The sequence below is a fragment of the Haliotis rufescens genome, unplaced genomic scaffold (genome assembly GCF_023055435.1).
Source record: "Haliotis rufescens isolate VD_foot unplaced genomic scaffold, xgHalRufe1.0.p SCAF_10, whole genome shotgun sequence".
Lineage (NCBI taxonomy): Eukaryota > Metazoa > Mollusca > Gastropoda > Lepetellida > Haliotidae > Haliotis > Haliotis rufescens.
Window position 1 is genome coordinate 35,508,820 of NW_025963780.1, and position 72,089 is coordinate 35,580,908.

Here is a 72,089-nt window from a genome sequence, read left to right on the forward strand (position 1 = left end):
GGGGTCTTCAGCTTTGTAACGGCACCTGTAAGTAATTGAATTTGGGTCCAACAATCCAGTGACTGAAACATAAAACCGATCCACAACATCAGGGCAAAGCAATCTCACCAAGCTTGATTCAGTTACAATCTCTTTAGGATTATTCCTTTTCTCCGATAACTCTGCATGAGGGTCAGCAACTGAACAACATCGACACACAAAAGAGAGAATGATTGAAAGACTGTCTCTTTTGAGTGGGTCGTCATTTGTAAAAATCGAAAATTTCCAAACTGAAGTGATGAGGAAATGACACTGAATCCTTTCAGAAGGCTGACACCACCTTCAGTCGAGGTGGACAGTCAAATTTGGCCTAGGTTCACCTGATGACACTTTCTTTGGAGATGCCTCAGATAGTCTCGCAGAGTTTCGCTGAGATATGTTGTGTCAGAATCAAAACTCTGATTCAGTGATGATGTTGCTGTTAGTACTAGGCAGTGGCGGCCTATTGTAACCCTGTCCAGATGGAGCACCCCCGTATCTTGATTAGCTGTTACTGCTCTACTTTCACAATCACAATGTCGGTCAGTAAACGCATATCATGAGGTAGTTACGATTTCACATCTAGCAAGCAGTTCCAATATTTTGGGTGTCTTGGTCACATCATATTCCAACGTGGCAACACTAGTTTGTGCCTCGGGCTGTACAACTAAATGACAGTGGCATGTATGTGATTGATCTGACTAACGACCATTTGATACAAAGAGCAAGGATCAAGCCATAGGGTTACTATGACATGCAATTAACCAAGTCTGACTCATCCACACACTCCAATGATTGACATCAAGAGCACTGATCTACGCAACTGGGATAAGATGACGTGCACCAACCAAGTCAGCAAGTCTGAACACCCAAACCGTTAGTTATGGCTTCAGACAAGCATGGGCTGAGGACCAATTCTAACCTGGAACTTCACGAGTCACTGTCCATTCACAGATAGATGTTAACATTCAAAGATTCCATGAAAGACAAACCAGTGTATACTATATCCACATATTCTTTATTTTACAAATGTTCATTAACAACTTCAATTCACAAACCATCTTTTTCACTAAAATATGCCCATCCATAAATACTATGGAAAATATATACAGTCTGAACTGGGCTTCCTCGCATCACCAGTAACAGGCCTGGATGATCTGTAGCACTTCGCATACACTTCAACCTGAAGACTGGAAAGGTTCAAAACAATGGAAGGTCTAAGAAATATTAATACAGATGCTCTAAATGACATCATTCATATTAACCCATCAAAGACTACAAAGCACAACAAAAATTTCATATTTGTTGTTAAATTGAGTCAACAGCACTTTATGCAAAAGTATATTTTTCAATCCTTCCCTAAACTTTTTTGGCCAATCAGATAAGAAGATGAAACATTACACCATCCCTTATCCAATCAGAATAGAGGTCTGACTGCCCAGTGAGATGCCTTGATGTACAGTGATGTACAGCTTGTCTATGCAGAAGTTCAGTATTTGTTAGGCTCACTGGAGGCTTGTACACACTTGGCCATTGTCTGCGAGGCGCGGCTGATGGAATCGGTCATGTAGAAATCCTTCAGGTCTTGCTGAGATGGGGTCAGGGGGCTGGCTCCAAGAGGCTTCTTCCCCAACTACAATACAAACTCAAGCACGTTTACTCAAGTGGGAAGCAATGTTTTCTTTGATCTGAACAAGTCATATGGGCAGACAAGATACTGTTGATATCCTAATTTAGAGACCCAAATACGTGGAAGAAAAATGAAACTTTTACTTAAATATTCCTTCTCAGTACACAGGGAGATACCTATTCATAAAATCCAGCTATCTGATTGGCCAGTCACCATCTTGTAAAACCCCATACCAGTCCGTCAGCATCATGACATCATAGCATATCAAGTGACATCATCTGATTGTTATGTCATAACTGACTCTCTCCACATCTGAGTTACCATACTAAACCCACTAACAGATCTGATATTGTCACACAAACATATTTCACCCAATACAAGTCTCTCCACTTGAGAACACACGATGATGAATTTGTCACAGGTGTCACCAGCAGAGTGTAATGGATTTTCTGAGCTGAGCATTTATGTACAACCATCAACCTTCTGTAGCATGGTGTACAAGCCCATTCAGCTCCTAAAAGCTTGTACACCCCCCTAGTGACACTTGTGGCTCACAAACTTATAAGACAGACACAGTCACTAAGCTACTATTACACATCATTCACATCTTTCAGACTGTCTGAAAGTAAGGCCACATTGTAAAGTGAATGAGGACTGATATCTTACTTGTGCCAGCTGCTGTGCTTGTGTGAAGTAGTTAGCGTCTTCCACGTCGCCGACCCGTGCCAGGTTGGGGGCGACTTCCCCCAGCCTCCGTCTCACCTCTGTGATCTTGTCATAGGGCAAGGTCACTCCAACCATCTGGTGGACAAACAGAAGAGGTTTACCAGCTTCCACAAACAACAAGGGGTTTCATGGCTTCCACAAACACAAGGGGGTTACATGCCTCCACAAACACAAGGGGTCTACCGGCTTCCACAAACACAAGGGGGTTACACGCCTCCACAAACACAAGGGGTCTACCGGCTTCCACAAACACAAGGGGGTTACATGCCTCCACAAACACAAGGGGTCTACCGGCTTCCACAAACACAAGGGGGTTACACGCCTCCACAAACACAAGGGGTCTACCGGCTTCCACAAACACAAGGGGGTTACACGCCTCCACAAACACAAGGGGATTAAGGGCTTTCACAAACAAGGGTTTACCGGCTTCCACAAACACAAGGGGATTAAGGGCTTTCACAAACAAGGGTTTACCGGCTTCCACAAACACAAGGGGATTAAGGGCTTTCACAAACAAGGGTTTACCGGCTTCCATAAACATAAGGGGTCTACCGGCTTCCACAAACACAAGGGGATTAAGGGCTTTCACAAACAAGGGTTTACCAGCTTCCACAAACACATGGGGGTTACATGCCTCCACAAACACAAGGGGTCTACCGGCTTCCACAAACACAAGGGGATTACGGGCTTTCACTAAAACAAGGGGGTTACCAGCTTTCACAAACACATGGGGGTTACCGGCTTTCACAAACACATGGGGGTTACCGGCTTTCACAAACACATGGGGGTTACTGACTTTCACAAACACATGTGGGTTACCGGCTTTCACAAACACATGGGGGTTACCGGCTTTCACAAACACATGGGGGTTACCGGCTTTCACAAACACATGGGGGTTACCGGCTTTCACAAACACATGGGGGTTACCGGCTTTCACAAACACATGGGGGTTACCGGCTTTTACAAACACATGGGGGTTACCAGCTTTCACAAACACATGGAGGTTACCAACTTTCACAAACGCAAGGGTCTACCGGCTTCCAAAACTACAAGGGGTTTACATGCCTTCACAAACACAAGGGTTTACGGGCTTCCATAAATACAGGTTTTCTGGCTTTGTGTTATATCAACTTTATTTCTTACGTATGAAACCCCATGGAAACCCTGCTGAAGCTTACAGCACAATGTACTGACCTCTGACAGGGCTCTGATGATCTTCCAGTCGACCCGAGCAAGGCCTGGAGGTGTGACCGCCGTCCTCGTCAGCTGTGCGCGGCCCTCTGTGTTGACGTACGTCACATCCTTCTCCGTGTATGCTGCTCCGGGGAGTATCACGTCCGCCATCTCAGCTCCTCTGTCGCCATGGTGACCTGATACCAACATGCATAAATACCTTGTGTATTAAAATGTATAACATGTGAAATATGAGAAAAAAAATTGTCATAAATTCGAAGCAATCAAAATGTCCAAGGGGGAACGAAGAACTCAGCCATTTCTCCACTGACTTCCCAGAGTTCCTCAGATTTGTCTCGGAATGTTTTCAAGAATCAGACAAATGCATCTAAGTCTGGCTGATCTTGAGATTCCTGTCATAAAGATGTGAGTTACTTTACTTCTGGGATTCTGTCAGGCCACTCTTAAACCACAGTTCCATAAGACAAGCCAGTCATGTATGAAATAGGATCAAAACATGGACCTAAACAACACAAAAATCTACGGTTCATCCAATTGTTTCCAGTTCCAGTTTTATGTTGTACACATTATCATCCTAAGAAAGAAATGAAGAAAACATTGGGATAACAACCTACAAAGAATTTCCCTCAGATTTGTTTGTTGTTTAACACCGCACTCAGCAATATTCCAGCTATATGACGACGGTCTGAAAATAATCGAGTTTGGACCAGACAATCCAGTGATTGACATCATGAGCATCGATCTACACAACTGGGATACAACGACATTCATGAACCAAGTCAGTGACCCTGACCACTCGATCCTGTTAGTTGCCTTGCACAGACAAGCATAGTCGCTTCTTACAGCAAGCATGGGTTGCTGAAGACCTATTCATATCAGGATACTTCATAATGACCAATCATTAATAAGATTTGTATTATGCATATGTGCAATAATCATGATGAAAACAACAATAACAGTGAGTGAGTATTGGCTTTCGCCACCTTTAGCAGTCTTCCAGCCCCATCAGAGCAGGGAACACAAGAAATTGGCTTCACATTTTGCACCTACGAGGGAAATCGGACCTTCGGAAAATGGGCCTTCGGGGTGATGAGAGATAACTTTATCCACATGACTACCCCAATGCCATATTAATAATAATATAAAAAAAGTTGAACATGTCGAATGTTTCCCCCAACGAATGCATGCTCAAAGTAGAACTTGATCGTTTAAACCTTGATCATGAGTCTGAATCTATATGTTATTGGCACCACTGCAAGGCAAATTGAAACAGACACAAAAGATGCTGACATTGCAGCCACACTGCCTCACTCACCCTGGTATACAACAAAGCAGTCTTTGGGTAGGTCTTCTCGTGTGATTGCCCCCTCGTCCGCTCCCAGAAGGAACAGGACCTTCGGAGGATTCTGTCGGATGTGGTCCACGCCAGCCTTGTAGCCGAGGTCAAGTGCTGCCACCTGGCTGGCCACCTACACACAGATCATTCCCAAAATAACAGGGGGGCTTGGGGACCATTGAGGTCATGGCCAAATTTAAGTGGGGTCCTTGACGTCTTGAACAAAATTAAGCAGGGTCCTGGGATCCTTAAGGTTAGTACAAAAATAAGGGAGGTCCTTGGATCACTGAGGTCTCCTCCTACAGTATTTGGATCCAGGGACCAGCTAAGGCTAAAAAATATAATAGTCTTGGTTCTCAGGCACCACCCACATCATTATTAAGTCACACATTTTGTTTATATTTCCATTTTAAATTTTTTTTAAAAATACTATTAAAATGCGATCCAATATAGCACACAGTTACTTCCCTTTACATGCACACTGCTTTACTGCGCATCTTGTGTTATGGTCATGGTGTCAATAGGAGTTTGTATGCTTGTTTATGTAGGGAGGCCCTTTCCCAGGCTGATGGTACACAACTGTTTATTTGCTACATACTAGTTTGAACAAGCAAAAAAGAGAAAAAAAACAACCATCCGCACTATATTTTTAAGAATCATTGGCTCAGGGTCATGACAAGGGCCGCTGGACTATTGTGCGAACACTATAGATCATGTACACAATGTCACCCAACTCATTTAAAATGTGTTTGCATTATACTTGTGAAAACAGACAGCACCATGCTGATGTCCAAGGGGGAACGAAGAACTCGGCCATTTCTCCACCGAGCTCCCAGAGTTCCTCAGTTTTATCTCGGAATGTTTTCAAGGATCAGACAAACACATCTAAGTCTGGCTGATTTTGAAATTCCTGTCTTAATTTCTTTCATACCGAGATTCAAGTTATTTTTTGCATTTCTTCATGGATAAAGACACTTTTACCATCCATGTTGTGGACTTCAACGTTTATCCATTACTGAAGGGACCATGCAGTTGGAGACAAAGAAGGAAAGAAAAAAGAAATAACATCAATCTGATTTTATCATAAGAAAATTAGTGTTCACCCTGTATTGGGCATGGGTTTTCTGAAACTTATTCAGGAAAACTGAACACACTTAGTACCTTCCAGTCATACAAGGCTACTGACTCACCCTGTGTAGCACGTTGAGCACTTTCCAGTCCGGGCCACACCCACAGCTGGAGCGGACACTCTCCGCCAGCGTTGACACGGCGGCATGTATCGCGGCACCATCCTCCCTCTGCAGCAACCCACTACCCACAACAATGATGGGCTTCTTGGCAGCATTCAGTGTCTGGAAGATGTAACGCTCAAACTAGGAGGGTTTGTCTTCAGATTGCATCAATGCGGAACCTCATTAGAATGCAAAGTCTAGACGGCGTCAATAATATTTCAGAACTAGCCAGAATAATGAGTAAGTAGTTTCATACCTGATACTGAACATCACCCTTAGCAATATTGCAGCCATATACCACAGAGGGCACTAACAGTCAGTCAACACGTGCAATACTGTACATCACCCTTAGCAATATTGCAGCCATATACCACAGAGGGCACTAACAGTCAGTCAACACAGGCAATACTGTACATCACCCTTAGCAATATTCCAGCCATATACCACAGGGGGCGCTAACAGTCAACACAGGCAATACTTTACATCACCCTTAGCAATATTGCCGCCATATACCACAGGGGGCGCTAACAGTCTGACAGTCAACACGGGCAATACTGAACACCACCCTTAGCAATACTCCAGCCATAACCTACAGGGGGCAGTAACAGTCTGACAGTCAAAATGTTTGGACTCACCTGACAGAAGGGATGCTTGCCACTGGCCAGGCTCTCCAACACTGAGGCTGTATCACCGAGTTGCTGCAGATAGAAGGAATATAACACTTGACACAAGCAAATACCACATTAAAACAAATTACCCACTTATCATGCTTATAGAAATGTATTGAAACTGTAACATTGTCTACTATATCTACATACATTCAATCTCTAACAACTTGGTCAAGTGCTTAAAATATCTTTATTAATCATTTTAACATGTTTAAGAAAATGTCTTCAAATGAAAAAAATAAAGGGAGACCTCAAAGACTTCATGAACTTAGAATTTGCTTAAAAAACAAAAGGTTAAAGAAACAAACACAGTCAAACCTTGCATCAAACTCATGGGGACCTAACAAAATGTTCGAGTTATCCGGGATTCGAGACAACCAACAAAGTGATTTTTCAAAAACCAAACATCATGTTTTGGGATTTATAGTGCTAGCACATTGAGATACCATGCCCTCAGTTTAACATGAATACCCCTCTCAGACACAGTATACTGACTCTGAGCCGCCCCTTAATGCCGAGCACCAGACAGGGTAACAACAAGTACCATCTTTTAACGTCTTTTGGCATGACGCGGCCCAAGCATCGAACTCTGTACCTTCCCCCTCCGGGCGGACGCTCTACCACTAGACCATGGAGGCAGTCTCCAGAAGCAAGACTAGATTTCAAGGCGTACGCAATTTCAGAGCCCAGGCTGCTGGTAGTGAAGGAAAGACAACTCTAGCATAGCATTGATCTCACTGTCACTGCTTGGATAAGTGGCTGTACAAGCTGGAAGATTGGCAAGTGTGGGTGTATGGACGTTACATCTATTTGAGCTGTTTGAGTCATCAAGGGAGTTTATGCATAATTTCAGGACTTGGGACTCCCAAATGAGTTTGAGATAAACAGGAATTTGACAGATCCATTTCCACAGATCCAAGCATAAATAATGACAGACATAGAAAGAAGTTGAGGGGAACGGAAGACCAGTTCAAGACAACAGAGAATTCGACAACACAAGTTCAACACGAGGTTCGAATGTAGGTGAAAGTAGTACATCATCTACAATGCCAAATACTGAACACTTATTATGAAGTACACTTGTGGAAATGAATAATTGAATACTTAGTTTCAGACACTGAAAGGATTTGCCATCATGGGTTCCCAGCCTTGTCTACCAAATACATGTTGGAAACAATGCACACAAGCACATTTCAATATTTATTTCCGACGTGTTGAATTTGTAAGCACGCTATTTCCAATGTACAGGTGAGGTGAGGTGAAATGGGGTTTAACGTCGCATCCAAGATTATTGCACTTATATAACGACGTGCATGTACGTGTGTGTGTGTGTGTGTGTGTGTGTGTGTGTGTGGCTGCTTGTACTAGTCCTGACTGATGCCGATTAATAGTGACAGCTCACTTAGATACCATGCCGCAGTTTAACATGAATACCCCACTCAGACTCAGTATACTGACTCCAAGCCAACCAGTCCTTGTTTTAGCACCTTAATGCTGAGCGCCAGACAGGGTAACAACAAGTACCATCTTTTAACGTCTTTTGGTATGACGCGGCCGGGGATCGAACCCCGGACCTTCCGCTCTCTGGGCGGACGATCTACCACTAGACCACGGAGGCGGTCCTCCAATGTACGGACAGTAAAGCTTAGTGCCCTATATTTTTCATTGTTCCATTATTCGTTTTCATCAGTACACAGAGCTCCAGATAACTTTTTGAGCAACTGAGTGTTTACTCTAGGGTTTCTATTTGATGTGGGTTATTACATTATTTATGGGTAACCAATATTTTTTCACTCATCTATTCATCACTCTATTGGGTATTTCCCCAAAAGAGTGAACATTTTAAGATTTAAAACAAATGAAATAATGTTTTAGATGAACATAACCATGATAACTGTCCTAAATAAATAGGCTGGATTCGGAAAGTAAATTAGCTCGTAATTGTGTTAGATCCTTTGTACACATGAAAAAGCTTCATTAGGGATTTTCGCATGCTGTTTATATACATTTGAGTTTTTCCTTTAATGCATGCCTTTCTATACGCAAGTTAATTGAAAGCAATTGGGTTTTGAATATTTTGGGGGTATTTTATGGAAATACGCTGCTTATCTGTAGCTCTGAGTATTGTTATAGCATGGTAGGTGTGACTCACATCATACTCATACGTCAGATCCACTGGCGTCCCCACCATCGCGACCCGCAGGTCATTGTGGATCCAGCTGCAACATAAACACTATCAGAACACGAGGAAAGGTGAGGTGAAATGGGGTTTAACGTTGCGTCCAAGATTATTGTACTTAAAAAGTGACGTGCATGTGCGTGTATGTGTGTGGCTGCTTGTACTAGACCGGACTGATGCTGATTAATAATGTTGTTGTTTTTGTTTGTTTGTTGTTTAACGTCGCACTCAGCAATATTCCAGCTGTATGACGGCGGTCTGTAAATAATCGAGTCTGGACCAGAAAATCCAGTGATTAATATCATGAGCATCGATCCACGCAATTGGGATCGATGACATGCAACAACTAAGTCAGCGAGCCTGACCACCCAATCCCATTAGTCAGCTCTTACGACAAGCATAGTCGCCTTCTACAGCAAGTACGGGTTGCTAAAGACCTATTCTACCCCAGATCTTCACGAGTCGATAACTTATAAAGAATACTGAAAGGTATCATCTATCATGAACTACCAATGTCTAAATTGTGTCTGTGCTTGAGTGCATGTTTATTTGTTGTTTAACGCAGCACTCAGCAATATTCCGGGAACATTAGTGGCATGTTAAAAAAATAATCAAGTGATTGATATTGTGAACAATCCACACTGTCAGTGTACCATGCCACACAATCAACCAAGTCACCGAGCCTGACCATCTGATCCAGTAAGTTAACCTGCAGGCAGGTTCTGCTGAAGTTGTTGCAGACAATCTTTAACACAGACGGAATCCAGTGCTGTCACCATGTTGACCTGACCATCATTTGAGAAACACCTCTCTGTCTGAGGCCAATCTTTTGTTTCTACCAACCCAATAGTCTTTCTGCATCTTGTGGTGTAACATATTGGCTGTTATGAGGTCTTTGGTAGGCATTTAGAAACTCCCCCTGTGGGGATTCCAGGTTTGAATTGCTCCCTAGCAGCTTTGCTGGTCGTAAGATCTGCACTCAGTGTACACATGCCTCACCTCTTCCTGATCCTGGCGTTGAAGATGGGCGCCTCGTAGCGGGGGTTGGTCCCGACCAGCAATACAAGATCGGCCTCCTCTACGCCAGCGATGCCCGTGTTGAGAAGGTAGTTGGACCGCAGGTCCGTGCTGAAACAACAGTCAGACAGTCAACATGGGCAATACTGTACATCGCCCTTAGCAATATTCCAGCCATATACCACAGGGGGGCACAATGGGTCAGACAGTCAACACGGGCAATACTGTACACCACCCTCAGCAATATTCCAGCCATATACCACAGGGGGGCACTAACAGTCAGACAGTCAACATAGGCAATACTGTACACCACCCTCAGCAATATTCCAGCCATATACCACAGGGGGCCACTAAGAGTCAGTCGGTCAACACGGCCAATACTGTACACCACCCTCAGCAATATTCCAGCCATATACCACAGGGGGGCACAATGGGTCAGACAGTCAACATAGGCAATACTCTACATCACCCTCAGCAATATTCGAGCCATATACCACAGGGGGGCACTAACAGTCAGACAGTCAACATGGGCAATACTGTACACCACCCTCAGCAATATTCCAGCCATATACCACAGGGGGGCACTAACAGTCAGACAGTCAACATAGGCAATACTGTACATCACCCTCAGCAATATTCCAGCCATATACCACAGGGGGGCACTAACAGTCAGACAGTCAACATGGGCATTACTGTACACCGCCCTCAGCAATATTCCAGCCATATACCACAGGGGGGCACTAACAGTCAGACAGTCAACATGGGCAATACTGTACACCACCCTCAGCAATATTCCAGCCATATACCACAGGGGGGCACTAACAGTCAGACAGTCAACATGGGCATTACTGTACACCGCCCTCAGCAATATTCCAGCCATATACCACAGGGGGGCACTAACAGTCAGACAGTCAACATGGGCAATACTGTACACCACCCTCAGCAATATTCCAGCCATATACCACAGGGGGGCACTAACAGTCAGACAGTCAACATGGGCAATACTGTACACCACCCTCAGCAATATTCCAGCCATATACCACAGGGGGGCACTAACAGTCAGACAGTCAACATGGGCAATACTGTACATCACCCTCAGCAATAATCCAGCCATATACCACAGGGGGGCACTAACAGTCAGACAGTCAACATGGGCAATACTGTACATCACCCTCAGCAATATTCCAGCCATATACCACAGACGGCACTAACAGTCAGACAGTCAACATGGGCAATACTGTACACCACCCTCAGCAATATTCCAGCCATATACCACAGGGCATTAACAGTCAGACAGTCATACGGGCAATACGGTACACCACCCTAGCAATATTCCAGCCATATACCACAGGGGGCCACTAACAGTCAGACAGTCAACATGGGCAATACTATACACCACCCTAGCAATATTCCAGCCATATACCACAGGGGGCCACTAACAGTCAGACAGTCAACATGGGCAATACTGTACATCGGCCTCAGCAATATTCCAGCCATATAACACAAGGGGGCCACTAAGAGTCAGTCAGTCAACACGGGCAATATCGTACATCACCCTCATCAATATTCAATTTCCAGCCATATACCACAGGGGCCACTAACAGTCAGACAGTCAACGTAGGCAATTTTGTACTTCACCCTAGCAATATTCCAGCCATATACCACAGGCGGCCACTAACAGTCAGACAGTCAACATAGGCAATTTTGTACTTCACCCTAGCAATATTCCAGCCATATACCACAGGGGGCCACTAACAGTCAGACAGTCAACATGGGCAATACTGTACATCGGCCTCAGCAATATTCCAGCCATATAACACAAGGGGGCCACTAAGAGTCAGTCAGTCAACACGGGCAATATCGTACATCACCCTCATCAATATTCAATTTCCAGCCATATACCACAGGGGCCACTAACAGTCAGACAGTCAACGTAGGCAATTTTGTACTTCACCCTAGCAATATTCCAGCCATATACCACAGGGGGCACCAATCGTCAGTCAATAGTCACTAGGGTTGTACACCAAGCTATTACCACAATCCCCAACTCACCCAGCTCCATCCATGGGGAAGATCTCCTCTGTACAGAGTCCCTCGCTGCCCAGTCTGTTGAGGAGGTCCTTGAGACTGATGAGGGCCTCAGCATCCACCTGACCCCCGGCTACAGCTGCCACCTGGTCTCCACTCACTTCTCGGAGCTGGGGAGCAGATCATTGGGTTAAATGTAGAGGTGAGGTGAATTGAGGCTTAATGTCACATTCAGGATTATTAAACAAATATAGCGATGGGCATGCATATGTATGTGCCTGTTTGTACTTGTCCAGGACTCATGTCGGTTTTACAGTGCAAGCCTACGGAGACATGCCACAGTTTAACATGGATACCCCCATATTGACACCGAGTCAACCTGTCTCTGCTTTACACCCTTAACGCTGAGCGTAACAGTTACCGTCTTTAATTGTCTATTGGTATGATGAGTTTGGGGTTCAAACCACCTCCAGGCAGATGTTCTATCCACGCCACCACGAAGTGAGTATCCAGTGACTACAGTGAGTGAGCGACGTGGGTGTAATGCCCTTTGAACAGTATTCCAGCTATATCATGGCATATCAGCTTCATGAGGGAGGAAAGTCTTTTAGTATGACGCAGCCGGGATTAAACCCGGGACCTTCCGCTCTCCGGGCAGACGCTCTTCCACTAGACCACGGAGGCAGTTCACCAAATGATAAAGGTATTTAGATGTTTACCAGTTGGGTGAAACTGGCAAGGTTGGGTATGGTGCTGACAAACCTAGAAACAATCAGGCCGATCCAGGACCTCAAGCTTGAACTATAATAGTTCAGGAACTTACTATATGTTTGAATAATGATCCAAGAGCCAGGTCAAACATCGTGACCGCAACTCACCACATATGTCAGCTGTAATGACAGTACAAACAGGATGTTGTGGACCTATTTGGACTGAGTGAGTGTATGAATTCGTAGTCTGAATGATTCCTGCAATATCAGGCAGCCTATAAATTATCCTGACAACACGACCAACTGATCCACTCTCACGGCAAACATGGCACTGGTAGTGGTGGGACGATACACCGATGCATCGGTGGATCACGATTTTTTATTTCTCGATACAAGTATCAATCTGACCTTAAATGATTGCTTTAATAACTGTTCCACTAATCAGTAGTGCAAGTTAATAGGTAAAACATACATAGTTTCATTTGTTGTGCCATACTTCACTCTGCCAACTGTAAATCATCAGTATGCCAGGTATTTGGCCATCCTCTCTATGAAAAAGATGGCTTACGCATCGCAGAAAAGAGTATCGTGATACATAAAGGATCGTGAGTAAGGCACGTGTGAGTATCGGATCTCACAGTTGGTGTATCGTCCCAGCCCTAGTTACTGGTGACAACTTCTACCCTGAAATCAGAAAAGGTGTTTCCAGTCTAACAACAGTTCTACCTTCTGTGCCACCCTGATGAAAGCATTCTCCCAGTCTGTGGCCACCAGATTTCCCTGACTGTTCTTCACAAATGGTGAAGTCAAGCGCTGGCGCTTCAGGCCGTCATACGCAAACCTCGTCTTATCGGAGATCCATTCTTCATTGATTTCCTGTAACATATAAATGAATAGCCCATGACGGCTGTGGAGATACCTCTTCAGGGGTTATCTAGGATTCCAAACTAAGTGCCCTTGGCGGGCAATAAAGGAAACAAATTGTTACATTGCTCGAACAAGTCACCTCTCTGAAGCTATTACATTTCTTATTACCGTATCCGACGTAATAAGTGCCCCGCTCTAATAAGCGCCCACGGCGATATTTGCCAATATATTGGCTAGTGAACAATCCCAATTAGCACCCCTTCCGATTGATCAATGTTCACAAGACTTATTAATTTGCGTACAATACGCACTCGTGTGTTATATGCACCCTTAATTATGGGCAATTCAATTCCAGAAAAATATATCTGTCGTACATAAACATTTCAGGCTGTCAGCATAAACCACGAAATGTATCTTTCAACTCTGTTTTTTCACCAAAATAATATTCTAATAAGAGCCCCCTATTTCTAATTTTGAGAGCGCCCTAGGTGCTTATTACGTCGATTACGGTACTTCAAATCCATAACATTACTGAAGGCCATTTTTTTTATTTCAATTTGGCCATTTTCACTGACTTGGAAAATATCGGCCTCTGCGCAGGTCCTGGTAAATCCCATTGTTTATTTACCTTAATCACTCTCCTAATCACTTCAACATGTATTATTCCAAAGCACACAGTAGCGGGTACCTATTAGTCCCGTTTGCCACAGGTCATTGAATGTCATGTTACCAAGGCAACAACTGACCTCATTCATGCGCGGGACGATTCTCATCACTTCATTGGTCCTCATGGTGACAACGATGTTGCTTCCCAAACCATCCATCACATCTATACTCTCAACCTTTCTGAAAAACACAAAGAACGTACTCATGCAAACATGGCAAACAGATAACAAAAACATATCAGCATAAACTCTTCACAAACCTTGACAGCTGAACTATTGAAGTACTGATCCACTACAAACCTAATGTCTCGTGTCTCAACATATGCGCCTACTTCATAATGTGCTGCAGTAAATGTCCAAGGGGGAACGAAGAACTCGGCCATTTCTCCACCGAGCTCCCAGAGTTCCTCAGATTTATCTCGGAATGTTTTCAAGGATCAGACAAACACACCTTAGTCTGACTGAACGAGAGATTCCTTTCATTTTAACAAGGCATACAAAACAACACATCTTAGTCTGACTGAACGAGAGATTCCTGTCATTTTAACAAGGCATACAAAACAACTTAATCTGACTGAACGAGATTCCTGTAGACCCCTCATTTTTTATCCTTACATTCGACCACTTTATTCAAAGTATTTTACCTACCACTGTTTAAACCGGAGAAATTTTGTTTATTTTACCTTATGGCTAATCTTGTCAACAATTGCCAATGACTAAAGGGATTGTTTAAATGCTGCTGGGGAACAATGCAGGTAGCAAAGGTACTGTATGTCCCCATGGTCCCTGGTATGGTGGCCTAACTTTAGTCGTTGATCTACAGCCTGTTTTTATAATGTGTTGTCTGTCATAATCTGATCACTTTATTGTTCTAAGACTAGTCTTAAAATTATAATCTGCGATATATTGCTGGCTATTGAACTCTCCTTCAACAACAGTTTTTTGTATATAGTATAAATGCATAACTTGTTCAAGTCACGATACTTACATGGTCTACTAGGGTCTGGCTGTGTAACCACTCACACTTACATGGTCTCCTAGGGTCTTGCTGTGCACCACTCACACTTACATGGTCTACTAGGGTCTGGCTGTGTACCACTCACACTTACATGGTCTACTAGGGTCTGGCTGTGCATCACTCACACTTTCATGGTCTCCTAGGATCTGGCTGTGCACCACTCACACTTACGTGGTCTCCTAGGGTCTTGCTGTGCACCACTCACACTTACATGGTCTCCTAGGGTCTGGCTGTGCATCACTCACACTTACATGGTCTCCTACGGTCTTGCTGTGCACCACTCACACTTACTTGGTCTACTAGGGTCTGGCTGTGCATCACTCACACTTACTTGGTCTACTAGGGTCTGGCTGTGCATCACTCACACTTACTTGGTCTACTAGGGTCTGGCTGTGCATCACTCACACTTACATGGTCTCCTAGGATCTGGCTGTGCATCACTCACACTTACTTGGTCTACTAGGGTCTGGCTGTGTACCACTCACACTTACATGGTCTACTAGGGTCTGGCTGTGCATCACTCACACTTTCATGGTCTCCTAGGATCTGGCTGTGCACCACTCACACTTACGTGGTCTCCTAGGGTCTTGCTGTGCACCACTCACACTTACATGGTCTCCTAGGGTCTGGCTGTGCACGACTCACACTTACATGGTCTCCTAGGATCTGGCTGTGCACGACTCACACTTACATGGTCCCCTAGGGTCTGGCTGTGCATCACTCACACTTACATGGTCTCCTAGGGTCTGGCTGTGCATCACTCACACTTACATGGTCTACTAGGATCGTGCTGTGCATCACTCACACTTACAGGTCTCCTAGGGTCTGGCTGTGCATCACTCACACTTACATGGTCTCCTAGGGTCTGGCTGTGCACGACTCACACTTACATGGTCTACTAGGGTCTTGCTGTGCACCACTCACACTTACATGGTCTACTAGGGTCTTGCTGTGCATCACTCACACTAACATGGTCTCCTAGGGTCTGGCTGTGCATCACTCACACTTACATGGTCTCCTAGGATCTGGCTGTGCACGACTCACACTAACATGGTCTCCTAGGGTCTGGCTGTGCACCACTCACACTTACATGGTCTACTAGGATCTGGTTGTGCATCACTCACACTTACATGGTCTCCTAGGATCTGGCTGTGCACCACTCACACTTACATGGTCTCCTAGGATCTGGCTGTGCACCACTCACACTTACTTGGTCTATTAGGGTCTGGTTGTGCACCACTCACACTTACTTTGTCTCCTAGGGTCTGGCTGTGCACAACTCACACTTACTTTGTCTCCTAGGATCGTGCTGTGCATCACTCACACTTACATGGTCTCCTAGGGTCTGGCTGTGTACCACTCACACTTACATGGTCTCCTAGGGTCTGGCTGTGCATCACTCACACTTACTTGGTCTACTAGGATCTGGCTGTGCATCACTCACACTTACATGGTCTACTAGGGTCTGGCTGTGCACCACTCACACTTACTTGGTCTACTAGGATCTGGCTGTGCATCACTCACACTTACTTGGTCTACTAGGGTCTGGCTGTGCATCACTCACACTTACATGGGCTCCTAGGATCTGGCTGTGCATCACTCACACTTACATGGTCTCCTAGGGTCTTGCTGTGCACCACTCACACTTACATGGTCTACTAGGATCTGGCTGTGCATCACTCACACTTACTTGGTCTACTAGGGTCTGGCTGTGCACCACTCACACTTACATGGTCTCCTAGGATCTGGCTGTGCATCACTCACACTTACATGGTCTCCTAGGGTCTTGCTGTGCACCACTCACACTTACATGGTCTCCTAGGATCTGGCTGTGTACCACTCACACCTACATGGTCTCCTAGAGTCTGACTGTGCACCACTCACACTTACATGGTCTCCTAGGGTCTTGCTGTGCACCACTCACACTTACTTGGTCTACTAGGGTCTGGTTGTGCACCACTCACACTTACATGGTCTCCTAGGGTCTGGCTGTGCCACCTGGCACCATTTACTTACTTGGTCTCCCAGGGTCTGGCTGTGAAGGCGTAGGGCTTGGACGTGAGAGCTCCAACAGGACACAGGTCAATAACATTGCCTGACAATTCCGACTTGAACATCTTCTCGACGTATGTACCGACCTGCATGTCGTTTCCCCGGCCTGTGGTGCCAAGGTCATCAACACCAGCCACCTCACTAGCAAACCTGGAGGGATAATCATCTGCATTCAGCGTTCAATCTTTACAGCTGAGTGATTGAATGTTTTAATGCTGCAGTCAGAAATATTTCAGCTATAACACGTAGGCCTGTAAATAACAGAGTCCGGATGAGGCAAACTAGAACTGCAAACATGAGCAACGATCCATGTCATCTGGGTGAAGTAGTGAGTGAGTGAGTTAGGTTTAACGCCGCTTTTAACATTATTCCAGTTATATCGCGGCGTGTCAGCTTAATGTGGGAGAAAAGCCCGAAGTGATGCAGGTCTCAGACGTTAAACACTTCGGTGAAACCCACGAGCACGGGTATGGTGCTGACAAACCTAGAAACATAATCGGGGCGAACCGGGATTCGAACCCACAATCATAGGTTTCTGGCGTGCCCAAGGGACGCAACTCTGCACAGCGAATCGCGGCGCCTTAGACGACTAGGCCACCCGTGCCCCCTCTGGGTGCAGTAACTCAGTCTGGTCTTTATTAGTCTAATCTTACGACAAGCAATTCACTGATAAAACGCCACAATTTAAACAGGAACTGTAAACAGTAAGGAGACTGGAATTTACTTATGAACAATTCTTTCGTGTGTATTATACTGTTAACATGTTATAGATCAGGTTAACTTTCTATTCAGCCAACTAGCACTGAGGTTTCGAAATTCTTGGTACAAGTAACCGAAGCATTCAAACCAGTCTGATTTCTGCATCTCAAAAACAAACTAAAACGTTAAGTTCTGAAAGAATAAAGTATGGCATCTCTATCATATTGTTGTGGATATTTCATACATTCTCTCAGTGCAAGTAAAATATTGCTAGTGCAGGTAACTTTTATTTGTTTGTTTGTTTGTTTAACGTCACACTCAGCAATATTCAAGCTATATGATGGCAGTCTGTAAATAATCGAGTCTGGACAAGACATTCCAGTGATTGACATCATGAGCATTGATCCATGCAATTGGGATACGATGACATGCATCAACCAAGTCAGCGAGCCTGACCACCCGATCCCAATAGTCGCCTCTAACAACAAGCATAGTCACCTTTTACGGCAAGCATGGGTTGCTTAAGACCTATTCTATCCCGGATCTTCACGGGTTGGTAACTTTTATTGTCAGGTTGCACCCAGTGCAGGTAACATTTCCCACAACAAGTGCATGGCAGCAGTTTTATTTGAATAACTTTCCCGTAAATATAGTCTACTCCTATCGTGTGTATCAGGTTAACATCAATTACCGGAAGTTAAAAACAACAAGTCTGTTCTCATGTGTAACCAGGAACACGCGATGTACACAATCTTTTGATGTTTCATGGAACGTCAGAGAGGTCACAGTGACTTACGTCACCGGTTCAGAATAAAATGGTGCAGCCTGATAAATTCACTTGGTTGCACCTGGTGCAGATTGTAAAACAGAATGAAATCGTTCCATGAAGAGGGAGTACCATTGAAGGATAATTTCTGTTATGTGTGGATGTTCATTTGAACAAATAAAAATTTACTAATCGTGGCGGCAAAAAATGAAGCCAGATTGTATTAAAAACCTAACAGCTGATTGGCTAAAGAACTTTCATTTTGATTGGGCACAGAGAGGTACAGTGGAGGAGTTGGTTGGTTGGTTTGTTGTTTAAAGCCGTACTCAGCAATATTCCAGCTGTAAATCTGTAAATAATCGAGTCTGGACCAAACAATCCAGTGATTAATATCATGAGCATCGATCCATGCAATTGGGATCAATGACATGCATCAACCAAGTCACCGAGCCTGATCACTTGATCCCGTTAGTCGCCTCTTACAACAAGCATAGTTGCCTTTCAGTAGAGGAGTAGAGCTACTCACCTGATACACCGTGTACAATGAATACACCTGGTCATGATCGTCTTCACCAAGGGGCCAACATTCTTGTCTTCAACAGCTCTGGAATTTCAACAAAATAGACACCTGTCACATGTTAACAGAGCAGGAGACTTACTGCAATAAACTTACTTGTGACAAGCTTGTTGTTTGTTTGTTGTCTAATCCAACGTTATTCAAGCTATAAATCAAGCTGTAAATAATCAAGTCAGGACCAGACAATCCAGTGGCTGATATTGTGCACAATGTACCACACAGTTGGGGTATGGTGACATGTGCTCAACGAAGCCACACAGCCTGACCACCCAACCCATTTTGTCACTTCCTACTGTCAGCATAGGTTGCTGGGGACCAGTTTTCACCCAGAATGGGGTCTAACATCATGTTCAAATAGCAATGATCACAGTCCGGACCTATGGTGGTTTTACAGTGCTAGCCCAATGAGATACCATGCCATAGTCTAAAATGGACAACCCACTAAGACACAATATACTGACTTCAGACCAACAAGTCCTTGTTGTATCCCCTTAATGCTGCATGCCAGGCAGAGTAACAACAAGTACCAGCTTAAAACATCTTTTAGTATGAGTGAGTGAGTGAGTATGGTTTTACGCCGCTTTTAGCAATATTCCAGCAATATCACGGTGGGGGACACCAGGAATGGACTTTACACATTGTACCCATGTCGGGAATCGAACCTGGGTCATCAGCGTGACAAGCGAACGCTTTAACCACTACCCAGCTACCCGACCGCCCCTCTTTTAGTATGAGGTGGCCAAGGCAGGGAACCACCACCCTTCTAGTGTCCAGACAAACGCTCTATCGACTAAACCATGCATGAATTCTGAATGATTGCAATATTAATCACAGGTACAAGTCTCACCTCTTACCAGTGAAATGATTGTAACATTAATCACAGGTACAAGTCTCACCTCTTGCCAGTGAAATGATTGTAACATTAATCACAGGTGCAAGTCTCACCTCTTGCTAGTGAAATGATTGTAACATTAATCACAGGTACAAGTCTCACCTCTTGCCAGTGAAATGAGTATCTGTGAATCTGCTTCTGTCACTCCCGAAGGCCATCGACTGGTCCTGGAGGAAACCATACATGCCACATTACATACACCAGTGAAAATAAACATTCAAAAACAGATAACTTCAGGTCCCTGGTACAACAAATCTTAGCCATTGTCAGTAGCATGATGAATAAAACATTCCTGCTGAAACAAAGTAACACTAACATATACTTCTTCACTTTTGATAGGGATCTTGAAACTGAATGACATGACTATCCCTATCAAAGGTTGAGCAGTATATATACTATGTGAGGCATAAAACATGACTCAGCCGTTTAGGTTAAATACTGGCAACTGTCCAAGGAGGGACAAAGAGCTCGGGCTCCTCTCCACCGAGCTCCCAGAGCTTCTCAAGTTTTTTCTTGGAATGTTGTCAAGGTTCGGAAAAACACCTCAGTATGGCTGAACTCGAGATTCCTGTCCCAACTCTCAATTTCTTATTGTATGAATCATAAATCTAAATAACATCATGAGTGACAATCATCAACTGAATATCATTTCAATAGTTTAACAATACAACTTGTTTACAGCTTCTACAAGGCTGTAGGCTTGGGGAGCAATACGTAGTTCTACAAGGCTGTAGACTTGGGGAGCAATACGTAGTTCTACAAGGCTGTAGGCTTAGGAAGCAATACGTAGTTCTACAAGGCTGTAGGTTTGGGAAGCAGTACGTAGTTCTACAAGGCTGTAGGCTTGGGGAGCAATACGTAGTTCTACAAGGCTGTAGGCTTGGGGAGCAATACATAGTTCTACAAGGCTGTAGGCTTGGGAAGCAGTACGTAGTTTTACAAGGCTGTAGGCTTGGGAATCAATACGTCGTTCTACAAGGCTGTAGGCTTAGGAAGCAATACGTAGTTCTACAAGGCTGTAGGCTTGGGGAGCAGTACGTAGTTCTACAAGGCTGTAGGCTTGGGGAGCAATACGTAGTTCTACAAGGCTGTAGGCTTGGGGAGCAGTACGTAGTTCTACAAGGCTGTAGGCTTGGGGAGCAATACGTAGTTCTACAAGGCTGTAGGTTTGGGGAGCAATACGTAGTTCTACAAGACTGTAGGCTTGGGGAGCAGTACGTAGTTCTACAAGGCTGTAGGCTTGGGGAGCAGTACGTAGTTCTAAAAGGCTGTTGGCTTGGGGAGCAGTACATAGTTCTCCAACGCTTTCACTCACTCCGCTTTACTAGCGGTTGTGTATACACTGGCAATGTCACAGTTAAGGCATGGTTTAAAAGGCTTTGTGTTCACACTTATTGCCCTTAAACAGCAATGTGCGTTCACGTGTATGTGTCTGCTTGCACTGGTCCAGGCTCATGCCAGTTTTACAGTGCAAACCCATTAAGATATCATGCCACAGATTAACATGATACTTTTGACTCCCAAGTTCACTGACCCCAAGCAGACCAATCCTTGTTTTGACCCCTTTATGCCAGGCAGGGTAACAGCAAGTACCATCTTTTAATGTCTTTTTGTATGACGTAGCAGGGGATCAAAAACCTCTCCTAGCAGACTTTCTATCCCCTAGGTGAGGTGGTGAGGTGAAATGGGGTTGAACGTCGCGTCCAAGATTATTGCACTTATATACCGATGTGGATGCACGTGTGTGTGTGTGTGTGTGTGTGTGTGTGTGTGTGTGTGTGTGTGTGTGTGTGTGTGTGTGTGTGTGTGTGTGTGTGTGTGTGTGTGTGTGTGTGTGTGTGTGTGTGTGCTTGTACTAGTCCGAACTGATGCCGATTTATAGTGCTAGCTCACTGAGATACCATGCCGCAGTTTAACATGAATACCCCACTCAGACACAGTATACTGACTCCAATCCGACCAGTCCTTGTTTTAGCCCCTTAATCATGTTAATGCCGAGCGCCAGACAGGGTAACAACAAGTACCATCCATTAACGTCTTTTGGTATGACGCAGCCCGGGATTGAACCCTGGACCTTCCATCTATCCCCTAGAATACAGAAGCAGTCTTTTTACAGTCTAGAGTAAAACTGTGGACTATATGAGCATGTTGTACTCACTTGTAGATCACACTCTCCTCCCTGATCACAGATGGGACAGTCAAGGGGATGGTTCACCAGTAGAAACTCCATCACACCTTCCCTGGAGTATCAAACAAAACACAGCTGATAAATCAAACACAGAGATACAACTAAAACAGACAGTGTTTGTTTGTTTGTTTGTTTGTTGTTTAACGCCGCACTCAGCAATATTCCAGCTATATGACGGCGGTCTGTTAAATAATCCAGTCTGGACCAGACAATCCTGTGATTGACATCATGAGCATCGACCCAAGCAATTGGGATCGATGGCATGTATCAACCAAGTCAGCAAGCTTGACCACCCGATCCCGTTAGTCGCCTTTTACGGCAAGCATGGGTTGCTGAAGAAAAACAGACAGTGAAATCAAGTAAATCCAGATGCTGACATTCTTAGTGAATCAGAGCTCTAGAACAGCTGTGGGTTATTTAGGTACTTTACCAACTATTAGCGCTGCATTATGTCTGCAGCAGGCTGCTTACCTTGCCTTCCTGGTGACAGGTGAGTCGGTCTTGATCTTCATCCCTTTCATCACTGGCATCGCACACGAGGCAATCGGCTACAAACACACAACAGAATCACATCACTCTTTTCTTTGTATGTTGTTTAATGCCGCACTCAGCGATATTCCAGCTATATGACGGCGATCTGTAAATAATCGAGTATGGACCAGACAATCCAGTGACTGACATCATGAGCATCAATCCACGCAATTGGGATAGGATGACATGCATCAACCAAGTCAGCGAGTCTGACCACCCGATCCTGTTCGTCGCCTTTTACGGCAAGCAGGGGTTGCTGAAGACCTATTCTACCCTGGATCTTCATAGGTCTCAACATCACTCAAACACAATCTCTCTTTCCAGGAATTTCTACGTACTAAATACCCATAATCTGGGGATTGTCCAAGGGGGAACGAAGAACTCGATCATTTCTCCACCAAGCTCCCAGAGTTCCACAGATTTATCTTGGAATGTTTTCAAGAATCAGACAAACACATCTAAGTCTGACTGAACGAGAGATTCCAAACATATATGAAATAGGCTCTCTGACTCTAGGGCACTGGTGACCTGATAGCACCTGAATCCCCACAGCACGTGACAAATAGCCATGGGTAATTCACCCTCTTATTATTATCTTCCACAACACACATAATCTGCAGAATATGAATCCAACCCCTTACCTTGCAACGTTCCACTATCTTAGTGAGTGAGTGAGTTTGGTTTTATGCTGCTTTTAGCAATATTCCAGCAATAACACGGCGGGGGGACACCAGAAATGGGCTTCACATTGTACCCATGTCGGGAATCGAACCTGGGTCTTCGGCGCAACAAGCAAACGCTTTAACCACTAGGCTACCCGACCACCCCTTCCACTATCTTAGATATATATATATATATGCTACTCTACACAGATGACCAAAAATAGTCGTCTTTAGTCAAAGGTGTGGTCCTCAGCAAAAGTTGAGTAGTATATATCAAAATGAGGTCAATGTCATACTTTTCCAAAAGGAGCATGGAAATATGAAAGCTATGAACATACGAAAACAAAAGGGGAGGGGTGTTAAACCTTTTTTCAGGAGTATACTATTTTGTTTGTTGTTTAACACCGCGCTCAGCAATAATCCAGCTGTATGATGGCGGTCTATAATAATCGAGTATGGACCAGACAATCCAGTGACTGACATCATGAGCATCGATACATGTAATTGGGATACAATGGCATACATCAACCAAGTCAGCGAGTCTGACCACCCGATCCCGTAAGTCGCCTTTTACAGCAATCATGGGTTGCTGAAGACCTATTCTACCCTGGATCTACACGGGTCTCAACGTCACTCGAACACACCTAGTTAGTGGTAATAAAAGATACTATTCAACTTTTGATAGGGATAGTCAGACATGATATTCTATTTAAATACACACTGACATTACAGAATTACTTGTGCATATCATGGAAAGATAAAATATCTCTATCAAAAGTTAAGTAGCATACACTTCACTAAATGTGTGAGATGTGTGTGCTACGCACAGAACCACCCAACATCCACCTACCTACTCCCTTGATATTCATGGCTAACTTCCGACACTGAAGCAAACAAAGAAGTAATAAGCATTATTTAGTACCTTGGGAGACTTTTCCACCTCTACTAGACACATCCTGCAGTTCCCAGCGATGGAGAGGCGGTCATGGTAGCAGAACCGGGGAATCTCCACACCACCTTCTGCACAGGCCTGCAACAGCCAACTTGAAATGAGACTTCACTTCACACAAGCCTGGGATTTTATTTGGAGTGAGTTGGTTTCAACATTTCTCTGACATAACCTTAAATTGTATGATGTGGAAACCCTAACGTGATGCAGGTCGAAGATGTTAAAGCTTTTGATGACACCAACAGGTACTGGTATGGTGCTGGTAAACAAAGGATCATAACCTGCCATTCACAGCCTTGATCAGAGGATCCTGCCATGCAAAAAGGGACACAACTCTGTAAAATAAATTGTGGTACCTTACAGTTGGCATGGCAACACATTCCCATGATATATAATCATGTGTTGGATTACTGTTAGGTTATATGTCATGAAAAGGTTGAGTACATGTAATTCCTAGATGTCGCTTCTTCCACTCACAAAAGAGTGAGTGAGTGAGTGAGTGAGTGAGTGAGTGAGTGAGTGAGTGAGTGAGTGAGTGAGTGAGTGAGTGAGTGAGTGAGTGAGTGAGTGAGTGAGTGAGTGAGGTCTTTCGCCACTCCAAGCAATATTTCCACAATATCATGGTGGGGTACACCAGAAAATGGACTTCACACATTGTACCCATTTGGGTAATTGAACCCGGGTCTTTGGCGTGATGAGCCAACACTTTAACAACAAGAATACCCCACCTCCCATATTTACAAACAAACTGCCATATCCCACGTTACCTGTAGCACTGTGATGCCTGGTTCTACAAGCACACTCTTGTCATCAACAAATACTTCTATTTTCTCTGGGGCACCTGTCGAGTTGGCTCTCACTGAAACAAGAGAAATGAAAAACTGTAAATGCTGAACATGCCAATTACCACATATGAGCATAAACTTAACAATTCATTCCTTCATGCTCATAGAGAGTGAGTTGGGTTTAACGGCGCTTTGATCCGTAGTCTAGTTATATCACAGTGTGTCAGCTTACTGTGAGAAAAGCATGTACTGATCCAGGTTTCAGATGTTTACCACTTTTAGGGATAATTCTAGGGTTGGGCCTTGTGCTTTTAAATTTGAAAAGGACCGCATTTTAACATTTTACAACTCTGCAGAAATTGTGGTGCCTTAGACCACTGGGCAGATTGCAAGTTGAATATTTGAATATGAAAACACTCCACGTTCCACGTTCCATCTTTCATCCATATAATGTCTCATACTCATATTGATATCATGGCAATAGAGATGGGTCTTGGACGTCTCATCATTGCTCATAAGTCAGGTACAAAAGATAAGAAAATCCCACATCTCTGAAAATACTATGGTTTTAATTAAATTGTTGTAATAAGTTTCTGTACAAATCCACGAAAGCTGCTTCTATACAAAGTATGCTCGATGTTTTCGAAATCACAGTAATATGTATTATGGGACAGAGGCTTGAATACAAAATAAATTCGGTCTGTCTGTCCAAGTTCATTCAGTGCAACACTGACATGAAATATACAATCAGCTGTTACTTACACGCAGTCTTCAGCAGGCTGTGAGCCGACAACGCCCTCCTGACGGGCGTCAGAAGCAGCATCCTGGTCAGTTGGCAGGTTACGCTGAAAATGGAAAATGATGCCAATGATAATCTTGAAATAATATTAATAATGACATAAACATGATGAAGAACAATTACATTTTTCTTGCATAAGGATGATAAGAAAAATAATATAATGGGTGAAAGAGGGTTACACAAGGTTCGAAAAATATGATTATCTTCAAGAAGCTATTTGAGTGAGTGAGTGAGTGAGTGAGTGAGTGAGTGAGTGAGTGAGTGAGTGAGTTGGGTTTAATGCCGCTTTTAACAGTATTCCGGTTATATCACGGCGTGTCAGCTTAATGCGGGAGGAAAGCCTGAAGTGATCCAGGTCTCAGACGTTTACCACTTCGGTGAAACCAACGAGCATGGGTATGGTGCTTACAAACCTAGAAACATAATCAGGGTGTACCGGGATTCGAACCCATAATCATAGGTTTCTGGCGTGCCCAAGGGACGCAACTCTGCACAGTGAATTGTGGCGCCTTAGCAACTGGGCCATCCAAGCTATAAGAGTGAGTGAGTTTGCCTTTACGCCGCTTTTAGCAATATTCCAGCAATATCACGGCAGGGGACACCAGAAATGGGCTTCACACATTGTACCCATGTCGGGAATCGAAACCGGGTCTTCGGCTTGACGAGTGAACGCTTTCACCACTAGGCTACCCGACCGCCCCCAGAAGCTATAGGAACCAGTGCTACAGAATAATCACTTTTTCAACGGAAGTGTGACCAGACAATTGTATAACAAATTTAACATCAGAGACTTTTAGTAGCTTTAAACTGGGACATGTAACTTGGGTACTCGGGGCGGATGGGTCCTGAGTATGACCCAGGTACCCACAGGGCTACCCGAACATATATATGTTTGAGTAAACACAAAACTTCAGTCAATTTCAGTGTATGCATGATCAAATCGTTTTATACTATATCTAAATACTTTTTGCCAGGGCTCCGGTAAAACAATTTCCAATTGAACATTTTGTACCCAACTTGAGACCTACAGCGGGTACCTGGGTAGGGTCATGTAATAGGTGGCTGGGTACCCGCGTAGGCCATCCAGACCCATCACAGCCCTACTTTACACATTCATATATATATACACTGATATATATATGGAAAATTTTCTGTCATTTTCTATCTTAACATCATGCACAAAAAGAGTCATCAGAAGATGACAAATCCCCCTGGCCTTTACCACAGCAAAAGGCCCCACTTCAGTCGTTCGTTAATACATGAACCAAGTTTTAATGAAAAATCTTTCACGGTTTTCGAGTTATGCTCCGGAAACGATTGATTGGTTGGTTGGTTGGTTGGTTGGTTGGTTGTTTAACGCCGCACTCAGCAATATTCCAGCTATATGACGGCGGTCTGTAAATAATCGAGTCTAGACCAGACAATCCAGTGACTGACATCATGAACACGCTCCGGAAACGAAATACGAATGGACGGACACACAGGGCATTATATGACCGGGGGATAATAACTGGAATCTGTAACAATCGGACTGTTACAGTACTCATAGTAGTTCACTGTCCATGTCATTGCCAACTCAGTAAATTGTGAATTTCAGTTTTAAAAAGCAGATTTTCAGCCTTTGTCAATTTAAATTTGACATAAGTTTGAAAAGTTGCAGACAACCCTTTAAATTGAAGAAAACCCTAATCGGCCCCATCAAATCTATTTTGCCAATTCATGGATTATAATATGCACTGTCAAATGTCCCCAAACCCAAGCCTATATCAACATGATCAACTGTTGAAGTAAAACTGAAAAGGCATGGTCAGTAATACGCTGTGGCGCACTTGCATGATCTTCAGTAAGATTGGGAACATGCTGCCAGGTTCGACGACACTTAATGGGGCAGATTAGTTCCTATATGAAATTCCATTTGATGCAACAATTAATTTAGAAAAGGCTTGCATAACCATTCGAGCTCCTACCTTCGAAACGACCCCTGCTAGCGAAAGGCTGTTCAATGACACAAATATGGCAGCGCCCTGTGATACGAGTTAAAAATATGGAATGGTATCCGGATCGAGAAATGGTTACGAAACGTTTATATATATTATAACCTAAGAGCGAACTCAACATAAACTGGAGAATGTTAGAGTGTACTCTTGACTACAGATTATTTTGTGGCCTAAGATTCGGCCAGTATATGATTACACAAAATATTTGATTATTATTGATGGTAATACTTTTTTCAGTATCTAAATCGATATTAATCGTGGCCTACCCATTTTAGTTGCACGCTAACGTCATGCTCTCTTAAACAGTTGTGTTGCTGGTAGGCAGATATAACAAGCCTACCTTGAGGCAGTTTGCGACTATTTTTAGAGATGAAATTTAACCAGGCAATTTATAATCGATAATAAGTTTAACAATACCTTTCACAGTCCTGCTCCATGACTGGAATACACACACACACACACACACACACACACACACACACACACACACACACACACACACACACATATAAGTATGTACGTATGTACGTGTGTGTGTGTGTGTGTGTGTGTGTGTGTGTGTGTGTGTGTGTGTGTGTGTGTGTGTGAGTGAATGTGTGAGTGTATATATATATTATATATATATATTTAATAAAAGCCTAGGCAAGTCTAGATCAAACTAAACCAAGTCTAGTGATATGAAAACAGCAGAAGAGGATAGGTTCTTTTGAAAACAATTACAATTACTTTAAAGAAAGCGTTCATCTATATCTTTCACTAAAGCAAGCGATAAGAAAATAAGTCGCTGACATGTTTGATTCTTTGTAATTTTTAAAAGTATTATTAAATACATATCAAAATAAGGTTATAGAAGTTAATATACAATGTTGGCCCAATATCAGTGTGTTTGTTGGGTTGTGAGCAGAGTGCGTGTTAGATGGTGTCACAATGTAATGTCTTCCAGTAGAGTTCACGTGTTGTTTTAACTAATCTAATCAAACTACTTTGATCTCTGTACCGACCAGTGCACCAATCTGTTGTGAAAACATGAATAAACCTTGATCCTAATGAGGAAACCTGTATTAGTTGGGTTTTTTAATTTTATTTATTTTATTGAGACACATCGTACGGTTGTACGTACGGTCGCACAGGAGGTGTATTTTCTCCACTTCATTCAATGGACGAAGCTGCTCTGACGAACCTCGCCGTCGTATAGCTGGACTATTGCTGGGTGCGGCGTTAAACAACAACCACAACTTGTTTTGTGGACCTGCCGACCAAAGATATCACACGTGTGGAATAATAGTGATTTTGAAACAGACTTTTGAGTTGTCTGTATTTTCAATTATAAAGAAAACCCAACAAATACTTCAACTTCGCATCCATTTGACACCTGTTTTTCGAATAAAGTCTACCGTTTTTGTGTTATGCCAAACTCCTGTTTAAGGTCATACAAAACCAGTATAAAATTCCAAATTGTCATCACAACAATGTACAAATTACCTTGGAACATACGTGGAAGTAGAAAATTACCTTGGGACATACGTGGAAGTAGAAAATTACCTTGGGACATACGTGGAAGTAGAAAATTACCTCGGGACCTACGTGGAAGTAGAAATTACCTAGGGACATACGTGGAAGTAGAAAATTACCTCGGGACATACGTGGAAGTAGAAAATTACCTAGGGACATACGTGGAAGTAGAAAATTACCTCGGGAAATACTTGGAAGTAGAAAATTACCTTGGGACAAACGTGGAAATAGATTTAAACATGTAAAGCGTAATTCACAGTGGAAATACCTACATTTTGTTTGTGAGCAGTGAGCACTGTATGAGAAGGAGAACCATGGCGTTATTTGTTGGCACACCACGCCTTACCAATAAAAGACTAGTATTAAAAAAAATATAAGAATATTAAAAGCATTAAAAATAGATAAAAACGGGAAATTATGGAACCCATTGACTTAGCATATTGGTTTTCCTTCATTTGCTCGGATTATTGGACACCAGGGGTGGGACAAAACATATATCTCTGTCCACACAAACCCCGAACTTTTGTTTTTCCCTGAAAAAGCTAGCTTGACGCAATATATATTACAAACACATTTTTACTAAACAATAGCCAGTTACTTAATGGTACCGAGTGTGACGTAGAAAAGCAGGAGTGGGGCATATATTCACTGATCTAATAAATGACACATCTTGTCTCGAGCCCAGATAAATATGTCCCAAACATCTAGTTTCGTTTCACCGTATAGTCTATCTTTTCACGTTAACCATATTATCTGCGGGAGGGATGTTATCATTTTCTGGAGAAATGTAAAATTTCAATGATTCAATTTTATGACTTTTTTTTTGTGCTTCGCTGTCAGTAATCTTTATCTAATATGCCTACTAAAAAAATATTCATTTACTCCGTAACCCAGGTGAGCGGCCTTTTACTTCCGGTCTTTCCACGAGACGGACCACGTTTTCTTTCTGGCTTAGAAATCCTCACTCAAAATGGGTTTCGGGGACCTAAAATCGAAGGCTGGCCAAGAGGCTTTAAACAATTACCTCGCAGACCGTAGTTACATTGAAGGGTAAACTATATTTGACGATTTGTTTCTTTGTTTAATGTACTCAGTCACCTGTTACCGCTGTGAAACGGGATGGTGACATGTCAGCACAACAATTCATGTTTGACCCTAGTTTATTTCATTGCTAGCAGAGACCTCCATTATATGGTCTTACACAAATACTTTCAGTGACATTTATTTATGTGAATGATGTGGTTCGTTCGGGAATATATATTTCCTCAGCGGCCATGACTGTAGGTGAAATTGAATGTGAACTTTAGTGACACATCTTACCTAGATTCAATCACTTCCATGTAAATTCCCTGTAGTCTGAGCACTGGAAGTTGCTTTGTAGAGTTGACTTAAGCTGGCATTTTAGCCACCTATGTTTTTGGGATTAGTCCGTGCCATACCCGCACTGATGGGTTTCAGCAAAGTGGTAAAAATCAGCCTCAAATTGTGCTTTCCCCACACATTAAGCTGGACACACTGTGATATGACTGAAGTACTGTTCGGTGGGTTGTTGAATCAAACTCACTGACTCCAGATTTAGAAATATGTTGTCGCTGAACAGTTCAGAACACAACACTATTTTATCAGCAGGAAGGCTTAGAAAATATGCCAAATTTAACAATGGTTTAAATGAGAAATGTAATGATGGTAAATACGTTGTCACCTTCTCAGGCAACCTTTTAGTCATTCTAGTTTTACCACAATCAGAGAATTATAATATAGTTTTATTTATTTTATTGAGACGATATATAAGTACAAAAATCATAAAACATGTACTAGACAAAAAAAACTATTAATGGAATAATAGTAATTGATTAAATGCATTGCAACTACCATATTCTTTAAAAGTTCATATGACAGCTGTTTGAGGAGTACAAAGCCTTCCAGTGATTGGAACTAGCATTTTTTGTCTACTACTAGTACTAGTCCTCATGATGATAACATATAGCAAAACCCTTACAAATGGCAAATTTCTACTAGTCCTTATGATACCTGACAGTTTGGCAAGGACTACAGGACTAGTGCTAATTTTGAACGCTGCCTTCTCAGGAAAAGACTCAACTATTCAAGCGAGCCCTACATGTGCAATTGATTTGTTTGATGTTTGGTTCCAGGTACACCCCATCTCAAGGTGACAATGTTGTATTTTCTGCATTGTCCGGTGCACCTGGGGCTGGTCTTCCTCATGCTCTCCGATGGTACAGCCACATTGCATCTTATGGCAATGACCGGAACAGGTAAACCATGCTATAGTTCTGTTCTTATATAACTACCAGCCAGCAAGCCCCATTGTAGGCTATGTCCCTGTTCGATTCCACGTATGGGTACAATGTGTGTCCCCTCATGTTTTTATTGTTGGAATATTGCTAACAGAGGTGTAAAGCCATACTCAATCACTCTACTCTCTTTAGACCACCTGTCCCTTGAAGATCAAGTGGTGAGGCTCTCTGACTTGGTTGATGCATTTCATCGATCCCAATTGCATGGATAGATGCTCATGATATTAATCACTGGATTGTCTGGTCCAGACTCAATTATTTACAGACCGTTGTCATATAACTGGCATGTTGCTGAGTGCGGCCTTAAACAACAAACCAACCAACCCTCCAAGAAACTGAACAAGTGGGTATAGAGACCCCTTCAGCAAAAATACATTTGCAAACCTTATGGGGCCACACTCTGAGAGATCATATAAACCTTAAAAGTCGAGCTGCTGGTACTTGATGTAGAATCTATGTCCATAAGGAACATTAGCAATACACAGAATTGAATTAGATTTCACATAATTTGTACAAACCTGACATGTAGTAATATTTCTTTCTAAGTTATGCTGTAACCACACTTAGTCATTGACAATTTCTTCGTTTCTCAATTTTTCTGGGGATATGTGTGGCCCAGACGTCCCAGGCACCGCGATTCGCTGTGCAATGTTGCTGTGCAATGTTGCGTCCCTTGTGCACGCCAGAAACCCATGATCGTGGGTTCGAATCCCGAATCGCACCGATTATGTTTCTAGGTTTGTCAGCACCAAGCCCGTGCTAGTGGGTTTAACCGAAGTGGTAAATGTCTGAGACCTGCATCACTTTGGGTTTCCTCCCACATTAAGCTGACACACCGTGATATAGCTGGAATACTGTTAAAAGCGGCATAAAACCCAACTCACTCACTTAATTTTTCTATCTTTCCTGTCTGTTTCCATGGTCACTGTCAGATGCGCCATGCAAAACATTCTGTGTATCGCTAACTAGGTAGTGTTACCGGTATTACCAGTATACCACATGAAATACTTATTAATACATATCACAATGTGTCTTACGAAATCATGCAAGACATGAATCATTGCAATGAACTGCGATACAAATATACGTATCATTTTTGCTATTACATGTGGTCCTTTTATTCCCGGGTCATTTGGAGCACAAACATCTTTGGTATTACCAGAACTATTGACTACAATGTTTGCAAAGAGGTGTACACTTGATTCTGATTGGACCATTTGTAATTGTACTCCAATGAAAGGCTCTTATTGTAAATTGAGACTCATTAGGCAAAAAACATCAGGACGGTTACATTCAATAATTGATGTAGCTGTCCCCGAAAATATTTTTGACACTGTCATTGATTCCCATAATTATATAAAATAAACCCATCTGCATGGTTGTGCCTGATGTCCCACTGACCATAAAAAGTATGTGCCAATCAATACATCATTGTAAGAATCCTGCGAGGCAGCTGCCTTGGCAGAACTCTGAGGAACCCATGCTTGTCGTAAGAGGCGACTAACAGGATCGGGCAGTGAGACTCGCTAACTTGGTTGATGCATGTCATCTTATCCCAATTGCGTGGATCGATGATGTCAATCACTGGATTGTCTGGGCCAGACTTGATTATTTACAGACAACCGTCATATAGCTGGAATATTGCTGAGTGCGACGTTAAACAAGAAACATTCACTCACTCAGTATTATGACACTTGTTGTCTTCCATAGTTTTCCAGGCCAGAAGAAAGACCTAAGCACATACGGCGGTGCAGGTGCAGGGTCCGCAGCAGCCAAGAAGCCGGCTGATGATGACGATGACGACGATGACATCGATATGTTCGGATCTGATGATGAAGCAGATGCAGCATTGGAAGCTGAGAAAAAGAAGCGGGTGGCAGAGTACGCTGCCAGGAAGGCAAAGAGTGAGTTGGGTAGTGTTGGTGTCACATGGGTAGGACGGTCACACTTTAGACGAGGCCACTAATATGATCCATGGTCAAAACTTTTGACAGCTTGATAGTAATGCTGTTTATCTAAAGATTTACCTGGTTTTGATCATGAATAGAAACAACACCCTCGGAAATATTGTAATAATTTTGATAATAAAAAAAATATGTTTGTTTGAAAATATTGCAATTTTTATTTGCTATTGATGACCAACTGTCACATGTCTCTGTGATGATGACTTACAGCCTCCCCCGGAATCTGGCAGTATGACTCCCTCCAAATGGTATCTGCATAGTCAATGTAAGCACAGGCCTTAAGCCTTCAGTTATTTATAATCCACGTGATTATGCAATATCGGCAAACATCGTGTGTGTGTTTGTTACAGAGCCTGTACTGATCGCCAAGAGTAACATCATCTTGGAGGTGAAACCCTGGGATGACGAGACAGACATGAAGGATCTCGAGAAACAGGTTCGAACTGTCGCAACAGATGGACTTAAGTGGGGATCATGTGAGTATTGTTAGCTGTTGGGATCATGTGGGTATTGTCAGCTGTTGGGGTCATGTGGGTATTGTCAGCTGTTGGGGTCATGTTACGATGTAGGTATTGTCAGCTGTGGGGGTCATGTGAGTATTGTCAGCTGTGGGGGTCATGTGAGTATTGTCATCTGTTGGGGGCATGTGAGTATTGTCAGCTGTGGGGGTCATGTAGGTATTGTCAGCTGTGGGGGTCATATAGGTATTGTCAGCTGTGGGGGTCATGTGAGTATTGTCAGCTGTGGGGGTCATGTAGGTATTGTCAGCTGTGGGGGTCATGTGAGTATTGTCGGGGGGAGGGGGGGGGGTCATGTGAGTATTGTCAGCTGTGGGGGTCATGTGAGTACTGCCAGCTGTTGGGGTCATGTAGGTATTGTCAGCTGTAGGGGTCATGTAGGTATTGTCAGCTGTGGGCGTCATGTTATTATGTATTTTCATGAACGGGCGTGGCAGTGAGGTAGCTTTGTGGTTAAAGTGTTTGCTTGAAGGCCCGGTTTCGATTCCCCACATGGGTACAATGTGTGAAGCCCATTTCTGGTGTCCCCCGCAGTGATATGGCTGGAATATTGCTAAAAGCAGCATAAAACCATACTCATTTTTGGGGACAAATATATATTTTTCAATAAAATAAACTCTCTCCCCCGAATATCAATTCGTCAGTCCCTGCTCAGTGAATATAAACCTACCTACCTTATTATTGGATGGGCTGAAATTGAAAACACCCTTTCACTTGTATTTTGCCTCAGGTACAGAATATGCATATGTTGCGGAAGTTGTTGCAAACAGAAGTCTCATGTAAGTTGGGATAGGTTGTGTCTGTCCAGCAGCACATTCTGGGATGTCCTCTCAAGTATGTCTTTCTCATTTCAGCCAAACTCGTCCCTGTCGGTTATGGAATTAACAAGCTGCAGATTATGTGTGTAGTGGAAGATGACAAGGTAAGGAGGTGGATTAACACGCTGCAGATTATGTGTGTAGTGGAAGATGACAAGGTAAGGGGGTGGATTAACACGATGCAGATTATGCGTGTAGTGGAAGATGACAAGGTAAGGAGGTGGATTAACACGCTGCAGATTATGTGTGTAGTGGAAGATGACAAGGTAAGAGGTGGATTAACACGCTGCAGATTATGTGTGTAGTGGAAGATGACAAGGTAAGGGGGTGGATTAACACGCTGCAGATTATGTGTGTAGTGGAAGATGACAAGGTAAGGGGGTGGATTAACACGCTGCAGATTATGTGTAGTGGAAGATGACAAGGTAAGGAGGTGGATTAACACGATGCAGATTATGTGTGTAGTGGAAGATGACAAGGTAAGGGGGTGGATTAACACGCTGCAGATTATGTGTGTAGTGGAAGATGACAAGGTAAGGAGGTGGATTAACACGATGCAGATTATCAGTAGTAGATCCTATTTCAATGAATATTGGAATCTCTCGTTCAGCCAGACTTAGATGTGTTTGTCTGATTCTTGAAAACATTCCGAGAAAAATCTGAGGAACTCTGGGAGCTCGGTGGAGAAATGGTCGAGTTCTTCGTTCCCCCTCAGACAATCCCCAGGCACTGGGTGTTTAGTTCGTAGACATTCCAGGACAACATAGGTCCCCAGCACTACTATATGAGGGTTGTGTGGTCACAATGTAAGACCTGTGTGCCAACCTATGTTGGTGGCATGGTTCATAGCTCAGTCTCATGTGACTCGTGAAGGTCCGGGTTAGGTCTTCAGCAACCCATGCTTGCTGTAAAAGGCGACTAACGGGATTGGGTGGTCAGGCTCGCTGACTTGGTTCATGCATGTCATCGATCCCAATTGCGTGGATGGATGTTCATGATGTCAATCAATGGATTGTCTGGCCCAGACTCGATTATTTACAGACCGCCGTCATATAGCTGGAATATTAAGACCGATATTAATACGACTCCATTACGACTGCAATACAACAGAAAATCATTTAATAACTTTTCTGTAGGGCTGCAGGAAATGTTTCTCCACCTGTCAGACTGCCTGGCAGATAGGTGAAAGACTGCTAACATATTCAGTTATATAGATAAATTCTCAAGTAATTGTGGTAGCCTAGTGGTTAAAGCGTTCGCTTGTCACGCCGAAGACCTGGGTTCGATTCCCGACATGGGTACAATGTGTGAAGCCCATTTCCGGTGTCCCCCGTCGTGATATTGCTGGAATATTGCTAAAAGCGGTGTAAATCCATACTCACTCACCCACTCACTCACTCAAGTAATTGTTGGCATTATATCAACTGAATCAATATTCAATTTTTCTCTTATTTTTGGTGTTGTTTCAATATTTATGATGTCCGAATGCTGTCAGGTAACTTGGAAGATGGGCAGGCATCATTTGTGGACCTGCCTGACTGTCTTGTTGGATTTAAAAATATTTTCAAACACTGATTTAAACTGAACTAACATAGAACACCTCACTCGAATTCCCTACACGCTGCTGTCGTTGTTGTGATCACTGAACCTAGCTCCTAACTCAATTCTTGATGCCCCGAACACTGCATGCATATATCACAGGGTTCCCTGGCCAGACTCGAGTACCTGTAATATTTATAGCCTGCTGTGATATAACTAAAACATTTCTGATTGAAGCATAAAACAACATTCATTCATCATGTTCAAAATGGCTTTGTTTAGTATACACCTGCGAAAAGGTGAAGCACCCCTCCCCTTTTGTTTTCGTATGTTCATAGCTTCTATATTTTCATCCTCCTCTTGGAAATGTATGACATTGACCACACCTTTACTAATGATGACTATTTTTGACAGGGTAAGGGGGGGGATTGATATGTGCGATAGTCCTATCATATTTAGCACAGGAAAGTGGGCATGGTATGGCAAGGGTGGAAAGAAGACTTTGATAAAGAGGCTAGTGGACTTTCTTGCCTTGGGAAGACGTGGGGATTCAGGTGCCATCAGGTCACCAGTGCCCTAGAGTCAGAGAGCCTATTTCATATATGTTTGGAATCTCTCGTTCAGTCAGACTTAGATGTGTTTGTCTGATTCTTGAAAACATTCCGAGATAAATCTGAGGAACTCTGGGAGCTTGGTGGAGAAATGGTCGAGTTCTTCGTTCCCCCTTGGACATTTACTGCAGCACATTATGAAGTAGGCACAATTGTTTTGTATGCCTTGTTTAAATGACAGGAATTTCAAAATCAGCCAGAGTAAGATGTGTTTGTCTGATCCTTGAAAACATTCCGAGATAAATCTGAGGAACTCTGGGAGCTTGGTGGAGAAATGGTCGAGTTCTTCGTTCCCCCTTGGACATTTACTGCAGCACATTATGAAGTAGGCACAATTGTTTTGTATGCCTTGTTAAAATGACAGGAATTTCAAAATCAGCCAGAGTAAGATGTGTTTGTCTGATCCTTGAAAACATTCCGAGATAAATCTGAGGAACTCTGGGAGCTTGGTGGAGAAATGGTCGAGTTCTTCGTTCCCCCTTGGACAATCCCCAGATTATGGGTATTTAGTTTGTAGAAATTCCTGGAATTCTCTCTCTCTCTCTCTCTCTCTCTCTCTCTCTCTCTCTCTCTCTCAAAACATTCAAGAAGAGTATTTATTATACTGGAATATATTCCATCCATTCAAGGAATCGTTAAAACCAACATTAGAAAATAAGGCAGATGATCTTTAAGAGCTCTAAAAATATATATACATTTGCAATGCATGGATTTTTCCACATTTGATCAAAATCCAAGATTTCTCTTTGGACTGACCCTGACATGAAATTTGGACGTGAAATTGAAGGTAGACAAAATGTGTTTCTTCAAATATCACATCAATGCAGTAGCCATGGAACAGAGTAATGTCCCTTGTTTCTCTCAGACATGGACAACAGGATTCCATGATGATGACTGGTTGCACAGGGTATACTTATTGCAAAACAGTTTAACGCATATGAAGTTTTTTAATTTGAATTTGTTAAAAGTTGAAATTAACTTCCATGTTTTTATTCCCCTGACAATGTACCAAACTTTGATATGATTTTAGAATAAATATGAATATGAATGGATATGAATTTTTCACTGATCAGTTTGAAGTGGGATGAGAATATATTCTTGTTTGTTGGTGTGTTATTTTGGAAGATAAGTAGAATATCCCCTTTGTGTATCTCACCCTTCTGTCGTTGATATCAGATAGATCAGCTCTCAATAAAAGTTAAAACAACTAAACAAGCACCTGAGTTATAATGTTTTTGTTGTTTGTATATTGGGTATCACTAGACAAGGTCTAGATTCTCTATCTCTTCTCATCAATGGTTTGTTTTCAGGTGGGCACAGATTTCCTGGAGGAGAGCATTACAGCCTTCGAAGATTTCGTCCAGTCAGTCGACATTGTTGCATTTAACAAAATTTAACATCATTCTTATATTTTAATACTGTACATGCGTCCGTCAGTGCTAAATAAATGCTAAAACAAACCATGTTTTTTGTCTCTCCAATCCAGCATCTTCATGATGTACAGATTTCAGTCGGTTGCAGAATTTGAAAAGCAAGTGTACCGCCAACTCGGTGTCAACAGATATTTTCCAAATCTTTTCATGTTTTATCAAGGTGCTCACGTGATTTGATGCACCTTGTGAAGTAAGATCCGAAATAGGCTGGTATTTCTGGGTTCGATCGTAGGGCCACCAGTGGCTATTATGAGTTATCTCCCTTCTATGTCCCTCCTATCGACCAATCAGATTGCACCTCTGATATCACTTGCATTTGCTTTAGACAAAATGGCGGCGCCAATTGAAGACGATCTGATCGATAATCAAGATCTACATTGTAACAAGACATGTATAACTTCGAGAAGTTCACTAAATCACGGGAGCACCTTGATTAAAACATGAAAAGATTTGGAACATATCTGTTAATGCTAAGTTGTCGGTACAAATGATTTGCAAATCCTGCAATCGATCGAAATCTGCACGACAATTGACGTACCGGAACTATGCATAGATTCGTTAGTCCAGCCAAAATATCCATAATTCCAGCCTAGTTCGTCAAGAGAGGAAACTGGACTTTTATAGTCAGCTAACTCCCTAGACTCAGTAAGATGAGCATAACCACTCCCCGGATGATCGTCATCGAGTCAAGTTCGTCATGAAGCTGAGGAAATTAACACTGTTTGTACACTCTTCAAAAAAAGAAACGCACAGGTAGTATGTAGTTCATTGAACCTGACTACACAAAAAATCGGGTATATCAAATAGATGTATGTTATTGGAAAATGTTGGTGGCCTGATATTCGACAAACGGTGATTCAAAACGCACGTCTTAAACGGCATTGTTTTCAGAATTGTTAAAAAAATGTCATGTAGGAAAACAGTAAAGCAAAATGCACGTGCAAGTTATGGCATTCGTAACTCATGGTATGGGCTTTAAAAAAGTCAAGCATAAGCCAATAATTTGTCATTCAATTGTCAACATTTTTCAAGTTCGAAAATGCCGAGACTCAGCGCTGTCTTCTGCTGCACGCCACTTCAACGTCCACCACAACACCATTTGCCGCCTTTGTGACCGATACACACAGTTCAATTCCACTGCAGACCGTCCGAGAACCGAGCGGCCAAGAGTTATATCGGCCATATCCTACACCACGAGATCTGACTTGGTTGTGGTTCAGAGACATATGACAGCAAATCGATTCATGATTCAAATTCTTCAACCTCACCTTCTTAAAATCATTGACCGCCAAAGAGAACTATTTCAACAGGACAACGCTCCACCGCACACAGCTCGTGTCACGGATAGACTACCTTTCATAATGCCAACATCAGTGACTTGCCCTGGCCGTCGAGATCTCCAGATCTCAACCCAATCAAACACCTCTGGGATGAACTTGATCGACGTGTACGTCAACGCCAGAACACGCCGCTGACACTCCCACAACTGGCCAAGGCGTTACAAGCAGAATGACGCAGAATGACGCAGAATTCCGCAGGACAGAATTCATACACTTATCCAGTCAGTGCCGCGGAGATACAGAGCCGTGATTGCTGCCCGGGGCGGTCACACGAGATACTGAGTTCATCACAACCTTGTGGCCTTATGTGACAATGTTTTTAATGCCTTCGTATAACGACAGCATGTGACATGTGTATATATTATATTAAATTAAATATATCGACTTTATTAAGTACAATAAATTTACTAAAAATCGACATTTGCGTTTCCTTTTTGTTGAAGATGGTATATGTTGTCATTTGAATGTTTAGCAAAACATTACACATGTGTATTTAGTTGTGAATGAAAGTCTACTTTCTGACAAACTGTTGCCTTTCAGGGGAAACTCTCTAGACAAGAATATAAATGACAACAATTTTTTATCACAAGAGATTCAAGTCCAAGACACTTCAAATAGAGAGATAATACACAAAACATTTTATTCTTAACGTTAGTTTCTTGTTATAGCAAGAACACGGAGTAGGGTCATCTGACGATTTTGATGATTCGCAGAACACATAAGCTACTAACCCTTACGGTGTAGATGATCTGCGTGAGGTTCTTGTGGGGCATTGATCGGAATATGAAACCCTACTATGGCCCCAGTACAGTTTGGGAACACCTTTTTTCACGTAGCGTTTTTTTGCCTTTGAGTTTTCATCTAAGGAAGATATGACGTACTTGTCCATTAAAGGATCAACACTTGCTAGGCAGACATCATGGACACATCAACACATAGTTGACTTGCATTCTGGAGTTGACGCCTTCCAGTATACAGCAACACCACCTTTTATTCGGACATCCAGAGCTGGATGGACAGTGTTTTCTTTGAGTTCCAATCAGTCAAAAAGTTGTGTAGCGATTAAATCAAACACATGTTGCTTCATCAGATGCATTTAGATTTTTTCACTATGTTGACTATCGACCTTTCGTCCAAATAAGCGTTTCCTCGGAAAGACGAGTGTCGAAAGACGCACACAGTAAGTAACGAGACGGTCTTTGCATTAGACGCTGAAAGTTATAACGAGACTGATGAATATGTGTGCCTTACACTATTTGCATATCTTATTTACACAGCCAAGTTAATTTTCATGTGAACGCATAATAAACACTTAGGCATATTTACACTTGCGGAAAATTACTGACGTGAGTAAATGTTGTGCATGTGAATGCGGTATTTAGAGGGCTTTCACAACTGCTTAAATGCCCCACTGTCATCCAAACATCTCAGGTTCATCAACAGGAGTGAGGCAGTAGATAAGGCCAAGGTAGCCTACTTTGGCACAGCCCCAGGAAGAAAACAAATAATTATACCGGGAGACTGAAAATCATTTGTATCCTCTGAAGGACCAGCCCTAACTTGCACAGAAGACCCCAATGCCCTTCCTTTAAGAAGCTTAAGCTTTGGGAAATATTGTCACAAAAGCATTCAATGAACGATAGTATATCATGAATAGAGCTAAACAATGAACTCATCACTTTACCCCGAGTCATATCTTGTGTTTGGTGTTGTTGGGCATATTCAGACTGATTCATATCAATGAAGACCAGGAAGAAGCAGGGGAATTGCCGTGCACTGGACCTTTTAGTTTGCTGTTTTAAGCCGTAGAAGTTTTGGGAGGATGCCGATTTGGTTTCTCCACACCGTTGTGTCCAAGGCTTACCTTGATCCCTTATCGTGGGGTTCAAATCCTACATTGGTTCTGATTATGTTGATTGATTTGGTAGTATCATACACACTGGTCCGGACTAATGCCGATTATATAGTGCTAGCCCACTGAGACACCATGCCGCAGTTTAAGATGAATACCCTACTCAGACACAGTATACTGACTCCGAGCCGACCAGTCCTTGTTTTAGCCCCTTAATGCCGAGCGCCAACAAGTACCACCGTTTAACGTCTCTTGGAATGACGCGGTCGGCGATCGAACCCCCGACCTTTCACTAGATATTGGTAAATTCTGGAAAACACCATGTTATGTTCTACATGTAAATACTTCGCGAAACAATTTGCGTTTAGTAGTCATGTTAGTGTTGTTGAAAATAAAAGGTTTTTTTATACTTTCGTCTTGTGAAAAAAGCGTCTGAGGAAGGTCGGTGGTTCGAGCCCCCAGCCGCGTCATATCAAAAGACGTACACAGACGTACTTGTCGCTCGGCTTTACGGGGATAAAACAAGGACTGGTCGGCCCGGAGTCCGAATAAGTCCAGACTAGTACAAGCGGCCTCACACAAACGCACACATTCACACACATGTGCATGCACGTAGCTATGTTTTCTGTACCTGAGTTGGGTATACATGTTAAACCGCCATGAGTCCAGACGAGCACAAGCAGACACTCACACAATTTCGCCCCATTTCACCCTTTATACAATTTCATGTTTAGTATAATAATTATACCACCAAAATTAAGGAAACTGATGAAATGATAGTAAAGGTGTTATGACGATAATGCCTGTAAAATTAATACCGGGCGTGTAGATTTATACCAGGTGTGTCCACCATTTTGGGCGGTACATGCACGACACCTTGATGGGATACTGTTGATTATCGTGGGTGTGGTTGCCATTGGTATTGGCCGTCATTCCGCCTGAAGAGCTTCCCAACTTGTGCCACGTTGGAGGGTATTATCTGGCTACACTCTCTCTCTCTCTGTTCATTGAGATGAGGGGCGGTCGGGTAGCCTAGTGGTTAAAGCGTTCGCTCGTCACTCCGAAGACCCGGGTTCGATTCCCGACATGGGTACAATGTGTGGAGCCTTGATATTGCTGGAATATTGCTATAAGCGGCGTAAAACCATACTCATTCACTCATTGAGATACTCACTAGCATCCTAAGCGTGTGTGTAGTTCAAGTGCATTAATGAGTGCTTGTTCCCCTATATGCGCACAAATATTGTGTATCACGTGTATCACGTGCTGTTCATGCATGATGTACTATTCCTTGCAACGCCACAGCGTCGTTTGTCGCTAGTACATATATAGCATTCTAAACTACCTTCAGATTTGTTCCCAATTTCAACTGGAAATATTAAACACCAACGATCTTGCAATTCTAATGAGCCAGGAACAATGTTGACTGGCTGTTGACCGTGTCTGGTGCAGTTCTGGACATTGTGATTAGGTCCCTGCGGGGTAACTCATACTTTATCACCTGCTTTTTTAAGATTATCACTTAATGCTAGACTGTTATACATCATAAATGTGAGATAGCAGACAAACATACTTGAATGAATTGAACTGCTATGTCTGCCAATTAGCCTGAACCAATAAATATGAGGAACAGACCCGTGAAGATTCCGGAGTAGAATAGGTCTTCAGCAACCCATACTTGCCGTAAAAGGCGACTATCGGGATCGGGTGGTCAGGCTCACTGACTTGGTTGATGCATGTCATCGATCCCAATGGCGTGGCTCGATGCCCATGATGTCAGTCACTGGATTGTCTGGTCCAGACTCGATTATTTTACAGACCGCCGTCATATAGCTGGAATATTGCTGAGTGCGGCGTTAAACAACAAACAAACAAACAAACAAACAAATATGAGGAAAGCAAATCGTTGTACGAGTCCTTAGCGAATTTCTCTTGGTTCAAGAGTCAACTACAAAAGATACGTTTGGGCCGAGACAACAAAACTGACCCCAACTGTGTTGTATAACGAACATATATCTTAAGCAGCAGGATCTCTGCACTTGTACATTATCTAAAATTATCATATCGTTTTTAGTTTTAAAAAAAACAGTAAAGGCTATCTGGATTTTTATGGTCCAATGTCCGGTTTGCTTGGCAGGACACAAGAAAGGGACTTCACGCGTTGTACCAGTTTGGGGAACCACACCCGGGCCTTTGGAGTGAAGAGCGAATGCTTTAACGATCAGACTTCGACACACCCCAGCGGTACATTAAAGCTCACCCGTGAGCTTATGTTATGTCCTGTTTGTCTGTCACCCTTTGATCATCGTAAACATATTCTCCACAGACACCACTCGTCCAATGAGGCTGAAACTTCAATACTTTCCCCACCAATGAGGACACATCAGTGTGTTCAAGAGGTAAGAATCCGATTTACAACATAGCCGTCACGGAGGCAATTTGAAAAAAAATATTTATGGCCATTTTGAAAATGTAACAGAATTTGGTACGTGTGGAGTCTGACTTAACACAAATATTCCGGTTTGTTTATCGACATTTAAGTTTTGACCTATATTTGATTTTTGATTTTTGACCATGTTGACCATGCTCTTAAATTCACTTAAAATGTGACCCGTGAAGATACGGGGGAGAATAGGTCTTCAGCAACTCATGCATGTCATAAAAGGCGACTATGCTTGTCGTAAGAGGCGACTAACTAACTATCCCATATGCGTGGATCGATGCTCATGATGTCAATCACTGTATTGTCTGGACCAGACTCGGTTATTTACAGATCGCCGTCATATAGCTTGAATATTGCTGGGTGCGGCGTTAAACAACAAATAAACACTTAAAATGCATTTCCTCTCACTGTAAATATTATCTCCGCCGTATCCACTGAATCAATGAATGTTCTCACTCATGATGTCAACCCAATTTGTTCAAGAGGTTCTAGTCCAAATTTCATAATGTCCGCCACAGCAGCCCTTTGGCAAATAGTGAGACATTTTTAATAATATAGTTTAACCTTGATTTAACCATTAAATATCGACGACACAAGGCTGGAACTCCTTGTGGCCATAGACCGCCTCCGTGGTCTTGTGGTAGAGCGTCCGCCCGGAGAGCGGAAGGTCCAGGGTTCGATCCCGGGCCGCGTCATACAAAAAGACGTTAAAAGATTGTACTTGTTGTTACCCTGTCTGGCGCTCGGCATTAAGGGGCTAAAACAAGGACTGGTCGGCTCGGAGTCAGTATACTGTGTCTGAGTGGGGTATTCATGTTAAACTGCGGCATGGTATCTCAGTGAGCTAGCACTATAAATCGGCATCAGTCCGGACTAGTACAAGCAGCCACACACACACATACACGTGCATGCACGTCGCTATATAAGTGCAATAATCTTGGACGCGACGTTAAACTCAATTTCACCTCACCTCACCTTGTGGCCATAAGTCAGCCATCTTTGTTGACAATGTAATGATATATGGTACACATGTACTCATTAGTAGGCTGATCATACATGTTCCGTCTTTTTGCGATATTTTACATTTTAACCTTGATTTCTCCGTTGCACATTCTGAAAGCTGCAACCAGTAGTAAGTCATTTTGACCTTCATTTGACCTTTGACGTTTCAACATGATGGCCGTGCTCCTAAATTTCATTTCCTGACACTGTAGACGCTACCTCCTCAGTCTACACCAGCTGACCCTTGGATTGTTTGTTTGTTTGTTGTGTAACGCCTCAGCAATATTCCAGCTATATGTCGGGGGTCTGTACATAATCGAGTCTGGACCAGACAATCCAGTGATTGACAGCAATCCATGCAGTTGGGACTGACCCTTGGAACTTCGCATGATAGGTCCCACTATTGATGCCACCTGAATTTGTTCAAGACGTTCAACTCCGATTTCACGCAGCGACCATATTAAAAAAAGTTTTTTTATAGCGATTTATGTCTAAATGTACTGAAATTTGATATTTGTTTAGTTAATTGTAGGATTCACACTTATGTTCCGTTCTTTTGCAATATTTAAAAATTTTGACTTCTTGTTACCATGTTCTTGTATTCTCTCAAAATGCATACTTGGCTCTGTAAGCTTCTTCTCCTATGAAACTGAGGTTTGGAATGTTTGTTTCTCCTTAGGATGACATCATATTTTGTTCATATTCTCATATTTTTTTCAGATGTTAGTGTCAGTCTTTTGTCCTCAGTTTTTATGTAGGACATATTTTAATGTCAATTCTGAAAACTTTTGTCTGAAGGCGATCTTTGTTGACATTCTACACTTAGACTACATATCCAGGTGAGCTACAGTGGCATTTTTTCAGATAAAAGGTTAATTTTAATGCTGTTTATAATCCCAGTTAGTTTTCAGAGGTTGTAGATATGTTTCCTTTGCGAACAACCTGTTACTCCATCTCATTTATCAATAAGGATCTGAACGAAAAATTCTACAAAAGAAAACACGATATACTCTTAAAAAAAGAAACGCAAAGCCAGATTTGTATGAGGTAGGAAAATACATTTGTACGAGGAACCGTACAACGTATTGAGCCACAATGTTGTAGAGAGAACACTTGGTGATTGTAGTCATCTCAGTTATCGGTACATAGGAAAAGTCCAAGGTGAAGGTCAACTACCATCAATAACGCGTATGTCACCCGTTGGAATCGATAGCAGCCTGACATCTCTTGCCCACGAGGATGCCAATCACAACCTTGGGAATGGTATCCCACTCGGCCTGCAACGCAAAGGCCAACTGTTGCAACGTCTGGGGTTGTGGTTGACGTCGGCGTAGACGTCTATCCAATTCATCCCACAGGTGCTCCTTCGGGTTCAAATCCGAGAGATAGGCGCCCACATCATAACGCAACCCAAACCAAACCTATCCACTTCCTGTACCGGGGCACCGCAGTTTCCGGCGTAACGTTCTCCCCGATGTCTGAAGACCCGTGCTCTTCCATTCCCTCGACGGAGGAGAAATCTTGATTCGTCGCTGAACCAGACATCTCTCCATCGCAGTTGAGGCCATTCCCTGTGTTGACGACAACAATGCACCAATGTTGACGATGTTGTCGACTAAATATGACGGTCTGTTTGGAGATTCTGCGCTGTCCGGGTATTTGGGATGCGGTTGAGGTGGCTGTGGTCGTCCTTTCACGTAGGTGGCGCAGTCGGATGTAGCGATCTTAGGCGGGGATGGTTACTCTTGGTCGCCCAACCTTAGCCGATCACGTGTTGCCCCATGCTGTTAAAACCGATCCCATAGCCTTGTGATGGTGCTGGGCGCTATATTGAAAACCCTTGCAACAGCTCATCCGGATTCCTCCGCCTGCAAGCGGCCTATGACGTTGTTTCTCTTCACTTCTGTTAATCTTGGCATGTTGCTGAATTGTCCCTGTTCAATTGACGTCGATGCCAGGCTATCAAAAACTATTCACTTTAATACCGTTCATTGTGCTGCTGCACGTGCAGTACGTGCAGCTCTGACCCCCTTTTGCTAACGCACTGGGTGCGTTTTTCCGAATCGTACGTGTTTCCCGACTAATGGTTTGCATGTCCTTGTGATCAGTTTGATCCGGGAAATTTGTTTGTGACACTACAACACATCAAACCTCTTCATTTTGCACCTCTTGGTCCTCTAATTTTGTTTTTATGGCCAAAATTATCCGTTTCGCGTTTCATTTTTTGAAGAGTATATTTATTTTTTATCAACAAATACCGGTCACGATAACCGTGTACTTACCGTTAGCACTATTGTGTAAAACCCACTGTCCAATAGATAGATGAAATACTTTACCATTTTCAGTACCGACGGAACCTCTTGAAAGTGTCTGCAATCCATACTATCAAACGCAGTCCACAAACAGTATATTTGTGGCACAACATAAATATCAAGCATTGTGGACGAGAAAAGGTTTCATGTTTGACAACATAAACCAGCAATGCCCGTATATACATAACCGAGTGAATGTGTAGAACAGCGGAAACTGATAGGGATGCATCAAGTGGGATGGGATGTCATGTATACACCAACACACAGCGTCCTCAATGACATCCGTCTGGCATTATTCCTTATAAGAAAAGACATTTTAGTCAGTAGGTTAACTCTTCAATGCCCATTGTCGGAAACGTCGATATGGTGAAAAGCGGTCCCGGATGAAGCCGATCAATGACGACACCAAACTCAAATCTTATTTGACAACTGAAACCAGACCATCCTGATATTTGATCTTATTCTCTACACTGGTCAATCAACAAACAATGAAGCTATCGAAAACTGTGCTCACGCAGATCTAAGAAACCTAAACTGTTAAGTTGATCAAGTTGAGGCAGGTAGATATTCTTGATATGGGCTCGGTATCGTCCAACTGATGCCCTTAACAAGGATACATATCGTTATTGTCTGATTTGGTGTGAGATCACCGAGCTGTCAGTTTGTCCTAGATGTCGAAGGAATTGGGGCGTTGCTCAGTTCACATTGGCTCGTGTCTGCAGACATTCTTAACTCTGTGACAGCGCATGTTTGATTAAGTTGTATTGCTATTGGTGTATCCTGACAAATGTAATTCTGGCAATCTGGTGAGCCTTTGGTTTTCGTCTGAAATACCCGAGATTAAAGACTTTTGGTGTTGATTCCATCAGCCACAATCAGGTGGTGGAATAAAGAAGTACGAATTGATTCTACAGTTCAAGACATGTTTGCGGCACCACTTTGCGGTCTGTTAATGGCTCTCCTGCTGGCGGCGCCGATATCTGCTAACCTGTCCGCCATATCTTTGACCAGCACAACTGACAACCTTGACCTCGCCTTTGCCTGGAAAGTCATGGAGGCTCACACGCTTTCATCCAGAGTGCTCTGCGCATCAATGTGTGAGCGAAAAGCTTGGTGTGTGGCAGTCGCTCTCTGCCAACAGAGTAGCACCCCTTTGATGGCCTGTGGCCTTGTCACCGTCAACGTCACACTCAACGTCATGCACAGTGATGATTTGTCACACTGTCGCGTTCATTACTCCAAGAAACGTCTCGAGGTAATCTTTCTAATATTACAAGTATTGCCACTGTTTTATGTCTGTAATCGACATTATCTTTTGTTAGAAGGTTACTGGAAAAGTCTCGAGGTAACCTTTCATATATTCTAGTATTGCCATTGTTTTATGTCTAGCATCATTATTTATTATAGATCCACCCCAGCCTTCAGCAGACCGCCTCCGTGGTCTAGTGGTAGAGCGTCCGCCCGGAGAGCGGAAGGTCCGGGATTCGATCCCCGGCCGCGTCATACCAAAAGACGTTAAAAGATGGTACTTGTTGTTACCCTGTCTGGCACTCGGCATTAAGGGGCTAAAACAAGGACTGTTCGGCTCGGAGTCAGTATACTGTGTCTGAGTGGGGTATTCATGTTAAACTGCGGCATGGTATCTCAGTGGGATAGCACTATAAATCGGCATCAGTCCGGACTAGTACAAGCAGCCACACAAACACACACACGTGCATGCACGTCGCTATATAAGTGCAATAATCTTGGACGCGACGTTAAACCCCATTTCACCTCACCTCACCAGCTTTCAGCAAGGCCGTTTAAGGTGCCACATTTAGATTTGAAGAGTTGCGTGCCTTATGTGTACCAGAATAACACGACTGCGCGTTCGAATCCCAGATTGGCCCTCATTATAACAATGAGCTTGTTAACACCTTTCGTTGGTTTCATCAAAGTTGAATATCCCTATGAAGATCTGGGCTCGAATTGGTCTTTAGCAACCCACTCTTGTCGAAATGGGCACTGACTTGGTTCATGCATGTCATCGTATACCAATTGAGTAGATCGATGATTTTGATGTCAATCACTTTAGCATCTGGCCCAGGCTCGATTATTTAAAGACCGACGTCATGCAGCTGGAATATTGCTGAGTGCGGCGTTAAACAACAGACAAAACAAAACAAAAACAACAACAAATTTGTCTCCTATTATTTACTCACTCACATGTTTCTTTGTTTCTTTGTGGTTTCAGAATCTGGTGTCTTGTGGGGCCAGTCACTCCCCCGACCTTGCTTTGAGCCCGTGCAGCACGACAACCACAACTACCACTACGCCATCACCAGCGTCGGGCACAACGGAGTGTGTGACTGATCTGGGCGGTGGATGTGACTGCCCCGCGGGTGCAACCAACATCAACTGCACTACTTTCATCTCAGGTATAACACAACACAGTGTATTCCTTTAAACCATGATATGTTTGTCTTTGTCGGTGCACTTACCAACAGAATTAGGATATGTCTCCATTTAAATGTAATTAAATGTAATATGTCCACAGATATGAAAATGTTGAAACAATGAATTACGTATAAAACGCTCGGGTCCAAATTATACTAAGGCATATATCATCGAGTTCATGGTATCACTGCGAGTTTAAAGGTTATAAAACGCATTTTCCATGAAATAGTTTTTTTAACTATGAAACCATGAAACAGTTGTATCTATATCTTACGAAAGCCTAATGGTGCCACTTTGGGAGCATAGATTTATTTATTTTAAACGAAATTTCTCGCTTTATCAATTATTTGTGTATTTTTTTCTAAATTTCGGGGTTTATTTCGTTTCTTTTCTCGTAATTTCTATTATTTTCTCGTTATTTCAAGTTTACTTTGAAAAATCGAAATTAAGAAGAAATATTTAAGGTAACGAGATTTCGAGAAAGATGTTCAAGTAACGAAAAAAATAATCGAATTAACGAGAAAAAAAATCGAAACATAATATATTTGAAATAACGAGAAAATTTCCGAAATTACGAGAAAGTATAAAAAGTACCGAGATAAAAAAAATCAGATTCTCTCGTGAAATAACGAAAGATCGATCGAGGCTACTAGAAAAAAAATCGAAATTAACGCCCGGAAATCTGAAATGTTTATCGACATTTTAAATATAAAGGTTATCCGTGCTTCCGTGATAACTGAACACGCCTGTTGTGATACATATGGGTCAAACCCAATAATCAAATTAACGTGGTATTCATTTCAATCTTTTTTCTTTTCTTATTTTAGAATGCTCTAGTGCAGGTAACCGTCTGATTTTGTTGACATGCGGTCACCATGTTGGAACTATATTTTCAAACAGTTGTGGTGTACAATTTTTAAAAAATATATTTAGGATTAAAAATTGTAAATAAGTAACGAGGTATATATATGACTAACGAAAATTAAGCACAGATGAGCAGGTAACACGCAAAAAATGTGCATCCGCAAACGTGTTTCGCCGGAAGCCTGTTTACTGTGTAGGGATAAGATGCCCCGTTTCCTCCACTGACAACCGAGTCTTTTTAGCGGTTACAGGATGGAGCGAGGTTGGCGCCGCGCCGAACTGAAAACGGCTCCTGGTTCACGAGTACTCATGAATGACAGAGTATTAAATAATTTGTTGCTTGATCCTGCGACAGAAACGTGTGGTAGGAAAGGTGGATCATAGGAAGAAACAAGGAAGGCATAAGCTAGGCCAGTGACGCGATGAGGGTGTGTCGTGTCGGCTTTTGAACCATTTCTCGGCAAATGTATGGAGTGAAAATGGCTATAGCCAATACATTCAAAACTAAACCTCTTCATCTTAAAACTCCAATATGATTGATATATATATCGTTAGTATCTCATGGACAGTGTTTAAACTCGTTTTTTAACTTTTTAATTTCTTATCAAATCAAATTTTAGTCTTTTTCACGTCACCCCACATTTTCAAACGTGAGTTTCTCAAAATCAGGTTTGTGTGGGTTATCACTATTTTCCCCGAGGTATTGAATTAAGTGAGTGAGTGAGTGAGTATGGTTTTACGCCGCTTTTAGCAATATTCCAGCAATATCACGGCGGGGGACACCAGAAATGGGCTTCACACATTGTACCCATGTCGGGAATCGAACCCGGGTCTTCGGCGTGACGAGCGAACGCTTTAACCACTAGGCTACCCGACCGCCCCTTGAATTAAGTGAAGGAATGCATAACATTATGACGTCATCATCCCTGTTCAGTCCTGCCAACGGACGTTTTACGGTGACGGTGACTGGCCAACCCATTCGTGACCAACTCGTGTCATTCCGGGACAAGCCGAGTCTTCTTGCAGGTTACGGAAAGGAGCGAGTGGTGACGAATGTGGCCAACCATATTGCTCGATGTTTTGACAAGTAGACGGCACTATGTTTCCAGATTGTCCTTCTCATTGGCGCACATGGAACACGGGCGGCGTTTACACCTTGCAAGTAGCGGACTACCCTACGCCATTCCAAGTGTACTGCGACGGGAGTGCCATCACCATTCAAAGAAGGAAAGACTGTGGCGACGAATTCTTCTTCAGAGATTGGCAAGCGTACAGGGATGGCTTCGGTGACATCAACAGCGAATGTTTCTGGCTTGGAAACAAGAAGATTAAGGCTATAACGGACCAAGGTGAATATACGCTTTACGTGAAACCACGCCAAAGGTCATATGTTTCCAAATATAAGAACTTCCGGCTGAGTTCGGAAGAAGAAGGTTACGCAATGGAATATAGTGCCTTTAGTTCCAGTGGGTGGATGAAGGCTGACTATAAGGACGGATTTGGCGGTGGTCCATCCAATACAAGGCTCCAAGGTATGAAGTTCTATACGCATGACAAGGACAACACCGCCGGATGTGCCTCGAACCGGAAGTCAGGTTGGTGGTACAACACCGAATGCGCATTCGGTGATCTGAATCAGGATGAGGCCGCAGAGTGGCCAGACAGTGAGAGCGGTGAACTTACTGAATACGACGATGTCTTAATGAAATTGTATGATTATCATTATTGATGAAGTAGTACACCGACCTCCATTTCAGTTTGGATGCCACCTGGTTCGTTGTAGTGTTGTCGGGACACGTGATGTGAAAACGAAATAGAACGTTGTAGCTCTAACAGTACGGGTATCAACTGCGATAAAAATGTATTCCCGTATCTCGTTGTAGTGTTGTCGGGACACGTGATGTGAAAACGAAATAGAACGTTGTAGCTCTAACAGTACGGGTATCAACTGCGATAAAAATGTATTCCCGTATCTCTGTCATAGTGACTACAATTATGACAGTGTCTATCAACACATGGTGACACTCACGCATCTCAACTGAGAGTTCGTCTTTGTTTTCTGCCTTGGTTCGTGTTATCTGTGAATTTGTTGCAATTGCACTGTCCATTTTACCCATACACCCAACTCACTCACTCTTGATATCTATTGCCTCGTTGTGATCATGAGTTAAACCAAGTCCCCAGCTCGCTATGCTTGACGCAAGAGGTAACTACCCAAGCATCCCTACATGTGAATCTCTGTCTCCATCCGTAATGTTTTACGTGTACATGTAAACCTATGTGTAATAAAGCTCGGTTACTTGGTTGAGTGTATTTGTGAATTTTATGTGTGGCTGCTTGTACTAGTCCGAACTTATGCTGACGCTGAGCCAACTAATCCTTGTTCTATCTCCTTAATGCCGAGCACCAGGCAGGGTAACAACAAATACTATCGTTTTGGTATGACGCGCCAGGGGATCGACCTTCATCTCTCCAGGCAAATGTTTCTCCATCCGCTAGACCAGGCCATTATTTACAGACCGCAGTAATATATCTGAAATATATACCTATGCTCATTATTATTGTTACCCCCAAGACATATTCGTCTAGTACTGGTATGACAATAAATTATGAGCTTGGGTAGATAACCATGGGTTCCTTGACAATAACATTGCATAACGCACGTGAATATTTAGTGTTGTTTGACAACGGTTCTTTATTAGATGACAAACCTTCCCATATTTTTTATAATTGATTTTTAATCTCCAAAAACAATACAGCCCTACAGCGAAAGCATATGCCAAGTATGTTTTAACAACCCAACATCATCCTACAGCTTTTCCTTTAGCGGAAAAGACTCTGGGCAATAAAGGGCAGTCAGAAAATATCTCCGCGTATCAGCTTGATGTTTGGTGGGTGGGTCTTTGCTGTCCAACTTTGGAGAACGCACGACCACGGATATGGTGCTGACAATACCTAGATACTAGGTTTCGATCATGGGATTGATTCTGTGAGTGAGTGAGTGAGTGAGTGAGTGAGTGAGTGAGTTGTGTTTAACGCCGCTTTTAACAGTATTACAGTTATATCGCGGCGTGTCAGCTTAATGTGATGCAGGTCTTAGACGTTTACCACTTCGGTGAAACCCACGAGCACGGGTATGGTGCTGACAAACCTAGAAACATAATCGGGGCGAACCTGGATTCGAACCCACAATCATAGGTTTCTGGTGTGCCCAAGGGACGCAACTCTGGACAGCGAATCGCGGCGCCTTAGACGACTGGGCCACCCGTGCCCCCGATTGATTCTGTGATGGAGGCCTTGTCACTTTGGAGAATCTCATGGACGAGACACATCTGAGACATGACCCTGCCACAGCACAGAGCCTAAAGTAGCCTGGACTATAACCATAGGACTAAAAGGGGAACCAGAAGAACAGGAGATGGCACAGAACAACTTTAGCGAGATTATAATAATAATAATGTCCTTGAGTCGTCCTACGTACGTGACCCAAGGTCAGGGTGAAGGTCACACTGCGGCTCGCCCTTGAATGCGTTCAACAATAGCTCAAGGGTTGGAAATAGCTTTCCTTCAAATTGACGATCCACGCCATCTGGGTACAATAACATACAATCAGCCAGATCATATATTGCGACCATCTGGTCCTGATGTTAGTGGCCTCGTTCGACAGGTAAGTGATCATCAATGAGCTGTTGGGTTTCTTTCCTAACTTTAAGGGAGGTGAAGTAGCCTTGCGGTTGAAGCGTTCCCGTTGAAGGCCCGGCTTTCATTCCCACATGGGTACAATTTGTGAAGCTTATTTCTGATGTCCCCCGCCGTGTTTTTCCTGGAATATTGCTAAAAGCGGCATGAACCCGTACTCACTCACAATTATTCATTCGGTCATTTACAGTAAACTACGTTTATAACGAACACGCTTATAAAGAACTGACCGATATAACGAACTCATTTTTTACTCCCGACCATTTGTTGTATATATACTGTATGTATGCTTATAACGAACTACGATTATTACGAACTAAAATTAGTGGTCCCCTCGAGTTCGTTAGAACCGTAGTTTACTGCATTTGTATTGATAACAGTGTGACTCTTATGAAGCGTTTAGATGTATAAGAATGTTTGCAAAATACATTGCCTGTACAAAAATATATTTACAACTAACACATGGGACAAGTGCTGGTTATCGCTCTGAATATCCATGTTGATATTGGCAACCCTCAAACTGATCATCAATCTGTGTCAATCATTCTATTTACATTGGCGAAATAATCTGCTCAAGCAGATGGAGTCCAGTTTGTTAATAAACCTGATCAGAACCGTTAACTAATAATCCTTAGGCCCGATAGCTGTGATAAAGAGAATACAGTTGGTTGGCTGGTTGGTTTGTTGTTTAACGCCGCACTCAGCAATATTACAGCTATATGACGGAGGTCTGTAAAAAAAAGTTATTTTTTTATTGAAACAAACAGTTTTCGGTTTAGAATTAGAATACGCAATACAACGGGTCGGATAGATGGCAGTGGTAACACGTAACAGGATCCAGAATTAAGTCAGTGCACTGTCAAATGTTTCCCAACGTGCCAGTCTCTGTCCTTGAATCAAGAATAGTATTCGAAGTTGACAGGAATTCATTTCGCACTTAGCCAGTATATTAGACGCAAATCAGGCCGTACAGGGTCTCAAATCGCTTTCGTGTCGCTCTGATATAGATGAGTTGGTTGGTTGGTTTGTTGTTTAACGCCGCACTCAACAATATTCCAGCTATATGACGGCGGTCTGTAAATAATCGAGTCTGGACCAGACAATCCAGTGATTGATATCATAAGCATCGATCCACGCAATTGGGACCGATGACATGCATCTACCAAGTCAGCGAGCCTGACCACCCGATCCCGTTAGTCGCCTCCTACGACAAGCATAGTCGCCTTTTACGGCAAGCATGGGTTGCTGAAGACCTATTTTACTCCGGATCTTCACGGGTCGTTAGGGATCATGAATATTTTTTGAATAGTTTTATGAAATTGTGTGTTCTTTCTACACTACAAAACCAAATCCCCAAAAATACTTATGATCCCTACTTTTAGTGTTCAGTATTTTGAACCTTTGCGTTCTCTTGTGTCTGGTGTCTAGTGTCTTGATTATTATATACAGATTGAATCTTTTTTAAATGCAGCAAAGAGGGTTGGGGTGACCCTGGCACAGTCAGACTTGTTAGGCTCATCATCAGCTCAGGGCCCTTGTCCCCTCTACACGCAGTCCAGACAGCGAACTGGACTTCTCCCAGGAAGCGCTGCCTAGTCCAACCCACCCAGAAATTTTCGGAGAATGTGAAGACTCCCCACCACTGCAGCCTTCTGCATCATCCAGATTGTCAGAAGGGCCGTATTCCTGGCACCCACCCGGGTACTCTCCAAAAGTCAGACAACAGATTGGGAGGTACCAAACCTAAGGCACCGAGAACAATGGGGAGTCGGACAACTTGGTACTTGGGATGCAAGCGTGATATTTCGAAAGCGAGGTCCGCATATTTGTCATGTATTTCATGAATCTTATGAATCACATTAGTGTCAAAAGGGACAGAAAATTCAATGATATAAAAAATTTCATTGTACTTATCAAAACGAACACGATCATGTTTGTTGGCCTGGATAGGTCTGAGGCTGTATACGGGCCTATTCCAAAGGATGTTGTTTTTATCACTTTCCATGACACACTCTGCATACTCTGGGTCGTACTATGGATGGACCTCTGTGTCAAAACCAGACGCATGGCGAAGACGGTTATAAAAAGGATCGAGCCACTCCATCATGTCATACTGTGTTTGTGCCAAAGCTGGGCATCCACTGACAATATGTTGGACAATCTCTTTAAATTCATTGTATAATCTACATTTCATATTTACATTTTGATGCAAAATCACACATTGACGGTTTCGAGTGCGAAGTGACTGGTCTTGAGCACCAAAAAGAGAGCCTACTGTTTTCCGGCCAAGCGAAGGACTCTGCAGTGTTGCTGATACTCTCAACACACTGCACATAAACTCGATGCAGTGGTCGTTCAGATAGCCTCTCCATGAAAAAACTGAGCCTCGGCCGATACGATATGGCACTTCGCTTGGTTGACACTCGTTTCTGTACCACCAGCAGTACAGAACCACCAAAGTGAAAACGTCTGCATCCCTTCGGACCTTCCTCTCAGACGTCACCACTTTGGTGAAACTCACATGCACTGGTATGATTTTGACAAATCTAGAAACATAATCGAGGCGAACCGGGATCCGAACTCAGGATCATAGGTTTTGGGCGTGTTTGTTTGTTTGTTGTTTAACGCCGCACTCAGCAATATTCCAGCTATATGACGGCGGTCTGTTAATAATCGAGTCTGGACCAGACAATCCAGTGATTGGTATTATGTGTTTCGATCCACGTTATTGGGATACGATGACATGAATCAACCAAGTCAGCGAGCCTGACAACCCGATCCCGTTAGTCGCCTCTTACGACTAGCATAGTTGGCTTTTACGACCAGCATAGTCGCCTTTTATGTGCCGAAGGGAGAGCGTTAACGGAACTTATATAAGAACATGTATATATGTATATATTCTGAGAACCACGCGCCACGGGGGATGGTTGGCATCGTCTTGCTATATTTCTACCTAGGGTAATAACTTCCATAACCCGACACATTCTTGTTTCTTATTATTGCACGGATCGATAATTGATGTCGAAGCACGTTTTTGATTGACAGGAATAATAGAATAATGTTGCCATGTAAACGTTAGATCGCGGGAGGGGTGAGGAGGTAATCTGAACAGCGTCATGCCGTCAGCCCCCATTATAACGTAACTCAACAAGTGCATAATATCGCAGGATAATGTACTGTCGCCAACTTTGATCTTATAGCGAAGCATCTTAGAATAAAGAATCAAGCTACCACACCGGAATAACGATATTGTACCAGACTGGACTATTTGTTTTGTATTGAAGATTACAAAACAGTGCTTCGTCCTATCGATATAAGGTTTCTTTTTGACCAGACTTCAGTAACATTTCACATTTACGTATATATCATATCCTCCAGATCAGTATTGAATGTTATGGCAAGTAGTTCGAAAGGCTCTTGATTCCAATTAAGATTTCTATTGTGGCATATTTTCGACCTTTTATCGAGCCTATCCATATTAATCTCGTTTTATCTTCGTTCACTTTTAAACCTGAGAATCGAGCATAGAATGTAAATACCCACACAAAGCATCAACAAGCGTCTTTCAGTACCATCTAAGTCGCAGGAAGTACCATCAGCAAATCGCCAGAGCAAAAAATCAATGTCGCTTTTATCCTTTTATGCTTCTATTGTTTCTTGTAAGGGATGCCTAGAATAGGCTCTCCTTGACGCAATCCACTCGATATTTTGAAAAACTATAAGCCACACCCGTTCACTACGAAACATGATTGTATACCGTCACAAAAGGTCTTAATCATGTTTCTTATCGAATGTCCAAACCCACACAAACTCAAAGTGTCTTCAATATATCCCCACTCCACGGATTTCAAAAGCTTTTTCAAAGCCTCCCAGTAATACAAAACCTGGTATTGGAGTTATTTCTCCAGTCTTTCCGACATGAAGCCTTTTTCATCCTCATACATAAGTATATCTAACACAGTGCTTTTTCTTCTTGCGATTCATTGAGGCAATCTTATAAAATACTGGGGGCGGTCGGGTAGCCTAGTGGTTAAAGCGTTCGCTCGTCACTCCGAAGACCCGGGTTCGGTTCCCGACATAGGTACAATGTTTGAAGCCCATTTTCTGGTGTCCCTCGCCGTGATATTGCTGGAATATTGCTAAAAGCGGCGTAAAACCATACTCACTTTAAAATATTGAAGTAAATTTCCCTCGCCGACAACTTATTTAAAAACTGTTTTGGTTTACTGCCTTAAAAATGTAGATAACTAGCCCCCTTTGTTGCGATACTGATACAAAAAAACAATTTTATTTTGAAATTTTTTTATTTTTCCTTGACGGAAACCTTTCCATATTGTGATGTAAACCCGTCTAGGCCAGGACGTTTCCCATTCTTTAGCTATTTAACAGCAGCTTAAGGTTCATCATTGTTCAACTCGCCTTCTAATTAATTAGATGTCTCTTTTTATGAGTTTGGGTAGTATATTCACGGAAGTGTATCCAAATCAAGTTTGTTGACATGTGTTATAAATATAGTTTCTCATAGTAACGCTTTACTACCTTAAGTATATTTTCTTGACTATTTTTTTTCCGTCAGTGATAATGATTCTTTAATTTTTAGTTTACGTTCCAGAAAATATTTTGTAGGTTTTTCTCCAAACACGTTGTTTTGCTTACCATTTCTTCTGTTGTATCTACCGCCTCCGTGGTCTAGAGGTAGAGCGTCCGCCCAGAGAGCGGAAGGTCCGGGGTTCGATCCCTGGCCGCGTCATACAAAAAGACGTTAAAAGATGGTACTAGTTGTTACCCTGTCTGGCGCTCGGCATTAAGGGGCTAAAACAAGGACTGGTTGGTATACTGTTTCTGAGTGGGGTATTCATGTTAAACTGCGGCATGGTATCTCAGTGAGCTAGCACTATAAATCGGCATCAGTCCGGACTAGTACAAGCAGCCACACATACAGGTGCATGCACGTCGCTATATAAGTGCAATAATCTTGGACGCGACGTTAAACCCAATTTCACCTCACCTTCTGTTGTATCTGTTTCTGAAAAGTTCATTGAGATCCGTATAAATATTTCCCCTTTTGTTTCGCGCACTCTTTTCGTTTGTGCTGAATATTACATCAATTTACCTCTAATAATTATTAAACTTGTTTCCCCAAGTTTCCCCCATTAGTACTACGTTCGTCTTATTCTTAACCTTATACTGTTCTACAGTATATCTTATTGTGTTTCTAACTAAATTAACATATTCTTTAACTCAAAGGATTTGCTTGACAGATACAGTCACGTATCTATATTCAGAGGTCCAGGACAATTTGAAAGCATATTCCATCTGATGTTTACTGAGAAAACAATATGTGAAATGCTGGACTTCCTCATTGATAACGTCAACGTATAATTTTGGGGTAAGAAATTTAGGCAAGAAGTAGGCATGCCAATAGGCACCAAGTGTGCCCCCCTTGTTGCGGGACTGTTTCTTCATGCATATGAATCGGAATTTCTGCTCGGTTTGGCAAAGTCAAAAAAGGCTATTTGGCCAAGAAGTTTAACTTAAGCTTCATGTATATCGATGATCTGATATCGTTCAATAACAATCAAGTATCCAATTCCCTTCCACTGATTTACCCACCTGAACTAGAAATAAATGAGACCAGTGATACTGCCTGTGATACTGGTATCATTACTATTTGATAGCGATTCATAAACACATGCTCGTGATAAAGTCGGAATCTTACTATCAACTCTGCTTTATGCAGAGATTTCTATTGGATATGGAAAGGGTTTTGTCGCGTTATCTGTACTGAACCGCAAAAGAAACGTCACCATGGATAGATATATGAGAAACTTTATTTGTCCAAACACTGTAAACATACTTTGAAACATATTAAAAAGATGAAATTTGTCCAAACACTGTAAACATACTTTGAGACATATTAAAAAGATGAAACTTGGCAAAACTGATCATCAAGGTTGAAATTAAAGTGTCAAATGTTCTTAAAGTGAAACACAACACTAGTCTCTGAGAAAATGGCATCACAAGTCAGTATCTCGTGTGTCCGCCATGTGCATAGATGACTGCCGTGCAACGTCGATACATGGAATGGATGAGGCGGTTGATGAAGGCCAGAGGCACTTTAGCCCACACTCTGAGGAACGCCTGACGCAGTTCAGCTGCAGTTGTCGGCCTTGGACGGACGTCGTTCAGCCGTCCTTGAATCTCGTCCCACAGGTGCTCAATGGGATTTAAATCGGGACTGAGGGCAGGCCACTGCATGGTTCTGATCTCTCTCTCTCTCTCTCTCTCTCTCTCTCTCTCTCTCTCTCTCTCTCTCTCTGGGTCCTCGGTGTGGCGGTGGAGGTGTCTGCTCGTCAATCGTCAACGCACGGTGTCCTCACTAATGTGTGGCTGGTGTGTCCCCATGTTCTGTCGAGCAGTTTCCGCAGCAGTAACAAAGCGATCTTGAAGATGCTGTCGCACAATCTGACGATCCTGGCATCGGATGGTGACCCTTGGTCTTCCACTACGTGATCGGTCATCTGTAGTGTTGGTGGTCTGGTACCGTTGCTGGAGCCTGTATATGGTCCTTACGTGGACTTGAAATGCAATGCGTTTGGGTGATCGGTTTTACTGTCATCTGCTTTGGGTTTTTTGTCATCAAATTTCATTTTTCCCGACAAGATAATATTAAATTTTAGAAACTTTGACAAAAACTACCCAGATATTTAAATGACAACTTTTCATTCAATGTTACTTGGGGTACGTTTCTTTTGCGGTTCAGTATATTATCTCTTACCGGGGAGTTGTTCTATTTCCAAAATCTTTACCACGTTTTAAATCTTTTATTTTCCTTGTGATCATTATTGGTCCGATTTAAATTTTTACAAGAGAAGGTATGATGTTATTTGAGACCAGGAGGCATTCAAAACGCCCTTGTTTGAGATGATCTGGTTGTCTGCATGTGTATTTCTTTTCATAAGGGATCGACCCGTGAAGATCCGAGGTAGAATAGGTCTTCAGCAACCCATGCGTGCCGTAAAAGGTCACTATGCTTGTCGTAAGAGGCGACTAACGGGATCGGGTGGTCAGGCTCGCTGACATGGTTGATGCATGTCATCGATCCCAATTGCGTGGACCGATGATCATGATATCAATCACTGGATTGTCTGATCCAGACTCGATTATTAACAGACCGCCGTCATATAGCTGGAATATTGCTGAGTGCGGCGTAAAACAACAAACCCATCAATCATAAGAGATCATCAAGATCCACAGGACCAAGCTCGACTATTAGTTTCAGAATCCTATCCCGTGTTTTCAGATTATTTATGCTCTTATAATTTATATGCACCTAGGCTGTAGTTCTGTATGACATTCCAATCGCCACAGAAGACAAGACGAACGATATCGAGAGAACGCACTAACGCGTCATAAAGTTCTGCCGGTGTGACATTAAAAATGGACCCGCGTTGAAAAGTGACCCAGGAGTCAGTATTCAACGTTGAAAACATACCCGGTCTCACTTTTCAACAGACCAGGGTCAGTTTTCAACAGTTGTAAATTGACCCTGTCAGCTTACCAAGTCGTTAAATAGTGACCCGTTCCTCGCGTTGAAAAGTGACTCCGTTGAATTGTGACTTCTAGTGTAAATAAAAAGATCTAATGTTACAATCGATTAAATCTTTTTAGTGTCTTTATCCGGGTGTTTCTGTACATCAGTTGTTTTCTGTACATGTATGTCTTTTTGAGTGCGGTAGAGGAAAGGGTGGTGGCGTTTAATGTTTTATTAAAACGGGGAAAATCCAGATTCAAGATTAACTTGCCAAAACTATACAACCAAAAACCAATCTCAATCTTCTTTTTTGTTAAGATTTAATTAATAAACATAGTACTTTTACGAGCGGATTTCAAAACGTTTTGAGCCTCACTTACTTAATGTTGAAATTCTGGTTAAACTTACAAATATATTTCAACATAGTCCCCTTCCAGTTTCACACACATGTTCCATATGGTTTTCCAATCATTAATGTCCGATATAGAGAAGTCAATCAGTCAATTGTTGCCGTCCTCAAATCTTCAACCCCACAGGTGCTTTTTCAATTGAGGGGACAAGTGAAAATCACTGGGGGCTAGATCTGTAGGTCACAGGTCGAACCCACGTTCTCGAAAAGCATCCATCACAACCCAGCCGCCGTGTACTGGTGCGTTGTCTTGTTAGACAATCTAGAACAGGTACCAGTATTGGGGTATTCTCCATTGTATTATATAGAGTCGCTTAATGTGATAGAGAATGCTCGTCGTTATCTACTTATTACAAGTGTTTTAGGCTCAAAGCATTTGATAACGTCCACATTTCCAAAATTCATTGTGCATTTTTGAAATTCGGCAAAATTAACGGATGTTACTACAATTTACTGAAGTTTTTGAAATAGTGCTGGTTTTGTTTCTTTTCATTTCATTGCGCACACCACTTTGCACAATTAAAACAGTATTTTATAGGCATTGTGTAAAGTGTGACATCATTGTCAATTTTTTAAACGAGTTCAATCGCTTTGATTTTGTGTTTTTTCGAAGAGTTGCCTTCATTGCCACACCCATACGGAAACAGTTCACTGACTTAATAGAACATTGCCCTTTTGGTCAGGTTTTCAGCTTTCTTATCTTGAAATGCTTATAGTATGCAGATGTGTCTTTGATCCTTACCTTTGTGTGATCTTTTGAATGTTTGACCTTTTCAGAAATAGTAAAAAAGTTTAATCTTTTGAAACCAAACTTGGTATTTTGCTGTTGGCGAGTCTGGTGCCGCCATCGCTTGGTCTGCACTTTTGTTTCACGTTGCAAATGATGGTAGTGGTCAATGTAACATATGTGATCAGAAACTACTAGGGTTTATAATACAAAACTATGCATTTCTGATTTGCTTTACCCGCCTTGCATAAACCGTTGTTATTCCTAATCCTGATGATGATGTGATCCACCCTTCCAACAGAGATGCTAATAACCCAGTTAACACAGGGGGTCCATTCAACGTTGCATTCGTAGGTTACTATTTGGTTACTATGTAGACCCCCAGTAATGTCACGAGAACGTTCCTGTGGAACCATGCAACGTCTGTGGAACGTTCGACTTATTGGCTGTTTTAATACGGTGTAGCAATATTACGACAATGTCACGCTGCTTAAACAAAGTAACGTTCTTACAATGTTGTGGGCACGTCCTTTTGGTAGCTTGTAACACTTGTCCTTTCAGACCTTTGTCATGCATTAGATTAATGGTTTCTTTTGAGTTCGACCGAAAACGTCCCCACGCATCGAATGCGAATAGTACTTTTAATGTGAGTGTTTTTTTAACTAATCTTATTGATACTAACTTCTCACAATATTGTTTATTCGTTTGTGAAGTTGGATTTTATATTTTGAAATATAACGGGGTTGAAGTTTGTATATAAATATACCAACTTGCGTGCCAACGCAATATATATTTGCATCAATATAATTATATCAGAATGACCTTCAATTACAACATTTATATATTCTTGTACTGAAATATACTTGACATCATGTTAACACTTCGAAAATATAATCATTAAACGCTATTCCTAACACCACCATGAACATTTTATGCGCGGGGACGTTTTAGGTTGAGAACGCTTTTGGTGTGCCTCTTTCTATTTACGGCTTCCAGATTGTAGGTGTCTCTCTTTCTCTCACACACACACACACATACATATATAATACTACCCTACACCCACATACTTGCTCTAACACACATGCACCCACCGGGTTACTTTCGTTCAGCCCGAAGACTGGAGCCTCATTGTAACCACCGTGGCGTTATGGTTGAAATACTACCCAAAGCCACGTAAAACCCAATCAAACATAACATACGTGCAAGCGTACGCACGGGCAGTCACTGGACCATTGTACATAGACACACATTTTTGGACATTTCTGAGTGAGTGAGTGAGTGAGTGAGTGAGTGAGTGAGTGAGTTAATGCTTTACGTGACATCGGAAATATTTCAGCCATTTCGTGACGATCATTTCTAAAGCCAGGAACCATGGCAATTTGTATATGTATACGTTAACACATGCCTATAAATGCGTGTCACCTCCAACCCTCATCCCGAACACACTGATAAATATTTGCACCAATTTAGACATGCTATAAAGAGTCTTCTGGTAAGCAGAATAAACCACAAGTCACAATTCAACGGAGTCACTTTTCAACGCGAGGCCCGGGTCACTATTTAACGACTTGGTAAGCTGACAGGGTCACTTTTCAACTGTTGAAATTTGACCCTGGTCTGTTGAAAAGTGAGACCGGGTATGTTTTCAACGTTGAATACTGACTCCTGGGTCACTTTTCAACGCGGGTCCATTTTCAATGTCACACCGGCTCTGTATTTTGGCCATATGCTGTTGTCATTGCCAGAACATACTTGTTCTGCTGTAAGAATGGTTCCCGTTCTATTTATGTGAGATAAGTATACCAACCAAGAAGTATAATCAGATGACACAATCTCAGAGGGACTGTGAGCTTCACATGGAAAACAATTCTCTCCTTCCTCCCGTTCAAACAGCTGGTGAACGGTCGGCTAATGCATTCGCTCATTCGCCCACTAAAGGCCCGGGTTTGATTTCCCACATGGGTAAAATGTGTGAAGCCCATTTCTGGTTTTCCCCGCGTTGACATTGCTGGAAGATTGCACAGAACGGTGTAAAACCTTATTCAGTGAGCGTGTGTTCACAAAAGATACAGTTGATATTTACTTAGTGGTGTGGACGCTATTATTTTATGCACGCTTCTGTCTCAAAGAAACTATCCTTTAAAGCGATGAGCGCTACCGCAGTATCTCAGATCACATTGGAGAGAGGAGAGGAACCTAAGTAATTCATATTATATTGGAGAGAAGAGCTGAACCTTAGTACTTCATATCATATTGGAGAGAGGAGAGGAACCTAAGTAATTCATAATATATTGGAGAGAAGAGCTGAACCTTAGTACTTCATATCATATTGGAGAGAGGAGAGGAACCTAAGTACTTCATATCATATTGGAGAGAGGAGAGGAACCTAAGTACTTCATATTATATTGGAGAGAAGAGCTGAACCTCAGTACTTCGTATCATATTGGAGAGAGGAGAGGAACCTAAGTAATTCATATTATATTGGAGAGAAGAGCTGAACCTCAGTACTTCGTATCATATTGGAGAGAGGAGAGGAACCTAAGTAATTCATAATATATTGGAGAGAAGAGCTGAACCTTAGTACTTCATATCATATTGGAGAGAGGAGAGGAACCTAAGTACTTCATATCATATTGGAGAGAGGAGAGGAACCTTAGTACTTCATATCATATTTGAGAGAGGAGAGGAACCTAAGTACTTCATATCACATTGGAGAGAAGAGCTGAACCTTAGTAATTCATATTATATTGGAGGGAAGAGCTGAACCTTAGTTCTTCATATCATATTGGAGAGAAGAGCTGAACCTTAATACTTCATATCATATTGGAGAGAAGAGCTGAACCTTAGTACTTCATATCATATTGGAGAGAGGAGAGGAACCTAAGTAATTCATATTATATTGGAGAGAAGAGCTGAACCTTAGTACTTCATATCATATTGGAGAGAGGAGAGGAACCTAAGTACTTCATATCATATTGGAGAGAGGAGCTGAACCTTGGTACTTCGTATCATATTGAAGAGAAGAGAGGAACCTAAGTAATTCATATTATATTGGAGAGAAGAGCTGAGCCTTAGTTCTTCATATCAAATTGGAGAGAAGAGCTGAACCTTAGTACTTCATATCATATTGGAGAGAAGAGCTGAACCTAAGTACTTCATATCATATTGGAGAGAGGAGAGGAACCTAAGTAATTCATATTATATTGGAAAGAAGAGCTGAACCTTAGTACTTCATATCATATTGGAGAGAGGAGAGGAACCTAAGTACTTCATATCATATTGGAGAGAGGAGAGGAACCTTAGTACTTCATATCATATTGGAGAGAGGAGAGCAACCTAAGTACTTCATATCAAATTGGAGAGAAGAGCTGAACCTTAGTACTTCATATCATATTGGAGAGAAGAGCTGAACCTCAGTACTTCGTATCATATTGGAGAGAGGAGAGGAACCTAAGTAATTCATAATATATTGGAGAGAAGAGCTGAACCTTAGTACTTCATATCATATTGGAGAGAGGAGAGGAACCTAAGTACTTCATATCATATTGGAGAGAGGAGAGGAACCTTAGTACTTCATATTATATTGGAGAGAGGAGAGGAACCTAAGTACTTCATATCATATTGGAGAGAAGAGCTGAACCTTAGTACTTCATATCAAATTGGAGAGAAGAGCTGAACCTTAGTACTTCATATCATATTGGAGAGAAGAGCTGAACCTCAGTACTTCGTATCATATTGGAGAGAGGAGAGGAACCTAAGTAATTCATAATATATTGGAGAGAAGAGCTGAACCTTAGTACTTCATATCATATTGGAGAGAGGAGGGGAACCTAAGTAATTCATGTTATATTGGAGAGAGGAGAGGAACCTAAGTACTTCATATTATATTGGAGAGAAGAGCTGAGCCTTAGTACTTCATATCATATTGGAAGAGGAGAGGAACCTAAGTACTTCATATTATATTGGAGAGAAGAGCTGAACCTTAGTACTTCATATCATATTGGAGAGAGGAGAGGAACCTAAGTACTTCATATTATATTGGAGAGAGGAGAGGAACCTAAGTAATTAATATTATATTGGAGAGAAGAGCTGAGCCTTAGTACTTCATATCATATTGGAGAGAGGAGAGGAACCTAAGTAATTCCTATTATATTGGAGAGAAGAGCTGAACCTTAGTACTTCATATCATATTGGAGAGAGGAGAGGAACCTAAGTACTTCATATTATATTGGAGAGAAGAGCTGAACCTCAGTACTTCGTATCATATTGGAGAGAGGAGAGGTACCTAAGTAATTCATAATATATTGGAGAGAAGAGCTGAACCTTAGTACTTCATATCATATTGGAGAGAGGAGAGGAACCTAAGTACTTCATATCATATTGGAGAGAGGAGAGGAACCTTAGTACTTCATATCATAATGGAGAGAGGAGAGGAACCTAAGTACTTCATATCATATTGGAGAGAAGAGCTGAACCTTAGTACTTCATATCAAATTGGAGAGAAGAGCTGAACCTTAGTATTTCATATCATATTGGAGAGAGGAGAGGAACCTAAGTACTTCATATTATATTGGAGAGAAGAGCTGAACCTCAGTACTTCGTATCATATTGGAGAGAGGAGAGGAACCTAAGTAATTCATAATATATTGGAGAGAAGAGCTGAACCTTAGTACTTCATATCATATTGGAGAGAGGAGAGGAACCTGAGTACTTCATATCATATTGGAGAGAGGAGAGGAACCTTAGTACTTCATATCATATTGGAGAGAAGAGAGGAACCTAAGTACTTCATATCATATTGGTGAGAAGAGCTGAACCTTAGTACTTCATATCAAATTGGAGAGAAGAGCTGAACCTTAGTACTTCATATCATATTGGAGAGAAGAGCTGAACCTCAGTACTTCGTATCATATTGGAGAGAGGAGAGGAACCTAAGTAATTCATAATATATTGGAGAGAAGAGCTGAACCTTAGTACTTCATATCATATTGGAGAGAGGAGGGGAACCTAAGTAATTCATATTATATTGGAGAGAGGAGAGGATCCTAAGTACTTCATATTATATTGGAGAGAAGAGCTGAACCTTGGTACTTCATATCATATTGGAGAGAGGAGAGGAACCTAAGTACTTCATATTATATTGGAGAGAGGAGAGGAACCTAAGTAATTAATATTATATTGGAGAGAAGAGCTGAGCCTTAGTACTTCATATCATATTGGAGAGAGGAGAGGAACCTAAGTAATTCATATTATATTGGAGAGAAGAGCTGAACCTTAGTACTTCATATCATATTGGAGAGAGGAGAGGAACCTAAGTACTTCATATTATATTGGAGAGAAGAGCTGAACCTTGGTACTTCATATCATATTGGAGAGAGGAGAGGAACCTAAGTACTTCATGTCATATTGGAGAGAAGAGCTGAACCTTAGTACTTCATATCATATTGGAGAGAAGAGCTGAACCTAAGTACTTCATATCATATTGGAGAGAAGAGCTGAACCTCAGTACTTTATATCATATTGGAGAGAAGAGCTGAACCTTAATACTTCATATCATATTGGAGAGAGGAGAGGAACCTAAGTAATTCATAATATATTTGAGAGAGGAGAGGAACCTAAGTAATTAATATTATATTGGAGAGAAGAGCTGAGCCTTAGTACTTCATATCATATTGGAGAGAGGAGAGGAACCTAAGTAATTCATATTATATTGGAGAGAAGAGCTGAACCTTAGTACTTCATATCATATTGGAGAGAGGAGAGGAACCTAAGTACTTCATATTATATTGGAGAGAAGAGCTGAACCTTGGTACTTCATATCATATTGGAGAGAGGAGAGGAACCTAAGTACTTCATATCATATTGGAGAGAAGAGCTGAACCTTAGTACTTCATATCATATTGGAGAGAAGAGCTGAACCTAAGTACTTCATATCATATTGGAGAGAAGAGCTGAACCTCAGTACTTTATATCATATTGGAGAGAGGAGAGGAACCTAAGTAATTCATATTATATTGGAGAGAAGAGAGGAACCTAAGTAATTCATATCATATTGGAGAGAGGAGAGGAACCTAAGTAATTCATATCATATTGGAGAGAAGAGCTGAACCTTAGTACTTCATATCATATTGGAGAGAAGAGAGGAACCTAAGTAATTCATATTATATTGGAGAGAAGAGCTGAACCTTAGTACTTCATATCATATTGGAGAGAAGAGCTGAACCTCAGTACTTTATATCATATTGGAGAGAGGAGAGGAACCTAAGTAATTCATATTATATTGGAGAGAAGAGAGGAACCTAAGTAATTCATATCATATTGGAGAGAGGAGAGGAACCTAAGTAATTCATATCATATTGGAGAGAAGAGCTGAACCTTAGTACTTCATATCATATTGGAGAGAAGAGAGGAACCTAAGTAATTCATATTATATTGGAGAGAAGAGCTGAACCTTAGTACTTCATATCATATTGGAGAGAAGAGCTGAACCTTAATACTTCATATCATATTGGAGAGAGGAGAGGAACCTAAGTAATTCATAATATATTTGAGAGAGGAGAGGAACCTAAGTAATTCATATTATATTGGAGGGAAGAGCTGAACCTTAGTACTTCATATCATATTGGAGAGAAGAGCTGAACCTTAGTACTTCATATCATATAGGAGAGAAGAGCTAAAACCTTAATACTTCATATTATATTGGAGAGAAGAGCTGAACCTTAGTACTGCATATCATATTGGAGAGAGGAGGGGAACCTGAGTAATTCATATCATATTGGAGAGAGGAGCGGAACCTCGCCACCTCATATCGCGGTATCATCTTAGAGAGACGAGCAGTACCCAGATTCAAATCTAAACGCTCTTGTAGATAATATCTTCTACTTCCAAAAACTGTATAATTGACTACTATATTTAAAGTCTCCTGATCTTTAATTTGATAAGAATGTAACTCCTTCGACAGAGACTACAGTAGAACTCACTCTTCACAGCATTCTTTAAACGTTCCATTCAAATATATTGCATGACATGTTTATAGACTAACATATAGTCTATGAAATCTTTTATTACAAAATACATTTCTCCGCTCTGAACTTAAAACAAATGTTTTTCCTGATGCTGGCTAGACTTGCTTTTATATATATCTAGATTAGTTTTGTTTTCATAAAATAAATATATTCCACAGCCATGGTGCAGGACAACATGTTACTGTGCCCATTATTATCTTGCTGTAACAAACAAGTACGGATGGCCCGATGTGTAGAGTTGCGTTCCTTAGGCGTGCCAGGATCCAACGATCGTGAGCTCGAATCCTGGATTCGCTCTGATTATGATCCTAGGTCTGTCAGCACTATACCTACGTTCGTGTAAAGAGCTAATCTACATCACTTTGGATATTTAGAACACGGATAGATGTGGAAACGTTTTTAAAAACAGGCTGACAGAAAGGTATTATATTATGGAAAAGCTAATTTTGACGAATCATGACAACATATTCACCGGACATCCAACCAATGTGTTGTATGAAAAGTAAATGTCATAACATAATGAGTCACTGGTTAAATCGTCTTTAATTCAAGTTCACTGAAATGCATTGTCTATAATCTAAGTTCACTCAAAGGCATTCTCCATATTTTAAGTTCACTGAAAGGACAACTCTCGGTGCAATATGGACAAGCAGGTCCTGGAAATAATCTTGCCATGGTGCACATGAACTATTCTTGATCTGTGAGGTTTCCAAGTTAGCGGACTTTTGTTTTATTCGGCAGGAACAGAAATAAAAACAAGGAAGTAAAACAGTCCGCCATGAATAAACCAGTAATATATCCATGTACTGGGGGGCACGGGTGGCCCAGTCGTCTAAGGCGCCGCAATTCGCTGTGCAGAGTTGCGTCCCTTGGGCCGCCAGAAACCTATGATTGTTGATTCGAATCTCGGTTCGCCCCGATTATGTTTCTAGGTTTCTCAGCACCATTAACCGTGCTCGTGAGTTTCACCGAAGTGATAAACGTCTGAGACCTGCATCACTTTGGGCTTTCTTCCCACATTTAGCTGACACGCCGTGATATGACTGGAATACTGTTAAAAGCGGCGTTGAACACAACTCACTCACTCACTCCATCTACTGTTTCAAACGAAGACGGTAAATCAAGGCATTGGTAATGCTTCTTCCCCTCTATCACTACCAGTTGCTTTTGCGCTTTCGTGGCGTTCATCAATTGTCAGTGTATTGATGGCTACGACCTGTTTATACATCCAAGGAATTATCCAGTGTAAACTGCCGGGAAAAAGAAAGTACACTTGACAATTGGATTTGACCAAAACATTACAAACGTTATCAAAACGTTACAAGGCTCAAAACAGTCGCCGAAACACTTCAAACTTAAGGTCCAACACACAACTATGACAACCGCATCAAAGTACTTCACCATCGTATAACCATGACATGTTTGTTTCATTTTAGCCACCATCAAACATGGAAACTTGAAACTTTTGCTGTTATGTTATGTTTATGTTTTATAACGCAGAACTGATGCCTTTGGCATTGCTATTCATGATATTTAAAATTTTAGATT

The 72,089-nt window shown here is 42.2% G+C and overlaps 3 protein-coding genes across 3 annotated transcripts; 2 read left to right on the forward strand and 1 right to left on the reverse strand.

Moving 5' to 3' along the window:
- Positions 1-1,017: 1,017 nt before the first annotated feature.
- On the reverse strand, positions 1,018-28,256 carry LOC124131027 (NADH-ubiquinone oxidoreductase 75 kDa subunit, mitochondrial-like). Its single transcript, XM_046494095.2, has 20 exons — positions 28,156-28,256; positions 26,152-26,234; positions 25,372-25,463; positions 24,578-24,685; positions 22,934-23,010; positions 22,433-22,514; positions 20,377-20,441; positions 19,332-19,409; positions 17,305-17,490; positions 14,352-14,451; positions 13,465-13,614; positions 12,053-12,198; positions 9,983-10,111; positions 8,957-9,023; positions 6,772-6,834; positions 6,095-6,256; positions 4,884-5,037; positions 3,569-3,744; positions 2,315-2,449; positions 1,018-1,651 (listed from the first exon to the last, which is right to left on the reverse strand). Exons 2-20 carry the CDS (start codon positions 26,210-26,212, stop codon positions 1,508-1,510), a joined length of 2,175 nt encoding a protein of 724 aa, XP_046350051.1. The 5' UTR covers positions 26,213-26,234; positions 28,156-28,256; the 3' UTR covers positions 1,018-1,507.
- A 2,337-nt stretch (positions 28,257-30,593) lies between these two features.
- Positions 30,594-38,925, forward strand: LOC124131026 (elongation factor 1-beta-like). Its single transcript, XM_046494094.2, has 6 exons — positions 30,594-30,747; positions 31,851-31,973; positions 33,726-33,919; positions 34,330-34,455; positions 35,352-35,419; positions 38,776-38,925. The coding sequence occupies exons 1-6, from the start codon at positions 30,668-30,670 to the stop codon at positions 38,860-38,862; spliced, it is 678 nt and encodes a 225-aa protein (XP_046350050.2). The 5' UTR covers positions 30,594-30,667; the 3' UTR covers positions 38,863-38,925.
- A 9,655-nt stretch (positions 38,926-48,580) lies between these two features.
- On the forward strand, positions 48,581-53,386 carry LOC124131144 (tenascin-R-like). Its single transcript, XM_046494239.2, has 3 exons — positions 48,581-49,102; positions 50,081-50,264; positions 52,257-53,386. The coding sequence occupies exons 1-3, from the start codon at positions 48,770-48,772 to the stop codon at positions 52,874-52,876; spliced, it is 1,137 nt and encodes a 378-aa protein (XP_046350195.2). The 5' UTR covers positions 48,581-48,769; the 3' UTR covers positions 52,877-53,386.
- Positions 53,387-72,089: the final 18,703 nt, after the last annotated feature.

What these genes read in the sequence shown, in the direction of transcription:
- LOC124131027 (XM_046494095.2), bottom strand. Translation starts at nt 26,212, where the DNA reads ATGCTGCTTCTGACGCCCGTCAGGAGGGCGTTGTCGGCTCACAGCCTG. An exon ending in CAGCCTGCTGAAGACTGCGT is followed by an intron (nt 25,464 to 26,151) that starts GTAAGTAACAGC and finishes CTCTTGTTTCAG; the next exon opens with TGAGAGCCAACTCGACAGGT. An exon ending in TCGTCCCGCGCATGAATGAG is followed by an intron (nt 13,615 to 14,351) that starts GTCAGTTGTTGC and finishes TATATGTTACAG; the next exon opens with GAAATCAATGAAGAATGGAT.
- LOC124131026 (XM_046494094.2), top strand. Translation starts at nt 30,668, where the DNA reads ATGGGTTTCGGGGACCTAAAATCGAAGGCTGGCCAAGAGGCTTTAAAC. An exon ending in TGGACTTAAGTGGGGATCAT is followed by an intron (nt 34,456 to 35,351) that starts GTGAGTATTGTT and finishes TTCTCATTTCAG; the next exon opens with CCAAACTCGTCCCTGTCGGT. An exon ending in GTGTAGTGGAAGATGACAAG is followed by an intron (nt 35,420 to 38,775) that starts GTAAGGAGGTGG and finishes GTTTGTTTTCAG; the next exon opens with GTGGGCACAGATTTCCTGGA.
- LOC124131144 (XM_046494239.2), top strand. Translation starts at nt 48,770, where the DNA reads ATGTTTGCGGCACCACTTTGCGGTCTGTTAATGGCTCTCCTGCTGGCG. An exon ending in ACTCCAAGAAACGTCTCGAG is followed by an intron (nt 49,103 to 50,080) that starts GTAATCTTTCTA and finishes TTGTGGTTTCAG; the next exon opens with AATCTGGTGTCTTGTGGGGC. An exon ending in CTGCACTACTTTCATCTCAG is followed by an intron (nt 50,265 to 52,256) that starts GTATAACACAAC and finishes CTATGTTTCCAG; the next exon opens with ATTGTCCTTCTCATTGGCGC.